Source organism: Neophocaena asiaeorientalis, unplaced genomic scaffold (assembly GCF_003031525.2).
Source record: "Neophocaena asiaeorientalis asiaeorientalis breed wild unplaced genomic scaffold, Neophocaena_asiaeorientalis_V1.1 scaffold249, whole genome shotgun sequence".
Lineage (NCBI taxonomy): Eukaryota > Metazoa > Chordata > Mammalia > Artiodactyla > Phocoenidae > Neophocaena > Neophocaena asiaeorientalis.
Window position 1 is genome coordinate 2,632,783 of NW_020172625.1, and position 72,089 is coordinate 2,704,871.

The 72,089-nt window shown below is 45.5% G+C and overlaps 1 protein-coding gene across 2 annotated transcripts; it reads right to left on the reverse strand.

Moving 5' to 3' along the window:
- Window positions 1-19,760: 19,760 nt before the first annotated feature.
- LOC112395668 (phosphoserine aminotransferase) lies at window positions 19,761-49,031 on the reverse strand. 2 transcript variants are annotated; one of them, XM_024738994.1, is made up of 9 exons: window positions 48,892-49,031; window positions 44,658-44,718; window positions 43,652-43,721; window positions 41,111-41,316; window positions 40,102-40,274; window positions 38,428-38,597; window positions 31,215-31,343; window positions 21,619-21,756; window positions 19,761-20,938 (listed from the first exon to the last, which is right to left on the reverse strand). In XM_024738994.1, the coding sequence occupies exons 1-9, from the start codon at window positions 48,949-48,951 to the stop codon at window positions 20,833-20,835; spliced, it is 1,113 nt and encodes a 370-aa protein (XP_024594762.1). In that variant the 5' UTR covers window positions 48,952-49,031; the 3' UTR covers window positions 19,761-20,832. The 2 variants fall into 2 exon arrangements, with proteins under 2 accessions (XP_024594762.1, XP_024594763.1); XM_024738995.1 differs by lacking the exon at window positions 44,658-44,718 and having other exon boundaries at window positions 48,892-48,988.
- Between the last annotated feature and the right edge of the window lie 23,058 nt (window positions 49,032-72,089).

Below are 72,089 nucleotides of genomic sequence, written 5' to 3' on the forward strand. Positions count from 1 at the left end.
GGAGATGTCTCCACAGTGGGGTCTTCTGGGTTTACACGGCACTGCTCTTCTTACGAGGGTGACCACTACCGAGCATTGTATTAGGCTCTCAGCGTATATACACACACTGCCAACCGGGCACCGTTACCCTCATTTCTCAGCGGAGGAAACAGAGTTAAAAGTCACTTACCTGAGGTGGCGAAGTTCAGGGAGAAGCGGAGCTGGGATGCAGTCCTAGCATTGAGATCTCGAGGCCTGGGCCCTCCAAGGCAAACTCCCCCCAACCCTACCCCCACTGCCTCTTTTAAAACCTCCTCCTTAACTGGTAGGCAGGCACACCTGAGACCAGTAGTTCCCTGACGATAAGAATCACCTGGGAAGCTTGTTTACTCTACCTTCCCAAAGCCCCTACCCTGGAGATTCTGACTCAGGGGTTCCAAACTGGACCCAGAAATTGTCTTTTTAACCAATGATCCAGGTGATTCTTATCATCAGAGGACTATGGGAACGGTCTTAGATCGGGGGTGGCCAGGGCCAGGGAGTTATTTTTGGCTTTGTGGGCCGCTAGGTCTCTGTCGCAACTACTGAAGGCAAAAGGAGCCAGAGAAAATTCATGAATGAACAGGCCTGGCTGTGGTCCAATAATTTATTTACAAAAACAGGCGGCTGGCTACAGTTTGCTGACCCTTCTCTTAGACCATTCATCATACCATTAAAAAAGAGACATTAATGCCTGCTATTTGTCACCTCACTAAGGCGATGTCTCAATCAGGCAATTGACCCAATGAAAATCTTCCCAACACCATGAAACATCACTCTCATCAAGGGATAAAGTCAAGGTTGTGTCTTCCCTCCCTCTTTAGGGAGCAGCCCTTTTAATGTCAGATGCAGGCTTGTGACATCCTCTGTCACATAGGGGAGGACGTAAGTCAGGCACCAGCAGATGAGCAAAGCTTTCACTTTGGCACTGGTGAGTGCAGTAGGTGGAATTCTAAGACGGCCTCTAGGATCGCCATCCCCTGATGAATACACACCTTCCTCCAATGATCCAATCACACTAATTTAAGTGCTACTTTGCAGGGATTTTGCAGATGAAATTAAGGTCCCAAATCAGTTAACCTTAAAATAGGGGAATCACCCTGATGGACCTGATCAAATCAAGGGAGCCCTTTAAACCTGAGTCTGGAATTCAGAGGTAGAGAAGTCAGAGAGAATTAAAGTGAGAGAAGGATTCAACATGGAGGAAGAGTCTCCATTCCTGGAGTTAGGGAGGGGCCATGTGGCAAGGACGGTGGGTGACCTCTAGGAGCTGAGAGCACCCCTGCTGACAGCCAGCAAGGAAAGTGGTGCTCAGTCCTACAACCATAAGGAACTAAGTTCTTCCAACCAGTGTGAGCTTGGAAGCAGACACTGAGCCCCAGATTAGCACTGGAGCCCTGGCCAAGGCCTTGACATCAGCCGGTGAGACTCCCAGCTCAGCAGAGAATTCGGCCATGCCATGCCTGGACTTCTGACCTATGGAGACTGTGAGATAATAAAGTTATATATGGCAAACTACTAAGCTTGTACTGATTTGTTACAAGGCAATAGAAAACTATTACAGAGATGCCCAGGACTTTGATGTCGGAATTAACGGCTGGGGACTTTTAAGTCCAATAACTTCTGGGTTTAAACATAGATGGACGTGTCCCTTTAAATCTATATTCATTCATTCTGTCTGAATTCCCATGTGGCTCAGGCCAGTGTGCACAGCCCACCTTTCAGGAATGCGATTATCAAGATACCAACTGCAATAACGTTTACCCAAAACCACCTTGCAGGCTTATTTCAACACGCCTGTCATATGCAAAGCATCAAACCGGATATTGGGGGTGGATGGGTGATAGGGGATGAAAAGATAAACACGTTTACACCTTGGAGGAGGGACAGACGTTTGGAAAATTAACTGCCAGGCAGGTATTATAATGGAAGTGTAAGAAAACCATATGGGAGCTCAGAAAGCAAGAATAGATGGAATTTACATGAGAGGACGCAGTCTAAGCCAGAGAGTAGAAGCACACTGTATTTTAAAGGACAGGAATGAGGTGGTAAGTATAAGATGTTGGTGGAGATTGTGGAGGGTTTTCTTTATGCAACGGATCTTCGAGGGCCCCCAAAACTCTTCCTGCATCCTGGCAATTAGTAGCTCGGACCACCATACCTATTGTTATATTCTTTTTTTTACTCCCTCATGAGGATGACTGATGCTCAGCTGTATTCAGAGGAGTGTTTGATTTGCCTGCCATCCTCTGGGAATACCCCTGCTAAATGCATAAAAAGTCGCTCAACATCAAAGATCATTCAGCCACGGATGTGAGAGCTACTGTCACCTTATAAATCTTACAATAGCCAGTGTCCTCTTAAAATTTTCCCCAGTGCAAGCTACAGAGGTAGGGAGGGCTGAAGGGAGCACGGGTTAATACAGTGGAATTTCCTTTGGCACCAGCTCCAAGCAGTCTTTTAACAGAGATGTTTAATTGATCTTTATTGAGCAGAACCTTCCCTTCTGCTTATAAAAGAAATGATTGCTTTTCCCTCTGGTTCTATCTGGAGAAGTTAATAGCCCCAGTTTTCTCTTACAGCAGAGATAGTTAATGACTGGGAGACTATCATTAATAGAGTTTATTGTCCAAAATACAAACCCGGTTCTAAACAACCTTCACACTGAGATTGCCTTGCTTGTATCTGTTGATACTTGGAGGAGCTTTTCCCAACTGACGAGCGCATTGTTCTTTCCACTCAGGGTCTGCTGTCCAATTAACAAATTGGACAGCCAAGTAATCTATAGGCCTTTGCCAAAGACTGCTGAGGATGCCCTAACGTGTATCAATTTGATCCTCACATGCAGTAGCTCCTAGATGAGGCCCGAGAGCGGAGCCATAATCATTTGTATACATGGTGCAGGAATATTTTGCAGGTGTGAAGACGATCTTTGCAATACTTCCAGGATACAGAGACACTTCTGGGATTCAGTACAAATAGAGCCGTTACTGCTTGGTAGCTATGAAGAGTGATGGGAAAACAAAAAAGAGTAATACTTACCGAGTTCCTTTAGCTCATTTATAAAGGGCTTTATTGATATTAGCATTACTTTTTGAAATAACTTCCAAACACAACAAGCAGGTATTAATATTTCCGTTTTACAGCTAGGGAACTTTGTATTAAATGTTCTGATGGCTGTGCTACTTGAGGACTAGATTTAGCAGTAAACTGGAGGCTAGGACCTGCTGCTACAGCAAACTATTATTATTTGGGAATTTATTCTAGAGTTACGAATTTCCTGGGTCTTTTTCTTTGTTCTCTCCTCCTTCTGGCTGCTGGCTTTCCCCATCTGCCTCTGGCCATGCCCTCCCCATCCCTCCAAGTTGCCATCCCGGCATGGCAGGCACCATGACCATGACTTCTGAACCACATTTTGGAACCTGTGGTATGAAAAATACCAGCGTTCTTAGGTGGAGAAGAGGACAGAATTTTTGAAACCACGATTGTTCAGAAAAATCTGAGATATGTGATCACTCTTACAGTGTAGCTCTAGCATATTCCCCAATGACGAGCAAAGGAAGGTGTGGAAGGGAAGCAGCTACCATTTACTGACACAGTTAATAGGAATATAATCAAGGCAGGTGTAAGGCCCGGGCCTGAGGTCTTCCCGGGAATGTGAAAGGGAAGGAGGAGGGAGGCTTTATACCTGAGGTATTGGATTCCTTTTTCCCCCCCGTTTTACTGAGATATAGTTGTCAGATAATATATTAATTTCAGGTGTACAACATAGTAATTTGATATGTGTATAAATTGCAAAATAATTACCACAATAAGTTTAGTTAACATTTATCGCCTCACATAGCTACAATTTTTTTCTTGTGATGAGAACTTTTAAGATCTACACTCTTAGCAACTTTCAAATTAAAAAACAGTATTGTTCGGTGCTTTGTGTCCACCTAGAGGGGTGGGATAGGGAGGGCGGGAGGGAGGGAGATGCAAGAGGGAGGAGATATGGGGATATACGTATATGTATAGCTGATTCACTTTGTTATAAAGCAGAAACTAACACACCATTGTAAAGCAATTATACTCCAATAAAGATGTTAAAAAAACAACAACAACAGTATTGTTAACTATAGTCATCACGCTGTACATTACATCCCCAGGAGTTGTTCCTCTTATAACTGCAAGTTTGTACCTTTTGACCATCTTTCTCATCACGCCCCACTCCCACCTCTGGCAACCACTAATCTGGTCTCTGTTTCTGTGAGCTCAGTTTTCTTCGATTCTTCATATATGTGAGATCATACAGTATTTGTCTCTCTCTAACTTCACTTAGAGTAATGGCCTCAAGGTCTGCCCTGGCTTTTTTTGCATCTGGTATTACAGTTAAACATTCAGGATCATGTTGGTGTTGTTACCAGGTCCTTGTCAGGTGTCATGGGCTGAGTTGTGTCCCCCGCAAAATTCACAGGATGAAGCCCTAACCCCCAGTACCTCAGCATGTGACTGTATTGGGAGATCGGGCCTTTAAAGAGGTAATTAAGTTAACATGAGGCCATTAGGGTGGATCGCAGTCCAATCTGCCTGGTGTCCTTATAAGGAATGGAGATTAGACATGCAGAGAGACACCAGACCTGCCCAGAGGGTAAAAACCACGTGAGGACACAGGAAGAAGGCAGCTCCTCTGCAAGCCAAGAAGAGAGGCCTGAAACAGGTCCTTCCCTCATGGGCCTCAGAGGAAACCAACCCTGCTGACACCTTGACCTTGGACTTCCAGCCTCCAGAACTGTGAGAAATAAATTTCTGTTGTTTAAGCTACCCACACTGTGGTGTTTTGTTATGACAGCCCTAGCAGACTAATACAGATACCAAAACATAACACAGAATGAGGCCTGGAACACCTACCACTTACATGTTGTTTGCTACATGCCAAATACATGCCAAATACTAACTCGATCCTCACCATAGCCCTATGAAGTGGGCACTATTATTCTCACCCCCATTTTACAGACAAGAAAACAGAGGCACAGAGAGGTTCAGTGAATTGCCTAAGGCCATACATCTGACATGTGGAAAAGCTGGACTTTGAACACAGTCACCAGTCTCAGAGTTCTCTGTCTTGTCTCAATTTTCTACCTGTTATCCCCCAATTGATCATCCACAAACCTTCCAAAATTGGTCCAGGAGGCAGCGTGGAAGGCAAACCTGAGGATACTGTGCCCCACTCTTGAGAGGCAAGGACTCACAACCTGGGAAGCTTAGGAGAGACAAGGAATGCTGGTTCATCTCAAAGGCCCATGGATGGAAGGAAGAGACACCTGGGTCTGGTGAACTGAAGGCCTGGAGGCAGGAAGGCTTTTCCCATGATGGCTGTCACCCTGATCCACAGCTCTGCAGGACACAGCTCTGCCATCAGGTAGCCTTGGGTTCCTCCAGGCACGTTGGCCCTATGTATACATGGTATACTACAGGCTGCTGGAGCATATTGGATGTAGAGTCAGAAATGGTTCACTCTCTCCAGCAGTCATTTCTCCAGAACAAGCAGGGAAAGGAGATACCAGAGACAGGGAGATTCACCTTCATCCTCTAGACCCGGGTTTCTCAGCCCCAGCTCTAGTGACATTTTGAGCTAGTTAATTCTTTTCTATGTGTGACTGCCATGTGTGCTGTAGGATGTTTAGCAGCATCCCTGTCCTTACCTACTAGATGCCAGTAACACATCAGCTACTTGTGAACACCAAAAATGTCTCCAGATATTGCCAAATATCCCTTAAGGGACAAAATCACCCCCACTGAGAAGCACTTCTCTAAGAGAAACAGAAAAAGGTATTTCCTCAAGACACTATTTCCATCTGTCGGAAAGTTGTCCTAATAATACATGCAAACGTTCTACATTTCTGGTGTTGTACAGTACACAACCTGCCCAACTGCCCATGGTCATCCACCTCCTTCCTCCCTCTCCTCAAGCTTCACAGGAAAATGGGGCTAATCTGCACTACACTTTATCATTCCTTTCTACTTTCCCATATTTCTGAGATAATATAAGGAACCCGAGGGCTTCCTGACCTAAACTTGGGGTTCAGTTCGGGATTGACCTTTCTCCACCCTGAGGTAAGGATGAAGAAAATAAAACCTGTGCTGACCCTTCTGATTTTCTCGTTCAGCCATTAATGTGACAGGCACGAGGTGCTGATAACATTTTTTTCTCCCTCATTGCTGAAGCAATATAGCTGTGTCCTCCTATCCCTAAAGCAGGCGGTATTAATTAGGAAATAAAGCAATGACAGGGTGTGCGTTAATGGGCTATTAATGCCTGCCGCGGGTGCCCGGCATGGTCTGAAGCCAAAGGCCAAGCGATTTCCACCACCTGGTAAGCACACTAATGGCCAATTAAAGTCAATCCTGAATCGGCTCTTTCCTCTTGGTCGGGAGTTTTTCCAATTTAAAAAGTACTGAAGTTTCCAAGTATGCATAGGTTTGTTTTAAGGCAAGAAGAGGTGAATCCGCCCACAGAGGATAAGGGGGAGAAATCAAAGAAAAGACTGGAGTGACAGGGACCGACACACTGGCCCTCAAGGCAGTCCCTTGACCCTGTTTGCTAGAGGCAAGAGGCGCCTAGTGTGGGCTTTTTTACTCCACCCATTTCCTTCCTGTGTGTTCAAGATGCAGGAGGGAAGGAGGCTGATCTTTCTGCAGGAGCTTTTGTTTTAGAGACTATTTAGTCTTGTTGGCACCGTATCTTCTAACAACACTGGTCTCCTAATAAAAATAAGCACGAAGGTAACACACACTGGGTGTCTCCCGTGTGCCTGTGCATGCATCTATATCTCATTGAACCCCCATAACAGCCCGCAAGAGAGGGACTTTGAGTGTCCCCGTGCTGCTGGTGGAGAAAGAGGCACAGGAAGGTTCAATAATCTACCTAAGATCACACAGAGGGTGGGAGAGTCCGTTTTTAAACCATCTGCCTCCGATTCCAGGTGCCAGGGGGCAGACTCTCTTCTGCTCGCCTGGAGGTGAAACCATGTGTAATGATTAGTCAAATCCTGTCTTCACTCATCAAGGTAGCTTGAAGACTTGCATGTCCTCCAAGTAGCATGTAGCATAAGCAATAAGATGTTTGCCCCGGGTATTGTCCAGGAGCTTGGAGTCAGCTGTGTCTAGTTAGGCTGAGCTGGTTAAGACTGGAGAGGACCACCGACCCTCCAACTGGGCAAGTGCCTTTTGACCTCCTGCCATCAGAGGGCCGAAAACTCCAGCCTGAGAATGTGCTGAGCCCCGGAGCCTCGTTACGCCAGCTCAGAACAATGATGAGCACAGCTTTTTCCAATCACCTTTCCTCATGCTCGCCACACCTCATGCTGCCCTGCTTCTTTATTCTTTACCCCATAGAAGCCCCAAGCCCCTTGCCTTCGGGGAGGCGGATTTGAGACCTCTTGTCCCGGCTCTTCCTCGCTTGGCTGCCTTGTGAATAAACCTCCTCTTTGCTGCAAACCTCAGCATGTCAGTGTTTTGGCTTGCTGCGCCTCAGACAAAATGGTAGGGAGCAGTGGTACAGGCCCCTTGCCTGTGAGGGAAGCTGGTTAACAGGAGTCAGGTTGCGGATGTTTTCTCCTCCCGGGGGGCAGACGTCCTGCTCTACTAGAAAGAAGGGAGAAAGGCAGGAGCTGGACCCTTGCTCTCAGGGTCACCATCACCTAGGGGCTTGTTAGAAGTACAGAATCCAGGCCCCACCCCAGAACTACTGAATAAGAACGTGCATTTAACAAGATCCACAAGAGAGGCATACCTATATTAACGTTGGAGAGGCACCAAGCTGGAGTCCTAGTAGCTCATCCCTAGGGTCATGTTCTTCTCCGCAGCTAATTAAAAGGAAGCAAAGATTCGTCCCGAGCCTACTCTGCCTCAGTCACTTGGGTATCCCATGAGCTCATTTAATCCTCCCCAGAACCTGCAAATGAGACTGAGGGTCAGAGCGGTCAAGCACCCAAGGTTCCATAAAAGAACGTGACCGGGGCTTCCCTGGTGGTGCAGTGGTTGAGAATCTGCCTGCCAATGCAGGGGACACGGGTTCGAGCCCTGGTCGGGGAAGATCCCACACGCCGCGGAGCAACTGGGCCCGTGAGCCACAACTACTGAGCCTGCGCGTCTGGAGCCTGTGCTCCGCAGCAAGAGAGGCCACGACAGTGAGAGGCCCGCGCACCGTGATGAAGAGTGGCCCCCGCTTGCTGCAACTAGAGAAAGCCCTTGCACAGAAATGAAGACCCAACACAGCCAAAGAATAAATAAATTAATTTAAAATAAAAAAAGAACATGACCAAGGCTCACTGGAGCCCAGACCGCCAAAGAAGAAGGCCCCTTAGCACAGCGTGGCACCACAGCAGCCCAAACCGTGGGCCTGGAGGGTAGGCCAGGGTCCCCACGCAGAGTTCACACCATTCAACAGATGCCCACAGCAGACCACAAGGAAATGTGAGAAGTAAGTTCTTATTGTGGAATCTCTGAATTTTGAGATTTAAAGAAAAAAATCTGGTTTTCTGGGCTGGTTAAATCAGTTCTACTAAGGAGTAAAGAGAAGGCATCTCAAGTTCCCTTCTGGACTTAGGATTTAATGCCTATTTATTGAGAACCTCTCTGTGCATTTGCTCAGTCCTACATCCAGATGAAGTTGTTCTCTGTGCCCCGAAAGCTTACATTCTATAAAGGCCACAGAAATGGGTGAGACGTAAAAAATGCCAGAACAATGCAACAGCCTTAATCAGACTGTCTTTGCTTTGCTTTGCTTAGAAGTCATTGACTTTAAATTTAATATAGTGTCATGTCTTTATTTTTCTTGAAGTCTTTTTTTTTAAAGATCATATAAAGATTTTCTTCCATGGTAAGACTTTTATATTGTATTTTTCTTAAAATGGAGTATGATACATTTACCCTTCATCAGATGATTACTTATAACTCACCTTGCTTTATTAAGAATACCGCTAGAGGCTTCTATGCCCCTAGTAATAAAAATGCATTTTCAGGCCCATTCAAACCAATGAAAATCCAAGTTTTCAGAGCACAAGATAATGAAAATTCTCTAGATCTGTGTCTTTTACTTCTTTTAATCTGTTAACAGACCCGAAGTGTCTCAGATGAAAGGTACTGTAGGGTGAACTGCCATCGTTAACAGCATTCCATATAGGGAACTCTTGATTATTCCAATTTCTCAAAACTTTGGGCACTTTTACTGCCTGTATAACATCTCTAGGGTGTGTGAAAGAAAAAAAGAGGCCTGTACAATTTAGTTCTCAAAATATACACAGAAATATTTTGCACATACAAAGGGAAACCTTATAAATAATGTATGAGGAGCAATGTAATGTCGGTAACGGAACTACGTATTTCGAAAGACAACACTGTCACCAAGTGTCCCTTCACCAAAACTGATTGGGAATTTTTAGGGGCCGCCAAACCAGAGGTGGAGATTTATAGGAACCTGGGATGTTTGAAAAATGGTTTTGGACGACCTCCTCGAGGAAGGCACCAAGCGCCATCCCAAATTGCAAAAAGGGCTCCAGGTTGACTCCTTGGGTCCTCGCTCTTTCAATGTGACATTCCAACTTCTCCCATCAAGAAGTCGAGTTGATTTCCCCACCCTTGAACTTAGGTGACTTGCCATGGCCAATAGAAGGCAGCAGAAACGACGGTGTGCCAGTTCAGAGCTAGGTCCCAAGATGCTTCTACTCTCCCTCTCGGAGCCCTGGTACCCCCATGAGCACAAGCCCCAGTTACTAGCTGGGGCATAAGAGGCATGTGGCCCAGTCAGGCCCCCAGCCTGGCTGACAGCCAGCCCCCCGCTGACCCCACAGGTGTAGGAGCAATTCCAGCCATGATAAGCAGGTTTGTGAGGAAGAATTAAGAGCATAAGCATATGCTATAATTTATAAACCACTCTGTCAAGCTACGACACTTTTTATCATTGGTATAATTATTGGTATACCCTCATTGGTATAATTAACTCAGGGTGGGCTCATTCAGGCTGCCAAGTCACTTCCACCTGTCCATGGAGTTGACAGTTACTTGCTCACAGTGAACCAACCTCTCTGGACCTAACAGCTACTGCAGGAGGCGTTAGTGGAGAACAAGGTGACGACAACGACCAGATGCAAAGGAGGAAGAGACGCTCAGCGGACCGACTGGGTGGATTGACGGTGTGGGGTTAAGTCTGCAGAGCTAAAGGGGCCAGATGTAGAAAAGGGAAGGGGAACCATGAGGCTATAGTCAAGCCATATCGTATGGATATTTCATCCATATGTTGTATACAAATTCCATTAAATTTGCTCTGAATGAAAAAGAGAGAACAAAATTATCATTTAAACCATGTCAGTGATTTTATTTACCATAGCCTTTAATGAGCTCATAGCCCAGGGTCAGAGGGAAATGGGAGCTGTGAGTCTGCCAACTCTCAGGAAGTCTCAGGCCTCAGACGCCCCTCATAGCCAAACTATCTCACCTTTTGCACTTTTCAAGCAACATTATTCCTAAGTGCGAGTCATCCTCTTCATCGGGTTCTCCAAGAAACAGCAATCTCTCCCAATGACAGAGGAAGAATGGGCTACTTTGGCTTTTTGAGAAACAATATGTAGTTCTCCAAAATGGTACCTGCCTGGGGGATTTTTCAAGAATATTAACCATCAGTAGTGATTTGTTTGTCTTCACAGAATGTATGACCCAGATGTGCTGAGAAATAAGAAAAGGACGAACGAATCAAGGGCAGCTGATCCAAGGAGGCAAGGGGCAACTTCCACAGCCTACGTGGAAAGCTAGAGGAAGGGAACCTCCAGCTGGTGGGAGCTGAAGACAGTGGCCAGTCCTCCTCGGGCTCGGGATGCCACCCCCTCTTCCTACATCGTCACGCTCTCCTTCTCTGTTGGCCCCTCCCAGCCATATTAAAGAGCCACAAGGAAATGCTCTCCTCCACTCCATTCTCCTGTCCTCCTATCCGTCCCTCCCTTCTTTCCCTTTGCCATCAATTTCTTGACTTGCCCCCCCCCCACTGCTCCCCTCCCATCTACACTGCGACCTGGTTTCTGCCCCACTACTCTCATGAAACTGATTTCCTTGAAGCCCCTGATGATTGATGATTTCTCCGTTGACAAGTCCAGGGGACTACTCAATCCTTATCTATGTGACCGCCAAGCCGAGTTATATCTTAAACTACGTCTCTGTCTTCAAAATCTCTTTCCTTGGCTTCTGCGCCACCCAACCCTCCTGACAGTTTTCTCTCTCTCGGCACCCTCCCAGTCTCTTTCTGAGCTGACCTTCCTAGGGGTATTTCTCGGGGCTCTGTATTAGGCTCTCTGCTCTTCATCTGCTATGCCACCTCCCTGCAGGACCTTATCCTCTCCCCTAGTTTCAATTACCAGCTAAGTCTGTCTCCATCTAAGACCACTCCCTGCACCTTTCAATCTATATATGACTTCCTACTAAACATCTCCATTTAAATCTCATAAGGCACCTCCAATCCATCACATCCGTATTACTGAATGTCCACTCAGAAAAACAGCCCGTGACAGTTCAATACGACAAATTTCATATTGTGATGAAAAAGCTAAAAGCCCAAATGGGATGGTGAGACATCCCAGAGAGTCACAGCAGAGGAAATCACACCCACCCCACTGCTGGGCGGGGGGCAAAGAAGGAAGTGGTATTGCCACAGCTGCCAGGCAGGAGCTGGAAGCACAGAGGGAGTGGCTTCGTGGTGGGGCTGCCACTCAGAGCAAAGCGGCCACCAGCCCCGCTGCAGCTGCCCGAACAGAGAGCGGAGGGCGACGGAAAAATACGTTGGCTTCCCCCAGCCCCCTGCCCTCCAAACTCCGGCCAATGCTTTCCATTGGCTGAACCTACCTGGAAAAGAGTTGGCGAGGAGATCTGGGCGATGGGGTTTGCAGGATCAGCCCTGTGACACGGAGCAGAGCAGTGGAGAGGCAGGGAGCCAGTCTGAGGCAAACAGGCAAATGGCACTGCAGTACCCACTTCTCCCTACCTCTCCTGTCCCACTGAGTGTACCATCTTCATGCGCGACCTTTCTCTTCCCTCATCTCCCACATCTACCCATCCATCCTCTAAGTAGCTCATCCATTCCTCTCTCTTCCTCACAGCCACTGCCATCACTGACTATCGTTACTGCAGCAAGTACCGCTCTGCCTCCTCGTGTCTCCAGACTCCCTCTTCTAATCAGTCACTACACTCCAGCCAGAAGGATTTTTCTCAAATGCGTATCTTACGTCACTCTGCCGCTTCAACTCCTACGATGGCTGGCCCGTTGTGCTTAGGATCCCGTCCACATTCCATGGCAGGACTTCATCGCGTCTCCAGTCTCCCCTCCCCTGACATACTCCTCCACCTTCCACATTCCCACATCCTGAACCTCAGGCCCCTGAATTTCCTGGGCCGGCTCTCAAGTCAGGGCCTTCACACGTGCTATTCTCTGTCTTCACAGAGCCCTCCCCTATCCTGCACCTCTGATGACTTAACCCCTCTCGTGTTGGCCTCAATGGCAGTGCTTCTAGGAAGACTTCCTTGGTCCTCCTCACCTGTGTTCCCTTGCACACAACACTTTCCCCGGTGGTAGGGTTATCAGATTTTTTTTTTTTTTTTTTCAGTAAAACCACCAGGGAAGCCCCGGGTTATCAGATTTAACAAATAAACCATGCAAGTTTAACCGGGTGTCCTGTATTTTATCTGCAACCCTACCTGATAGGCACTTGTCCCAGAGTATGACAATTGCATGTGGACATTTTAATCTCCCTTCTAGGCTCCGAATCGCGTAAGGATAATGATCTTGTCAATATGATTCCCCATTTTGCTAAACAAATAGGTAAAGTTGGATGAATGGATCAGTGACTTGTGGATGGGAGTTTTTACTTGAAATCGTATAGAACTAGACTTCAGTCCTAAACAGGAGATGCTTAAGAGACTAAAAGGAGGGTAATGACAATTACTCACCCAAGTGGAGTCTCCTAGGTTAGTTCTGGGCCAGCCTCTCAGGGTGTAAGAGAAGAACTTGGAGGTGGAAACTGTACACTAAAGGGAAATGACCAGAAGGTATGACTGGAAATGATTATTTAAAGCTTTCAGCCTGCACAAAGCTAACAGACTAACTTCAGCTGGTTTGGGCATTGCTCTGGCTCAGTTCTGAGTCCTTCACACAGCTGGAAAGTTTGTGCTGCTGGGGTTAAAACAGTGGAAAAGGCCAGAAGGGGGATGCCAAGGATCATCGTACTCTTTTTACCTTGCGATGGTTTCCTAATAGAAAGCTTAAATCTTGCTATTTTCAGACCCGGTACCCAAGGGCCAGTACATAACAAATATGAAAACAGTGAGAAAGGTGGAAGAAAGGCAAATTAGAGCACACCATCTAAAGAGGCAGCCTCTACTGGCTGCAGACAAACCTCCATGCTGAAATGCAGGCCCAAATCTGCTCCCCCTTCAAGAAAAGACAGGAATCAGGATGTTAATGCTTCATCTCCTGATTTTTTTTTAACGTGCCCATTAAGTTAATAAGTATTAAATGGTGCAAACAAAACACAACTATAAGTTTATTACTCCGTGCGGGCTTCCAACACTGTAGCGTGGAATCAACGTGTGTCTCCAGGCTGAGATTCCCCTCAACCTGCAAACCTCAGGCAGATGCTGATTCAAATCCCAGAAGCCTCTAGTTGAAAATCAACGTCTAAGATGCCCTGCGGAATCTAAGGAAGCATTTGCTAATTTGCTCTGGGGCGAAATCTTCTATCGATATCAATCAGGCATGAATGTAGATAATTTTCCCATGCTATCAATATAGTCATCTATATGTTTAGTCAACGTTTATTGAATATCGCATACCTTCCGCATACGGAAGGTTTGCTGGTCAGTAAATAGTGGAAAGAGGCCCAGAAGAACACGGTACAGTCAGGCTTGAAATCCAGCAGGGACACGTCCCTGCTGCCATACCAGTTATTTACATACTTATCTACTACTTCCATCCTAGTTGGTTAACAGTCTCTGCCCCATCCCTAGCCCTGTGGGCCTCAGACCCCAGCAGTGGGCCACTCATCTGTGGCCACCTACGGCGAGCTGGTGCTTTCCTGTAGTCATCCTCCTTTGGCCACTAGTAACTTTGGCCTCTCTAGGGTACCACACTAGTTGTTCAATATTTTGAGCAACACACACCAACTCTCTTAAGAGAAAGTAAAGTGATAAATGTCTCCCCAAATGCTCACGTGGCTTTTGTCTCTCCCTAACCTCTTTTCTTGATTGACTCCTGCTCGACCATTCAGATCTCAACTCAAATGTCACTTCCCACTTCTCCGTCTGGACTGTGTCCCCCTGACACTTAGTCTCACAGCTCTGTTCTTTTACTTCATATCTTGTATCCATTTGCTTATTTGTTTGCCTGCCTCCCTGACTAAGCTGTAAGCTCCATAAGGGCAACAAAAAGCAGAACTTATTTGGCAAACTGCACAGGCTTCTATATGGTTTAGGTGGGACTGGCCACCTACCCAGCTCCAAGGATGGGTCCTATTGTATTCCAGCCAGTTAACATGTCCCTTCTTCTGGGTCCTACTCATTGGCAAAGGAATGAGAAACTGACCTAAGGCAGCCCAAGCAGAGTGAGCCTGGACACTGGCGGGGAAAGCAGAGCTACGGACCTGTTCTGAAGAGGCAATGTCACCAATGTGGTTATCATGAAGCGTGACACGAAGGAGGACAAAGACGCAGAGTCCCAGAAAGGTGGTTCCAACGAATACGCACCACGGGACTCTGGAGTAAACTAGACCTGGGCTGTCCCTCGTCTTTGGACTTTTCAGTTACGTCAACCAATAATTCTTTTTTTTTTTTTTTTTGCTTTAGCCAGTTCGGACCAAGTTTTCTATGTACTGTGACTAACGAAATCCTAATTGATATATCTTGCCTCTGTATCCACAAGAACCTTGCTCATGGAGGACACCATATCTTGAACAATATGCCATTGGGAGAACTGGGGATGGCTTAATGGGGGAGGTGAATGGGTAACATCAGCTGGAGCCTCAATTTGAACATAGTTCTTCAGAAAATATGTTAGACTGCCCTCGATTTAAATGCATCAGAAATTCAGGAGTGTTTTCCCCGGTGTGTTTCACAGCAGAATAGTTGCTACCTGAGGTTATTAACCTGCTCACCTGTCATTTCCTAAGAACTCCTAAAGATTTCTGCTTCAATCTCTGGACTTTCAACCTAAAGAAACTATGGTTTTAAACTGGGGGAAGGGAACAGGAAAGAATGATTCAGCCTCTAGCCGCTTTTTACTCTGCTGGATAAGATCATTATTTTTTTCCCCCAGAATGACCTGTAACATTTCTTACGTTTCAACTTCATTTCTTACGTTTCAACTTCAAGTTTCATTTCTCGGGATGCCTACGGCTTTTCACCTGGCTAGATGGAAGGCAAGATTTTACATTTCTCTTGGGGGCTATTCTGCTAGGCTAGAGTCATTAGAAGCAACTTTAACTTTAGGTTGTTATATACAGCACATCTTTCAAAGCATAATCAGGCTCTGTGGTTCATGATCTGGTTATTAGATTAACGGTCTGTGTGGCCAAAGGGTTGTACTTCTAAAACTATTGAGAAATAAACAAACTAGGCTAGACAGGGAAGGAAAAGTCTACAAGTTGGTCCCTATATCCTGATCAGGGGATTCTTTTCCTCCTTCCCTGGTTCACCAAAAAGCACACTTGCCCATACTGTTCACATTCTCAAAATATGTTTGTTACTCTCAGGGCTCCTGGAATATATATCCTCCAACGGTTGCCTTTTGACTTCTCAATGACTGTTCTGCACATGCCTGCTTATATTTTAGGGTTCTTTTTCCTTTGGGAGAGAGAAGAGTGGCTTGTAAAAATACTAGTGGAAAATAAGCATTAAGAATCACTTCACCTTCTCCATCAAATAAATCCACCTGAATTACTGGTTCTATGAACCAGTATGTAATTCAAAAGTTTGATGAAGAACAGAATACTCCGAGTCTCAAAATATCTCTCCATAAATTACTTATTAACTACCAAGGGACAAATAAAAACTTGACAGTGGAGAAAGTTCGTGGGCACCACCTTAACCAAGATGCTAATGAGACAGATGACCATGACGGGGCTCCTGTAAGGATGCACAGAGAGACACACTGTCACCTCTGTGGAACCCCATCCAAAGCACAGAACATGAAAGAACCATGAGGAAACAGAGGACAAACCCAGACCGAGGATCATTCTACACAACAACCAGACTATACTCGTCACAAACTCTCAATAATATGAAGAACAAAGAGGCTGGAGAATTATTTCATATTTAGACCAAAGTGACATGAGAACTAAGTGCAATGCATGATTGTAGACTGGTTCCTGGGCTGAAAAAATTAGCCATTAAGGATGTTACTGGAATAAGTGGCAAAATTTGAATATGGATGGTAGATCAGTATCAATGTTAAATTTCTGACTTAGACCACTGTGCTGTGGTTTGGTAAGAAAATGTTATTTCACTTAGGAAGCAATCACTATTTCTAGGGAAAAGGGCACAATGTCTCCTTACCCTTAAAGGGTTCAGGAGAAAAAAACATGTATATATGGAGAGACAGTGAATGCCAAAGCAAATAAAGCTAAATATTAATAATTGGTGAATCTAGGTAAAGCATATACAAGAGTTCTTTGTACTAATCTTGCAACTTTTCTTTAAGTTTGAAATTATATCTATAACTATATATCTACCTCTATATAGATATGTAAAATAAACACACACAATTTAAAATAAATACATCAACCTAAAATCCGCCTTATTCTTCAGGTATTGTTAGGCAAGCTGAAGAGAGACAAAGGCTAGGATACCAGCAGGGATTGGGTCAGTAGATTCATTCATTAGGACCCTGAGTACATGTCTACTAACTTAAATTACGCTTTCATTTGAATAAAACATTTTGGACTTCCTTAAACTCAGTGCCAATTACTTATACATTTAAACACTCAAAGTATGAATTCCATACTTTTCCCCAAGTGAGGCGCAAGGCTGTCAATTTTCTCGTGTGCTAACAAGGAAGCAAGGCCAATTTCTATAACCTAACTATAGAACCTCTGTGTAAGTAAACTTTTTCTAATATGCCCAGTTCCCTATTTTCTTAGAAAATCCAATTTGCTCTGGGATTTCAAATACCAGAGGCTCTTGTTTTTGTCACAACAAATGAACTGTTTTATTCTTTAGCTTCTTAGAAAGAAATTCAATAAATCTTTGCTCACCGCTAGCTTTTCTAGCTCTCTCCCAGTATCTCTTTGATCAAGCTTTTCCACCCACTCTGGAATAATCCAGGGGTAATTAGAACCTCTTACCTTCTTTAGCCCAAAAGGAGACCATTTATCACAAACTGTCATGGATTCCGATTCTAACTTACCAAGAGCCCAATTACTAACAGAGGCAAGGAATCTTCTTTCCAATTAAAGTGATTGATTTCTTTGCAGACGCGGTAGCATTTTGCTTTTTAATTATGTTCATTCTGGTCAAGTGTGAGAAAATTCTTCTTCATTTTATTTTCCTTCCAAAGAACACGATACAACAAACATTAATCACACAGTGATACAAGGCCAGACCTGCAAGTGCCTTTGGCAGAGCTGGGCATCTATCAACGGGTCTTGTCCATTTTACGGGGTCTTAGTGGCTCCTTAAGCTCTAAAGGGGAAAAAAGGGAATATTTGTTACATCACATAGTTCACCTGAGGGCTTGCCAAAACTTCCAGCATCTGCTAAGTTGTGACGAGACAGCATTAGATATTTAGATAAACACCGACTAGCACGGAACAGAACAATTCCAATTTTGTTTCTTGTGCAGGCAAAGAACAGAGCCGCAGTGCTGGGGATGAAGCAGTGTGTGCAGGTAAACATAAGCAACGTGGGAACAAATCTGTTTTTTCTCACTTGGGTGGTATTAACATGATTATGTGTTGTCAAATCTTGAAAGAGAAAAATAGTCAAAATCAGTTTGGGAGAAGGACACTTTGGAAGACCTAAAGGAAGATGAGGCCACGAAGCCTTACACAGATTTCCCAAGGCCTGAAAGACACCTGTCCGTCCACTTTGCTTTTAATCTTAAAGACTGGCCAGTTGTGGCTCCCGCAGCCTGTTGACCTGGGGCCTGCATCCTTATCTCCCCTTCCACCTCTCTCCACGTGGTCAGCAGACTGGCGTCCGTTCACTCACTTGAGACATTCAAAGGTCAAGGTTTTCGCTCAGTGAGTATCTTCCAGCGATCTGAGCTCCAGACAACAGCGACCACCCTTTTTCCTGGTATGAACGCAGTTGCTCACTGTTTTCCAAGCACTTTCACACAAATATAAAGAAGAGTCTGGGAGCCCTCCAATATTCTAAATTTTAGTAAAAAATGAAATTACATAGTAAGCTTTTGAAAAATTAAAACATCTACGTATGTGAGATTGTACCTCTACCTTTACTACAGGCTGTTTGCGAAATTCAGGAAGCCCTGCCTTTCCATTCATTAAACGGACAGTCGTTGAGCTCCTCCTAAGGGCAAGGCAGGATGCCAGGTGATGGAGGTGGAGAAACAGCGCTTGTTCCTTGCTCTGACAGGGAAGGCACATAAGCAGACACCCTTGGCACAGGAAAACGCAGAATGGAGGTGCTGTGACGGGATAAAAGGGTCACGCTTATAAGAACAAAGGAAAAGCGCATCCTTCCAATGCAGGAGACACAAACAAGGTCAGGAGGTTGGCAGGTGTCTTGAAGGAACGTCAGTCTTGCTGAGCGGGGGCAGGAACTCCAGGCTTACCCGACGTAGCATGGGCATATATGCACGCCACATTCCAAGAGCCAGAAACACAAGAAAGAAGAAGCCAGACCAGACACCACAAAGCTGTGACCGCTGGGCTCAGAAGCCTGGGCTTTTTTATGAACCAAGGAGGAGCATGAAGGGGAAGTGATGGTCCAACGGGCTGTGCTGGTAGGGGCAGGTGGGGGCAGATGAGGCTGCTGAAGTGATCCGCTGAGGGCTGACAGAGCTGGCTGTGGCAATGGGAATGGAAATAAGTGGAGATTCAAGAGATCTGGGGCCGGTACAAACCACAGGGACTTGTCACCATCACATGAATGGATGAGGAAGGAGGGAAAATAGACTCTGAGAACTATTATATGTGAACACTTGGATGGCGTCCAAGCACTGGCTGGCTTTTGCCATTTAAAAATTTACTGTGGTTTTCAGTCACATCCTGCATTGAGCCCTCGTTTTAAGCTCTTCAAACATCCCTGAGATAAGTGGGGGAGTTATTTCAATCCTCCTTTTCACAGATGAGAGAACCGAGATTGGTAAGGCTTAGCCCTAAGCAGGAAACCCAACTAACCCAACTAATCGGTGCAGAGCTGGGACGAAAGACCAGGATAGTCCTCATTACACATCCAACGAAACACGAAGATAGCTCAGAACTGTCCTAGTGGCATGTTTCCAGCCTAAGGGGGACAAAGTTCATAGAACTTTATACCGTGCGCTGTGTTGTAAGGTGGTTTGTTGATACTGTCCATTCCAAAAGCCAACGGAAAGCTACCAGTATGCTGAATCATTAAAAACATGGATGTACAGGACTCGAGTCTTACCTTTTTGAAGAAAATACCCTTCACAGATGCTATTTTTAGACTCAAGTTTTCCCAACATAAAGTTTTTAAAAGAACAATCTGTCTAAAAAGCATGTAAAGAAACTCATTGACAAAGGTTTAGATGTTTCAGGACTTTAATGTCCTTCGCACGGTCAACATAAAACACTGACAATGGATAAACAAGAGGGGAAAAGACTCTTCAGCAAAGATCTTCCCGAACTCATGGCATCACTGGTCAAACACCAGAAAGAGAACAGTCACGTGAAAAACAGTAAGGGAGTTTAACAGAGATTTTTAGTTTAACAGCATAACTGAAAAATAAAGAACCAACCAACCAACCAACCAACCAACCAACCGTTCTTCTACCCACTGAAAGGAAAGTAAAAGTGAATCAGGGAGCTTCCAAATCTTGTGAAGCAGCTTAAAAAGGGAGAGGGGAGGAGGAAGGGGAGGCACACAGCTGTTGAGAACGTAACACTCTAACGCACAAGGTCAAGGATCCCAACAATTTCTCAAAGTCTCAACATATATCAACAAGAAACGTATTATTAGAAATATAAATGCACAGAGATATAAATGCATAGAGATATAAACTATTTGGTATTAAAAACAAACCTTGCTATATAAACATATAGTATGCCACTTTTATCTCTTTATGAGAATAACGGTATAAAGAACGATCTCCAGTTTGCCTCTTAGTCTGGAACATCACAACACGGTCGGTGGTGACCTGAATTAATAGCTGCAGAATCCGGAAGACCCCACTGCTGTCATCTTGCAAAGGATCAAAATTCAGCACCTAGAGGGCTCCACCCACCCTCCATGCTGTGTGTTTGTGTGTCTCTAAAAATAATAACCTGCAGTTTGCATATAATTAAACTCATAGGCAGCTTTGAATATGAGATCTAGGCAGAAAAAGTAGCAGCAAAGACAACAGTAGTTAGAATTTGGTAGAAAAGCAAGAGAAGACTTTTTAAAAGCTTCCAGTTCAAGTCAGAATTAAGGTTAAGTTTCAACAGCTTGGGATAGCTGTGGATGTTTGCTGTTCTCTGGAAAAAGAAGAAAATCTATCAGAAGCATGTTCATTCGAGAAAAATACTGTGTTTGTTTAGTTTTTTTAGCCATGCCCAAGTGACTTTCAATTTTGTACATTGTTCAAGGGCAGAGTGTATATTGGTTAGGATGTGCTCATAGCTGGTGCATCTCCAAAAAATTCTTCATGAAGGCTGCCAGCTTCTGGACATCTTCGATGGTGACAGCATTATACAGAGAGGCTCGAATGCCTCCCACGGACCTAGAAGAACCACAGATGCAGCCGTTAAGAACAGGAGCATCTGGTTGAGCATGAAGACGACCCTCCTCCCCGTCACCAGCACCTGCGAGAGTCATGGCACCTGAGACCGTTGTGTCCAACCTCCCACCTGAAAGCCCCCGCGGGTGGCCAGGAGCTTCACACATCTCAGTCATTAAAAAATTCCTTTCCAATGCACTGGAGGACCGTCACGCTCACATGGAACCTAGGTTAGCTCAACTCTTTGATGAGCTTGCCATGCAGGGGGCAGGGAGCGGGCAGCTATTCTCATGCGTGAGAACATACATCTTCCGTGGAGCTCACAGAATTAACTACTCTCTCTGACGTTCGGGGGAGCAGCAGTGTCTGTTCTTACACTGAACAGGCTGTGCCAGCTGCACCAGAGCTGGGATGGCACCCTTTGTGCTGTCAGAGCAGAGATTTTCAAAGGTAATTTTGACCAAAGCTCCTAGAAGATGTGCCACCCCCCCCTTCCTCTCGGTCGTGGAATCATGCTAAGGGGTCCGTAAACAGCAGCAGGAGAACCCCCGTAACAAATGGTCTTTCCCAACTAGTTACAATAACTGCTACTCCAGGATGGGCAGGCTCCTAGATGTGTCTCCTTCAGCGTCTGAAAACTAAATCAATTCTCTGACAAGCTTCTGGATGGGACAAGTACCCACCTATGCCCTTTCAGGGAGATCATATTGAGTTCAAGAGCTTTGTCGAGAAATCTTTTTTCTAAAGCCTCATCTCCTTTGGTGTTGCCAATGCGGAATGGAATATTCATCCTGCTTCTATTCTGGGGCTCCACTGGACATCTGAAAAACATGTTTTTTGTTCCAGCTATTTTTCTGCAACGTGCAACTGCCATTAACAAGGCAACAGAAGAAAAAAATATTTTTTAATCCAAATAAACCCATTTATATATTATATTTAAGCATTCAGTAAAATAAGAATCACATAATTCCAGGGAAGTGAATATTATTTAATAAACAGAGAGGGATAATTGTAGTGCTGTATAGGGAAAATTGATTTAGATCTAAAACTTATACCCCACATGAACTCTATGTCAGTTATTTGGTTATAGAAATGCAAAAAGAAAAAAAAAGTAAAGCATTAGTTACAAAAAATTAAGTTATGCTAACACATGAAGAAACATCATAACATTGGATTACTTGGACATTTTTTGTATGTTTGAACTATTTCCTTAAATCAACTTCCCAGAGTAAAACTGTTGGCGTGCGCGCACACACACACACACAGACACACAGACACACACAAACACCACATACACACACACACACAAAACACACAACACACATCTACATGGTTCTTTTTTTTTTTTTTTTTTTTATTTAAATGGTTCTTGAAAGGCTATTTTTTTTTCATTTACATGGTTCTTGACAGGAGTTGGGAATCAAATTCAGAACATATGTTTTCAAAAAATATGAGAGTACATATTTAGAGATAGAATTAAACAAAATACCTGAACTAAAGCCCATCCAGAACATCATATATTCTGTAATTAATTACAACAGGTAAAGTTAGAAACGACCTACGTCCACCATAGAAATAAAATAAACTATAACATTTCTTTATAACTAAATATTAAGATGCCACATAAAAAGATAAAGAAAGATTAGGCTGGGCTTCCCTGGTGGCGCAGTGGTTGAGAGTCTGCCTGCCGATGCAGGGGACACGGGTTCGTGTCCCGGTCTGGGAAGATCCCACATGCCGCGGAGCAGCTAGGCCCGTGAGCCATGGCTGCTGAGCCTGCGCGTCCGGAGCCTGTGCTCCGCAACGGGAGAGGCCACAACAGTGAGAGGCCCGTGTACCACAAAAAAAAAAAAAAAAAAAAAAAAAAGAAAGATTAGGCTGCAAAATGGAAGTGGTTTATGATCTAATAAGTGAACAGTTTTAGATGTTATGGGTACTCTAGTTAGAGTATAAATGTGGATATAAAGGTTCTAAGGAAGCGTAGAGAATAGAAAATATTTGTGTTCAGGATGTGAGAATATGGGATGATTCTATGTTCCCTTTACTGTTCTTTCAATAGTGCGGTATGTACTTAAACATCATAATGGAGTATACTGAAACGTACAGGTGATTAGAGCACAATTGTTCCCGTCAACTTGCAACTCTACTGCCACTAGTTAGGGCGAGAGTAGACTATGAAGTAAATGTAATACATGTGAACTGGATGCCCTAAAGCGCAGCTGCTATCTAATCCAGTTTTAATTGTCAGCAACAGAAAACTTTTTAAAACCATTTTCCACATGCAAACAAGAGATTAAAAAAAGATCTGCGCCAGGACGTTTATAATTTACTTAGGGACATCACTCTTGCATATGGAACAGTGAGTTAACATTCTCTTATACGACTCATACTTAATTTCCAAGAGCCTCAGTTTCCTTATCTGAATATTGGGAATGATAATAATATCTCCATTTCATACTAGTTATGACAGTTCAGTGGTACAACATATATGAAGCTTCCAACCCATGGCAGCCACACAGCAATGTGAATGACCCTTTCTCTACAAGGCTGCAGAGAAAAAAACTTAAGTTGGTCCGAATAGTGGCTGTAAGATTTAAAAATAATGAGTAGCAGCTTTCAAAGCACTTTAAACACTGTACTGTCCCAAGCTGTGTGACCTTGAACAAGTTACTAAATCTCTCTGTTGTGCCTCTCTGATGTGAGGACTAAATGGCCACAAATTCTCTGCAGCCCTCCCAGCAAGAGGTGGGGTCTTGTGCTCCTCGCCTTTTGAATCTGGGCTGGCCTTGTGGCCTTGCTTTGACCAAGAGACTGCAACAGGAGTGACGCTGTGCAACTTTCAAGCTGAGGCCTCACGGGGTATGCGGCTTCTATACCTGCCCTCTTAAAACATCACTGCCATGTAAGCAAGCCCGAGCTAGCCTGCTGGAAATAACAGGCCCAGCCAACAGCCAGCCAGCACCAGCTGCCAGACAGACGAGGGGGGCCATTTACACTCTAGGTGGATCACCAGATGACTTTGGTTGAATAAGTGATCTCAGATGAGACCAGCAGAAGAAACCACCCCACTGAGCCCCGCCCCACCTGCTGACTGAAAAGAATCCTGAGCCAAAGAAATGGCTGTGGTTTTCAGTCACTGTCTCGAAGTGTTCTATGATGCAGAAGTAGATAACTGATGGAATTCAGAACAGCGTCTGGAACACATTCAATGCTATGGAAATAACTATTGAAGTCAATACATTTGTCTTTTTATTCTCAGCACCTTACACAGGGCTCACAGACTCTCAAAAATGAATGAGTCAAATTTCATCTAGGACACGTTAGTATTTGACTTCAGTTTCTGATTTGGAAAGTAAGCAAGCCAAAGTTATCTTCCATTGACAACCAAAGGAGACAAACAGAAGAAGAGATGACATACTACTCTGGATTACAAGGAAGGTATGTAATAACTCTCTCCATTTTCTCAAGCACATCCTATTTCATTCTTCCCCTTCTACAGGGTGGGATTCATTAAAATTAAACAGCAAATAAAAGCAGTGTGAGGACGCCCCCATTAAAAGCTATGCTCGCCCCTCAGGGCACACACGTAATTCCTGTTAGAGTTGATAGCAGTCAAGTGCACGTCGACAGACAGAAGAGACACAAGAAGGGAAACCAAGTATCTGGTAACAGGCTTTGAGCCTGAATTCTGGGCCCCCCTTTGCACAGGTAGTAGTTATCCTGGTTGACGTTTAAATTAAAAATTTAGTGTCTACCCTCTTTGATATCCTGCTGCCTCAGGCTCCCCAGGCGAGAGTCCAATTATAGAGCTGGAGCAGCAAAAAGGACACGTGATTTAAGGGGAAAAAATATTAAACAGGGGGAAGAATTAAGAACCTGGATTTACAAAGAATCTGTATTTACAGTCGTCCCCCACACATTTACTCATCCTATTGTGAACGTAGATGGTATCGTGACAGCAACTATGTCATAACAACTAGAAATTGAACATTAAATTTGCACGGTGCCCGAGAGTGTCCCTGCTGTGGGGCTGAGGGAAGGAAGAAAAAGATGAAGGGGAATCAGCTGCTCCCAACCTAGCAAGATGGCTGTGGAGGGAATTCAAATTCCACAGGACAAGCGCTGTGGAAGCACAGAGCTGAGCAAGTAACTCTGCCCGAGGGAAGGTTGAAGGTTTCCGATGAAGGGAGGTGGGAGGGGTTCAGGACAGGGGGAGACGGAGGAAGGGCATCTGGCAGAGAGCTGTGTCTGCCAAGGCACAGGGGACCCCAGCAAGTTCTCTGCAGCACCTGGGGTGCTGGGTACCTGGCTGGGGGCAGGACTGCAGACCGCGGAGGGCCCTGCAGACACGCTTTCCTGGGAACTGGATCAATTGGATCCTGGAGCAAAGAGGAGTAATCAGGTCTGCGCAACGAGTTCCGTGTTTTAGAAAAAGCACTACGACATAGGGGCTGGAGGGTGGGGACACTGCGGGAGAGCCCTGCTAGAAAGCTCCCACAAAAACTTTCTAGGTCAACAGAATTAGGCCTGATGACCAAGACAGGGACACTGGGGAGTTTCAAGCATGGGCAGCAAATTCAAATGCCAATAGGGACCCAACGGTCATATAAATGAGTATAACAGGCCCAACATGACAGACTCAGCACAAACTCCCTACGTTACCTGTTAACTGTGAGGGCCTGTTCTTCCACAGAGAAACAGTCTCCCTTTTGCTTGAAACATACGGCCCCCCCAGTCTGTTTCTCCCACTTTCAGAGACACGGGGATTATGAAATAAGACATCTGGATTTAAATAATCTTCACATGTTCCAGTAAGGGCTCAAATTGTGTGTTTAAAACCCTGTGAGCCACACCGAGCACTGCCGTGAGCTGTGCTGTGCTGGGCCACCGCTCCCAGGCGTTATCACTAAATCCCACAGCGGGGGCAGGGCCTGTGGCCTGAATAAGCTTTCCCCAAATGCGCGTGGCTGAAAAACCCACTGCATCTCTTGGTTGAGTATTCTAGAATACCCACTGAGAAATCCCGGGACTTCCCAAGGTACCAGAGGGGCATGTGTGAGGGGAAAGGCACCACCTCAGCGTGAAACAGCGTCTCACAAAGGTGGCGAGGGTTAGGAGGGCGCAAGAAAACCGCAGGCAGTTGGCAAGTGAAGACAAGACGCTCATTTCAGCGGTGTCTGCTCCAAAAGACAAACCAGAAACAAGAAGGGCGAGAAGAGTGCATCCTGAGGTGAGACAAGCCCACAAGAGTCACCAGGCCTCTCCTGACTGCCTAACTTTTAAATAAAAAATTAACTCTAAATTTGCACATGATTAGGAAAACTAGAGTAAAAATATGAAGATCTATTCCCTTCCACAGAGGTGGCTGCCATTAACAGTCTTCGGCGCATTTTCAGGATCGGATACACAAATGTGTATACGTGTATATATGCGTGTTTCCATATGTACATATATACACATATCGTATTTACAAATACAAACACTGTGGGTTTCTAAGTGGAATAACAGACATGTCCTTTTCTACACCTGCTCTTTTTCCTTTTGACCTGATATCAGGTCATCTTCCCAGTTTGCTCACAGACCTTCCCCGCTCTCCACGTACACGTTACTCCATACTACGGGTGGATCTTAATTTCCTTCACCAGACCCCTCCTGAAGGACATCCGGGTTGTCTCTAGATTTTCTCCATTACGTAAGGATCCCTCATTGGACTTGCGGGTGCCTGATTTTATGCACACTTTTGTGCAAGGCAGAGTACCGGCAGAGGGCAGGTGCCTAGAAGTAAAAGGCTTTGGTCAAAGAGCAGCAGAGTTTTGAACTTTGATGGACGCTGCAAACCTCGCTCCAAAATTGAACACATTTTTTTACTTAACATACCCAAAGTGTGTTTGTTCCCCTGCCTACACCAGATGTTATCAGTCTTTAGAATTTCTGCTGATCAGAGGGGAAGAAAATCCCATGGTTTTAATCTGCATTTCCTAAAGAAGTTGGCCCCTCTTCATTGGTCTAGTAGCCAGCTGTGTTTCTTCTGAGTTGTTTGCTCATACAGGTAGAAACCACTCCCTGCCTTTTTAAAATTTGGTTATCCTTTTTCATTTATTTGTGGGTTCTTCTCTATATCAACAGTAACCTTTATATGTTAATACGCTACCAAACTTTTGTGTCTGTCATTTTGTTTTGTTTATGTCTTGAACTGTAGAAAAGTTTTAAATTTTCATGTAATTAAATATCTTTTACTTTATGGCTTCTGAGTTTTATTGCTTATTTAAGAAGGCTTCTGTACTCCCTGTACAGAAAGTCTCTCCTGTATTTTATATCTGCTTCTTGCATTTAGTTGCATTTGCATCTTTTCGATGGACTAGAATTTGTGTATGCTGTGATGCAAATATCTAATTTCTGTTTCAATGAATTATCAATGCTTCAATCAGTCAATTAGACAAAAAGTCACGTTAGACTTTAAAACTGTCTAAGTTAAAATACAATTCTCAAGTAAACAGGGACCAGTTTCTGGACTTTTCCACCGATCTGTCTTTCCCTCTGCCAGTGGCTTTATATGTTAATAGATCATATGTTAGCATTTACATTTTATTAATGTTAACATGTATGTTTAAAATGTTTCATCTATCCTTTTGTACTAACTTTTTCAGGTGAACACTGAACTGACTTCTAGATATTTACTAATTTCTGTGACTATTGCGAATGGGATCTTTCCTTGTTTTTTATTGTTATTTCTGAAGTGTGGGAAAGTAACTGACTTTTACATATTTAGACAGAACTGATCACAATTCTGAGCATGATCATTTCTAGTTTTTCCACTGATTCCTGCATTTTGAAATAAAAAGTCATTATCATTTGTGATTTTTGTTGTTTCCTTAGTAAAGGCTCTGGAACCAGCACCCCTGACTCTCCCCATGTTCCTATCCTGCCTGATCCCACTTCCCCGCTGCACCTGACCCTAACCTATCTGTGCTGCTGTAAAACACTGTCTGTTCACAGGGTTGTGATGACAATAAAATGTATTCATAGCTGTAAAGTGCCAAGGGCTCTGCCTGCTTTATTTTATCTTGGGGTTGTCACTAGACACATCACATGCTTCCCTCTCTTTCCTAAGGTCTGGACCCCACATGAAAGTGAGAAAAGGTGACCTCAGATGTAGATATGGATTTGATCACTTCAACAGCTTTATCATATTAAAATTAATATCTAATACACATTAAACACTATGTGTCAGGAACATCCTAGGTGCTTTCAAGAATAACCACAAATACTATTAAGAGCTAACCCTTAAGGAATGCTCCCTATGTGCCAAATACGGTTTCTGGTGCTTTACACAAATTACCCAGTGCAAGAGCCCATGTTCTTAACGTCTACATTACATACTCTTTCTTCACATGCATTCTCATTTAACTGCTCACCTCCTCTTCGGGGCCATATTTCCATAGCAAAGAACTTCCTGAAAACCCAAGTGCACACAGAGACAACTAGTGAGCGTCCAACTGCTAACATAGAGGAGAGAGGGAGCAAAGCCTGCTACTGACCCTGGTAACAAGGTCCCAGAGGTACGCCATGAGCCGGATGACCTTTTCTGGGCAGGCGGACCGGGGGGGTGAATGGAAGTTCCCAGAAAGAGGTTTATTCGGAAGAGGATGCAAGTTCGGGGTCAAGGCTGTTCATAAGTGAATGAGGAGTTTTGCGTGGGAAGGTGATGAGATTCCTCAGGAGATGACCTGCCTGCCACATTGGCTTCAACAGGCTGCCTTCTGGGAAATGCCAGGTTGGGTGCTTGCAGTTAAAGGATCTCAAGTGCGGGGAGAGAATTCAGGGGACTCTTGGTGTTCCTTCTATGCTTTATTTTGTTTTTAATTTCCTGGATTTCTTCTGGAGGCATCACCATGCTTCCTGCCCTCCCATTTTGTGCCTTCACATCTCCCGAGAAATATACGGAGCCAAAAGCTCATAGACAATTGGTCTCCCCTCCACAATAGCTGCCGTGTGCTCTTACTCACGCCCAGATCCTGATCACTCTTATGGAGCCAGGAAAGGTGACTTATTCTTCTGGGTATCCCCAGAGCCTGGAATAAGGCTAGCACAGAGGAGCGTTCAGGCGCCATTGGATGGATGGATGGACGGACGGACGGATGGACGGATGGACGGATGGATGGATGGATGGATGGGTGGGTGGATGGATGGGTAGATGGATGGGTGGGTGGATGGGTAGATAGACTAATGGATAAATGAGCTAGTGAATTAAACATGTCTTCAGACCTTTCCAGACTTTCTTTTCAATCCCAGCACGAGCCGTGCCCTTCAGGTAGCCCACTCTCTGCTCTCCAAACACACTACTTTCTTCCCTCAGTGCTTTGCAGAGGCCATTCCCTGCCTTCCTAAAAATTCCTAAAAGTACTTCCGCCTTCTTCTCTGCCTAATTCTTACTCCTGTCCAAGGCTCAAGTTCATGTAAAAGCCCTCCCTTCGCCTCCAGCCAAAGCAGTATCTCCCTGCCCCCAGCTCATGGCTCATTATTTAGCCCTTGGCCATGAACTCCTTGGACCATCTCCTGCTGATCATGCATGTTACAACGGCTCCAGTAAGTGCTAGGGGAGTACCCTGGTCTCCTCTCTCACACGTCAGGCTCTAAAGTGGAAGATTCCCCAGGGCCAAGCCACAGAACCACAGAGCAGGCAGAAATGCACAGTGTGTACCCCTTCCCCCAGATGGCACGTGGAAGAGGACCCCAAAGGTCAAGTCGTTCAGCCAAGCCAGACTCCCTGAGGGCTTGTGGCTGGGGTGTCATCACAAGCCAAGAACTCATAGGAGCAGGCAGGCATTTAAGGGCAGAGGGGACAGCAGCAGTTAGGCTTGTCCCAAAAGTACAACCCCACCCACGGATGGTTATGGAGATGTGTTAGCAAATCTTGGGTAAAATATACAATTCTAAGGCAGGATTGAGGCACCATTTTTTTGTCCTACAAGGCCCACTAAATTCTTAAAAGAGTGAAAATTCCCTTGTTATTGTCAGCCAGATATTTTTTCTCACAACACACTGAACTCCAAAGAGTAAAGGCCGCTAAGAAGGGGGTCCTGGCGCGGCAAATGAGTGTAAGTGTTTACGCATGTAAGTGTATAAACACACGTGCATACAGAGCATAAAGTCTGGTCCTCCCACAGCTGTCCCCACCTTGAAGGAGGGGAAAAGCAAATGAAAACATCATCTGTCAAGCTCCTTGTGTGCCAGGCACCGTACTAGGTACTTTATATCTGGCATTTTGGTGACAGGCCTGTTGTAGGGGGTTGAACGGTGGCTTCTGCAAAGGTTTACCCACGTGTTCACCTCCAGAACCTGCGAATGTGACCTAGAAAAAGGGTCTCTGCTGATGCAATTAAGCTAAGATCTCTAGATGAGCCCAATCATCCTGGATTATCTGGGTGGGCCCTAAATCCAATGTAAGAGACAGAAGACAAGACACACAAGAAAGGAGGAGGCCATGTGAAGGCCTCTCAGAGGCAGAGACTGGGGTGAGGCAGCCACAAGCCAAGGAATGCCTGAAGCCCCTGGAAGCTGGAAGAGGCAAGGAATGGATTCTTCCCTGAGTCTCTGAAGGGAGCAAAGCCTTGCTGACAGCTTGCCTTTGAACTCCTGGACTCCAGAACACTGAAAATAAATTTCTCTTGTTTTAAGCCACCAAGCTAGTGGTACTTTGCTCTGGCAGCCCTAGGAGATCAATACAAGGCCCATACGCTCTCTGGTGTTGGTCCAGCGGTCAACACATGTTCATGAATCAATTAGTCACAAAAACATTTAACTAGGAGTCAACTCATACCAGAGCCAATTCCATTCACCAACTGCAGGCCTGGGATGGGAATGTTTGTCCTGTAATAAGTGAAAGAGTATACTTTCCTAAAAGGGTAAATAACCCAGAGGAGGGGCCAGGAGTGGGTGTTTATACCAAGGGTCTCCAGTGAGTCCTGAGGTAAAGCTGAGAGCTTCCAGCAAGTACGTGTTTTGTCCCCAGGGGACATACAGAGGAGGTGAGGTTGGGGAGAGGGGTCTGCCCTGGGGTCTGTGGTGTGAGAAACGTTACCACCCATTGGGAGACAGGTCCCAAAGCCCGGGATTCCTGGGAATGGGAGGCAGGAGGGAAGACTTACCTAACTCATGCTCCTGAGGAGTTCAGTGTCTCAGCGAAAGGTGGCTGCATCCATGTTCCAAAAGGACATGGCATATACACATTCTTAAATTCACAAGAGGCAAAATGTGAGATAAAACCCCAGCAACTTACACATAGAATCCTTGAGAATTATCAACAATATCATAAATCATTTGCGATTTGATGGAGCTAAGCTTCTCCATGGCTGCTGCACCGCCGTTGTTCTTAATCCACTCCAGGACCAAGCCCATGACATAGATGCTGAAATAAAGAGTAAAAAATACATATATCCACGTAGAGAATGGACTTGAGGATACGGGGAGGGGGAAGGGTAAGCTGGGACAAAGTGAGAGAGTGGCATGGACATATATACACTACCAAATGTAAAATAGATAGCTAGTGGGAAGCAGCCACATAGCACAGGGAGATCAGCTTGGTGCTTTGTGACCACCTAGAGGGGTGGGATACGGAGGGTGGGAGGGAGATGCAAGACTGAGGGGATATGGGGATATATGTATACACATAGCTGATTCACTTTGTTATACAGCAGAAACTAACACACCATTGTAAAGCAATTATACTCCAATAAAGATCTTAAAATATAAATAAATAATTTTTTAAAAAATACATATATCCATTGAGTTCAGCTTTGCACAAGTGGAAAGACACCCAAGCAAACAGTCTGAAGTCGTACTAAAACAGACTTAAAGACACCATTAGACATAGACAAGATGAAAGTGGGCCATGTGTACACCAAGGACAGGAGCGTCACGGAGCAAAAATGAAGATCAACCCAAGTCTAGGCCCCTGGGGGCCATTCAGAAAAGAGGGTTAATTAGACTCTTCATTAGAGGTCACATCGGTGCCTCCAGTCCAGCCCAAGCCGAACGCAAACTCTTCATGACACCTGGAACACAGCTCCCTGTCTCCACCCCTGCTGACATTTTATCCCTGCCACAAGCATCCTCAGACACCTAGCTCCCCACCCCCACCAGTTAACTCTTCGCTTTCTGAACGCCCAGAGCCCGCTGCCCACACTTCCCCTAGTTTTTACCACTGGCTCTTTATTCTCTATTCCTGGGCGCCCGTGTCTTGGACGCTGCAGTCCTGGAAGGCTGGAAGCACAGTGTTCACCTTTCCTCCTGCAAAGCACCGGCGCACAGCCCACCACCGGGTGGAGGCAGGGTGGCAGAGTGCCCAAAAGCCTGGGCTCCAAGTCCTAGTCCTGACTCTAGAACCAGTGCTGCCCCAACAGATTACCCAGGATTAGTCACCCCAGGGATCCAAACCTCGACTTTCCCACCTGGAAACAGGGAGGCCTACCAACCGACGGTGAACACCCAGCATTTCAGCTGCCCTGCCCTTCCTAACTCCACCCAGCAGGAGGACCCAGCGGGGTCCCTTGCTTCCCTGGTTTCAGAGTTGAGCAGGGGACTTAACTGGACCAATCAGAGCCCTCCACAGGCTTTTCTGAATTGGGAATGAGAAGAGGCAGAATTGTCTGTTGGTGAAACGGTGAGTTATGAGGTAAGGGCGACAAGGAACATTTGAAGGAGGCTCATCTGAGACACAGGAGTGCAGACGGGGTGGGATGCGCTTCCAGGAGGACCCGCTGCACCTCGGTCCTTCATAGAGCTTGGATGCATCGTTTACCGAGCCAGAATATCAACTCTGTCACTTAGAGACCTCAGTGCTCTTGGGGGGACTGCAGGAAATGGGTTGGGTGAAGGGCTTAGTGCAGGGCTGGCGCGTGGCAGGTGTACTATGTAGTATCTTTACTAGTTAAGTGCTCTAAACTAAGTCCAAAACACAAGACGTTGAAGAGCAGCGGATGGTTTTCCCAGTGATCTTCTGAAAGCCCCTCTGCTTAAAAAGGTGCTGAGGAGACTTCCCTGGTGGTGCAATGGTTAAGACTCCTCATTTCCACTGCAAGGGGCACAGGTTCGATCCCTGGTCAGTGAACGATGATCCCACATGCCACGCGGAACAGCCAAAAAAATAATAAAAAATAAAAAGGTGCTGAGAGCTCTCTGTGCACCTTACTGAAAGCCCACGGGACAGGAGCCGAGGTCTCCCGGGGAAAAGAGACCATCCTCCTCGAACTGGGAGCGTGGAAAACGTCTGTGCTCAGCTACGGCCTCTGTATGAGTGGGACAAAGGTCCCCCATAATAATCTGTGCAAACTTAGTTGCTGAGCATCAATGTCCCGCAAAGATCTGGGGTGGGGACCCCCAGACACAGCTGCCTCCTCGTTTACTTACTAACATGACAGGGTGGGGAGGGGGAAACGCTCGAACACCAGAAGCTTGTCCCAGAGAAGCCCAAGATACCTGACTGGCTCGTTCACTGCCTCCAGGTGTGTGGAGAATCCCGGTGTTTCTACCCCAGAAGGTAGCAGAGCCCACACTGGGCTGCCCAGCGGGCACTGGGCAGGGAACAGCCAGCACCCAGAACCACGCAGTAGCCCTGGTGGAAGATTCCCCAGCCTGGCTCCCCAGACAGCCCTGGGAGCAATGAGAAATGGCAGCTAGGGGCAGCGGTGAGGGAGCTCAAAGCAGAAAATCGCCTCTGAATAATTTACAGCCTCGGCTGGAGCTCTCTGTATAAGGATTGAGAAATCAGAGGAGCAAAGGAGAGAGAAGAAAGTAAGAGAGGGGAAGGACTGTTCAGCAGTCCAGGACTCTCCCTTATATTGATCAAAAAAATCCGAGGCCAGAGCTGCCATTATCCCACTTTACAGATGAGGAAACAGGCTCAGACAGCGTAACTTGGCTAAAGTCATCCAATAAGTGGCTGAGAAAGCCAGGATTCCAACCCCAGATGGTCTGACTCCAAAGCCCCAGCTCTTTCCACAGTAACAAAGGCCTCTGGTTTACTAGGGGCTCCAGGACCCTCACCCACTCTCTCACCTGCCAGCGGGGCAGCCAGGCTGGCACCAAGCCACAGACACAGCTGCCGAGAGCAGCCGCTACAGGGGCATCACAGCACACGTGCGCGTGTGTGGACGTGTAGGCATGTGTTCCAGATACGGTGCTGCCCTCCCACTTCTCTGTTCCGTAAGGTGCGCTCGAATTTCCATCTAACCCCAAACTGCTCACTCCCCCACAAACCACAGCAACACACCCTGCCACATGATCCGATCACAGCGAGCCACCTGCGGGTGGCTGCCGGTTCAACAGCACTTTCTGGAAGCCGAGCTTCACTTCTGCCTACAGCTCTGTTACCCCAGGGTTCCCAAGCTGCTGCTATTTGATTCATCAAATCAAGGCTGCAGCAAAGGCTCAGGCCAGGTCCACAGTCCCAGCCAGACCTCAGCACCAACACACTTCCCTCTTGCTGTGTGACTCACCCCTATGCCCAGACTCACTGCCCACACTCTCTGGCTAATCTCTTGTGTGTGTGTGTGCGGTACGCGGGCCTCTCACTGTTGTGGCCTCTCCCGTTGCGGAGCACAGGCTCCGGACGCGCAGGCTCAGTGGCCATGGCTCACGGGCCTAGCCGCTCCGTGGCACGTGGGATCCTCCAGGACCGGGGCACGAACCCATGTCCCCTGCATCGGCAGGCGGACTCTCAACCACTGTGCCACCAGGGAAGCCCAGGGTTAACTTTTAACTGAGTACGGCTTCACTTCTAAAATGTCCCCTGCCCCACACAGCGCAGGTACACTGTCTCAGCCTGCGCATTAAATGACTACATGAATCACAGCAGATCCATTCTCTGGAATATCACTCAGCAATTCAAAGGGGGAAAAAAGGCAGGCGTCTGAGCTGACAAGGCAGTGTTCACAGTACATTGCTGGATAGAAAAAAAGAATTCACAGAACAGCCTATATGGTAAAGTTCCATCTGCATAATTAAACATACGGCTCTGTTTGCATATGCCCTACACAGCAAGCAGTTAACAATGGTTACCCCGCAGGCTCTGCTCGCCTCAGGAATCTTTGCCAAGACCATGTGTTAATTTTTTAAGGCAACAAGAAATACTCTGTGGGCACTAGGGATTAGAAAAGCACACCAGAAAGTTCCCCGGGAAACTCTCCCTGGCTGCTCTGAAGTACTAGGCCCCCTTGGCAGCCCACACTCCTATGCTGATAAGTAAGGCGGCCTGGGTCAGTAGGGTCATTTTGTTTCTTATTAGTTACTTTACCTCACACTACAGCTAGTTAGTCGTAGTAAGTAAAACTGTCTTGTGGGCTTAGAAGGGAAGTTTAGGCATTCGTTTGCTTGTCCATGAACTGGGCTTAGTGCCCAGGACGCCCACGCCATCCTTTATTCCACCCCAATTCACTGCTCAGGGCTACAGGCAACTACAGGAAGGCTCAGTTCAAACCGCCCAGGGCCTGTGGTCACTTGGCTCCAAGTTTAAAAGAAAAAAAAGAGCTTCTTTTCAAACTTGGGACATTTTCAAGGGCTTCCATGTAATACAAAGTTGCAGTGTTCTGGGTGCCTTATCCCCTTACATCCAGGGCCGGGGGAGGGTGCTCTGCACAAAGCTTCCTCTCTCCATTCACTGCTTGTTCTCACTGCATGAACTACAATTTTCTAATCTTGAAAGCTGAAGTACCCCAAATGAAATCTAAGTTTTTCAAGTCATAGATTTAGGGTAACTACTCAATTATACAGACTTACTTTTTTCCTTTTCTCTTCTTTCGGGGTAAAAGAAAGCAAGACACCAAGGGGTGTCTTGGGTCAGAATACCTTTAACCCAATCTCTTTGGTCCTCCACGTTTATATGATTCTGATCAAATACTATTAGCGATCCTGCCCCGAGATGGTCTCAGTGTTCACTCTTCTGATCTGTCTGGAGAGGAAACTTCGCCCCTTTTCCACCCTTGTTTCTGGGTGTCTGGCTGAGCCCACTCTCCGGGCAGGAAGGCTCTGGGCGGGGAGTATCTGCCCTCCCCCAGCCTGTGCCCCAACCCCAGGTGCCCAGGTTGGCCAGCTGAGCCGACCGGTCAGGGCCTGGGGTGGAGGGCTGCACAGGGGCTGGTAGGGGAGTGACTCTCTTTGAGTCACTCACAGGAGGACTTTCTCTCAGCGCCCACCAGGTCTGACTCCAGACCTTTTTATCTCCCACTAGACAGACTGATCTGCTTTCTCACTGTTTCTGCTGATTTTTCACTCTAATATTACCCGACTGCATCTTAACACATATCCATTGGAGTTTCTAAAAATGTGCTTCCCGGTCACTCATGGAGAAGGTGCCAGAGGGCGTGACAGCTCCCCCTGCTCTGATCAGAACTGCCAGCCCCATTTCAGGCCCCATTTCAGGGCCAGGGCTCTCCCTGCCTTCTCCCACCGTCGCACTCGCAGAGCTGCGGTGGCCTCTGCCCCCCCCCGCCGCCCCCGGGAAAGACTCACCTGCTTGCAAGCCAGGCCCTGGCTGCACGTTCTAACAGGTAAGGACAGACACCTCCCGCCACCTCCTGCCACCTCACAGCCTGGAGCCGAAGCTCCTTCTCCAGGGCCCCTGCACTCAAGCTCCCCAACTGTCCTGCACCGCTCAGCACGGCACTGCTCCTTTCCCAGTTGGCTGGTGGTCACCGGTTTTTCCACTGCCAGAAACCCCAGAGATAAGACAGGCAGGTGAGAGAGGTTCACCCTTGCCCCCCAATCCCTACCAGGCACTTCAGAAGCACTTTCAACCGGGGTGAAACAGAGTGGGATTGACAGGTGACCAGGAAAGTAAGCACTGAAGCCCTCCATGCCCCGAGGAGAGCAGGGGACACAAAGTGAGAAGCTGCTCCGGCCCATGCGAGCCGCACAGAAAACCAGCAAAAATTTCCATCAGAATTCTAACTTTGGAAAAAGCTCCTTTCCTCCCCTGGTAAATTATGTGGAAGAAATTTCCTGCAGGCAGCGCCTCAAAGGGAGACCTCTCACAAAGCCCCAACCCCACGGAGCCGCAGCCTGTACCAGCCCGAGCCCCTCTTCGTACGCTCTTTTAAGAGAACTTCTACCATCCCTGGAAAACCCGGGACACTCAGGGAGCTGGACTCCCAGGAGCCAACTGTTCTCCAGAGATGGGATCTTTCCAACACAAACCCACACTGAGAGTTTTGCTTGAGAAGAGCACAAAGATACAGGGTGTGCATACCTGGGCTCTCAAGCCAGACCGCCTGGGTTTAAACCCCGGCTATGCCACTTCTTGAAGTATGGCTTTGGCTTCTTCACTTGCAGAATGGGAATAATAATAAGAGTACCCACCTCCTAGGGTGCTTGGGAGATAAAGAGGGTCATACACATCACTATTTTACATCATAGCTGCCCTGGAAAGATAAGATAATCTATAGACTCTGGCTCTTTTATCCCCGCTGCTAAGGCTGGAGATAAAACAGAAACCACAATAATAATACAGCAGCTAACATTTATAAGTCACTGAGAGCCAGGCACTCACCAAGCACATTTTATACATATGTATTAATCATTCAATCCTCACAGCAACCAATTACTGCTGGAGACACCTGCTGCACAGATAGGTTAAGCAACTTGCCCAAGGTCACACAGCTTGTTAGTAGTAAAATCTCACAGGCAATTGTTAAATCCTAGGTGTCACAAAGATTTTCACAAACTACCTGAGTCTGGGAGTTAAAAGACTGTACGGTGGGGTAGCCTTACTCTCCCCAAAAGTGCTGTAATGCAGCCTCTCACTCGGATAAGGGGAAGCCAGGCTAACAGGACCCCTGCAGACTGGGTGAGAAACCAGAGAGGCGTTTGTTCCAGCCAGTGTGTTAGATGCCAGGCAGCCAGCTTCAAGCAGACCCAGTAAGGAAAGAAAAAGACCAGTAGCCCGGCCTCTGAAAGTCCTTCTCCAAAGCCGCACTGGTTGTTTGAGATGCAAGCATGACACTCCATGTGCAGAAAGCTTTCGGGTTAATGGTGAACCACCAAGGCTACCAAGATCAAACAAAAACACCCCAAAAGAAAGGCAAGGAAAGCTGATCAAACAGTGCACAGAGAGGGGACAAGGGAGAGGTGAACTGGGCAGAGAATCTTCTTTTGTTTGTTTTTTTTTTGCGGTACGCAGGCCTCTCACCGTTGTGGCCTCTCCCGTTGCGGAGCACAGGCTGGATGCGCAGGCTCAACGGCCATGGCTCGCGGGCCCAGCCCCTCCACGGCATGTGGGATCTTCCTGGACCGGGGCACGAACCCGTGTCCCCTGCATCGGCAGGCGGACTCTCAACTGCTGTGCCACCAGGGAAGCCCTGGGCAGAGAATCTTAATAGGATATCTGGGCTATTAGATCACTGATTCGTGGCATTATGCCCTACTTTCAAAAGTCAACTAGTATTGATGGGAAATACTGAGACCTCCTCACTGGTCCCCAAGCCATACCCCGGAGTTACCTGAAGCAGGGAGGTGTGTTATACAGGGAGTTATTTCCGGCCTGCACTTTGTAATCCAGGACCGAGGGGCACTCTCTGAGGGCGAACCCCAGCAGGTCATCTCGGACGATCACCACCGTGACCCCTGCAGAGCCAACGTTCTTCTGGGCACCAGCAAAAATTGCACCAAACTGCAAAAGAGAAAGCTTGCTGTTCTAGATGCACTGGGTCATTTTTCATAAATGTAGTCAAACTTCCCAATCTCCTTCCAAAGCACAATTTTTATGAGGAAGTGACTCTATTTTAATCCCGTTCGGAGTGCATTCCCTTCTCTAAAGGAATCTCTATCCGGGACAGCAAATCGATACTCAAGAGTTCAGAGCCCGCAGATTACAAATCTGTCTGATCCTTCTCTCCAGGGAGGGGCCAGCCCAAACCCATCACTGTGGAGGTCTCATATCTATTCGTATTCACTCTAGTATACCTCTTTTCTACGTCCAAGCCCATATTTAAAATAAGGCTGCTGTCCTTGGTAACCTAAAGAAATCAATTTTTTTATCCATTTATATTTGTATAAAGGGATAATCAGAAGACACTGAGAAATAATGGGACAAGCTGCATGAGAGAGAAGAAATTTTAGAAAAAAAGAGATGTTTAAAGATACTTTGGGAAATTTTTTCGTGTAAGATGTAGAGCCCTCTTCCATGTCTCCCCATGAAACCTGTAGGAAAATTCAGTGGCATCCCAAGTGGGAGGACGGGAGACAGTGTGGCTCAACAGGGAGTATTTTATAGCTGACATGGTTTAGAAATGCCAGTGCATGGTGAGTGAAAATAAAAAGCAGGCTATAAACAAAATGTGTACATCCATACAACAGAATATTACTCAGCCTTAAAAAGAAACGAAGTTCTGACATGCTACCACATGGGCGAACCCTGAGGACATTATGCTAAGTGAAATAAGCCAGACAGAAAAGGACAAATATTGCATGATTCCACTTATGTGAGGCTATCTAGAACAGTTGAATTCACAGAGACCAATAAAAAAAGTAGGATGGTGGTTGCCAGGGGCTGGGGGGAGGGAGGACCGCGGTTATTGTTTAATGGGGACAGAGTTTCAGTTTGGGAAGAAGAAGTTCTGCAGATGGATGGCGCTGACGGCTGCACGACAGCGTGTGTGTACTTAATGCCACTGAGCTGTACGCTTAAAACTGGTTAAAATGGTAAAGTTATGGTAAGTATATTTTACCACAACTTTTCAAAAGGCAGGCTACTTCTTAGTTTGTTTTAAATTCCTTACAGCTATCATACCCCCAATGGCATGCACCTGGGGAGCTGCTCAGAAATCTACACGTCACGTCCATGCTCTAGGAGCTGAGCTGGGTACAAAGCAAGGTGGGGCTCCTTCAAAGCCCCCCAAGCTTTCCTTGATGACAGCAAGTAACTCCCAAGATGCTGACAAAAGGATTTTCTAAGCGCCACTCTCAGAGGCAGACGAATTCCCCAAGGACTCAAGTGTGACCCCTGGGAGACAACGATTAACACAGGGCTGGGTGTGTCAGGACGTAAACATTCTGACAACCCACGCTGTCAGCCTTTCCCCATTCTGGTATATATGAAAATGTCCTCAGAGAAACCGAGAGGCTGGTTCCCCCTGACCCGCCCCCCGCTGGCACAGGCCTCTTTTACACTCTACCTTGGAAACATCCACTGGCTTCGACAGGAAGTTTGAGGACATGTCGCAGACCAACACTGCTCCCTTCACATCAGGGATAAAGTCAAACTCCACTCCATGCACGGTCTCATTGGCGCAGTAATACACATAGGAGGCGTCCGGGCTGAGGTTCCAGGTGCTCGGATCTGGAATTTCTATCACAAGAGACAAGTTGGGGACTCCACACGTTTCCTCCCCTTTTTCTTTAGGGAGATAGGAGGCAACCAGGAATGACACCCCTCCCCTAGCAGGGGAAGACAGATCCCAGAGCATTCACAAGTGAAAGCACCCTATCCATCTTACATTACAATCACCACCAACATCCTAAAGGAATGACCCATCCCACCCCTTTGACTGTTACTGGGGGCAAATAATCTTCAAGAATGGCGTGGGAGTATTTGGGTTTTTTCCTTGTTGCCCAGTATCCATCCATCCTATGTCCACTGACAGTTTCCTGTGTGTGTCAGCCTCCGCGACTCCCAGCCCATGCAGTTCCAGTAGAACCGGTTCCACCCACAGCCCTGAAGGTACAATGCAACTCAGGCAAGGCCGCTTGACTGATACAGAATGGGACACAGGAGACATGAGACTGTTACTGGGAATGCATGAGCGAAGGCATTGAAACGTGAGACAATATAAGGTCAGGAGCAGCTGCAGCCATCTTCTAAAAAGGAGGGGGCAGCTTTCCTGACTGTGGAGGAGACACGGAAAGACACCAGAACCGGGAGACACTGTAGGCGGCCCTTGATCAAGCCATACCTAAAGCCAAACCAGCCCCAGGGCTTTGCAGCTAAGTCAGCAGCCTAGGCATACTCTTTCTGCAGCAGCCCGTTAGTAATCTTAACAGGAACAGACAGCCAATCTAAATGGTATCAGACTAACTACTGACAAGGGGATGAAAGAATGGCCCGGGGCAAGGGTGACCTGCTAGCTGAGGAGGGACCACCTGCCAGCCAGCATTTCACTGTCCAGCTCAGCTCCCAGCACTTACTTGTGTAACTCCCAAGTTTGGGGTGGACAATATTCACAGTCCCGAACTTCTTGGCTTCTTCCGCAGCCTTAGCTGACCAGGATCCCGTCACCACATAGTCGGCACACCTTCCTGCTTTCAGGCCAATCAGGTTTAAGGGGACAGCACTGAACTGGCCACACCCACCTCCTTGTACAAAAATCACCTTGTAGTTGTCTGGAATGGCTCTGGGTAGAAGCAGAGGTGACAGTAAACAGGGTCAAAAATTGAGAATGAGTGATGCCCTTCCAGCACTTTACCCTGGGGTGGGTACACTACAAGAACGATGGTCAAGCCCCATCTCTGCCTTCCCCAACCCAGTCATTTATCTACTCAATTCCTTGCACAGATATTTACTGGGCCCTGTGGTGGAAGCCTATGGTTACTTTTTGGACAGAGCTAGTAACACCCTGCTTGTTCCTTTAGGGAAGCATCGGCTGCCACTCTCAGTCCACCTGGTTCAAGGGTGGCCAATCCCAGCTCCAGGGGATGAGCACGTGACCCAAGCTGGCCAGTGTGGTTTGGTTCTGAGACCTGGATCCAAACTTCTAGAAAAGAGGAGCTGTTTCTATTGAGGGAAATAAAGAACTTGTAGGAGCTAAACCTGCAACCACTGGTGGCCATCTGGTGAAGCCAACATATAAAAAAGCAGAGCCAGGAGATGGAGAAAAAGACCTTCCTGACATCATGTGAGCTCCTAAATCACTCCTGCACTTTTCTGTTATATGAGATAATACATTCCTTTCTTTTTTTTTTTTTTTTTGCGTAAGCCAAGAGCCGGGCTTCTGTCACTTGCAACCAAAAGTCCTAAAAGTATATACGTGCTGGTCCATGCTATGAACCAGGTGGACACTGGAGAAGGATCTTTGATAATGCTTTAGACCTAAGCATGTATCACCTACCCAATATTTATCAAGATTAACAGCAAAAATATTTGATTGCAACATGGAAAATTAAAATGGTGATTGGCATGGTTACAGGCAGTAGGGTAAGGCCAGGGAAACTGGACCCAAGCCTTTGAGCAATGTCAGAGCTTGGGAACAGCTTACACAGAAGGCAGACGGCCAAGGGACAGAGCTCCAGCACAGAGGTGTAAGGAAAGCACCAAAGGGCAGGGCTATGTGAGAGGGTCTTGGTCTCGCCAACATGAGGGATGGCGTGCATATATCTGGTTTTGAACCGTGCCTGCCTATATCCAGGGCTCAGGAGGCTAGCAAAGCACGCAGACAGGTCTTAGGAGACTCTAACCATGTCAGCAGCTGGGAGGAGGGCAGCCCAAGGCAGCATTCCTGGTTTATGTTATTCAGATGCAGGGCAGTGAACAAGGCCAAGAACTGGATGGAAAGACACCAGACAGAGGTCTAGGTACAGGGGTACAAAGAAATTGGCCCATAAATCGAACCGGAAGTTCAAGCTGGAAAGGCTCACAAGCGTGTGGGTCAAATGCCATATCTCTTGGGCCAACATTCCAAGTACCCACCCCATGAAGGATGAGATTGTTCTGTGAACATGACAGGGACCCAGCAGGCATCCCTGGCATGCTAAGCCAAGCAGATGATTACTGGCTCCAAACACGGACATTAGCACGGGTTTCGAGGGCTCCTCACAAAAATGTCACCAAGCCCGCCCCATCTGAAGCATTTTATCAATGCAATTTAAAGGGAAAGTTATTAAATAATTAGTATAATTCCAATTTTGTTAATGAAATAATGCAAGGATGGACCCTAAAACGTTAACAGTGATTACCCCTGACTGGTGGGGTTATGGATAATTATGGTTGATTTTGTGAGTTTGCTTTTTCCCTAAACTTTCCACCATGAACATGCACTAGTTTTGTGAGCAGAAAAAAAAAAACAGAATGTTTTGTTTTCAAGATGACCGTATTCATATTTCTATGTGAATATATTTATATAATATATAAAACCTCTCCTTTAAGCAGCAATCTGTTTAAGAACACAGTTTCCTCTGGGTAAGAAGAGCAGTGCAGATAACTAGGAAAGTTCATTTGAGAAGCAGTTCCCAGAGTTCAGAACCCTTAAAGTTGCCCAAAGAGCCTGTTAGAAATGAAGTTTGTAGAAAGGCTCTGATTCAACAGGTCTGGATGGGGCCCAGCACTTGAATTTTTTAATACTTCCCCCACGAGTTGATTCTGACAGGTTGTATGAGGCAATACTTTAAGAGCCAGTGAACTAAGTTATAGTTAATTATGCTGACAAAGATGACCACTTCTTGGGCTTCCCTGGTGGTGCAGTGGTTGAGAGTCCGCCTGCATCTTTCCCAGATAAAATGATTTCAAATCTTTGGAAAAACCACATAAAATAAAAATACAAACGCAGGATGAGGAACAAATAAAAAGCATTATATACTGATCTAGTGAATTTGGAAGAATCTTAACAAGATTATTTGTAAGAATGGAATATTCTGAACACATAGCAGAGTCTAGAAAATAATGCAACAGACACCCACGTATATGGATTACCAAACAAGAGTAACACAATTTTGTCTTTAAAATTTTAAACTTACAATAATTCCCGCATAAGGTTCTCTGTGTTGTTAATAATCTTAGAGAAATCTGATGACCTGTGGCTCATTTCTGTGGAAAGAAAAACAAGAAAAAAAATTCCAGTTCAAAACCAAAGCAACAAAAGTTAACTGTAGCTGTAACTACAAAATTTGCAAATCAAATAACAAAGGGAAGTGTCAGTTATTTTCCATTCAAATTGTGGGCCACACTTACTTTAAGGGAAAATCCAAATTGATTTTCAAACTGCAAACATTTTAACCTTATTGTCACAGCACAATGATTTTTCAAAAGCGGCAATATTCACTGAGCGAGCCATGTACTAATTTATCCTTTGGTCTCTGATCACTCACATCTTTCTCACAAACAGGAATTGTATGCAAATAAATGCTGCCCTTAGGACATCAGCACAAAATTCCACACTGTGCTCTCACTTCACAGAAATCTAGGTGCATGTGCCAGACCCACAGGAACAAAATTTAACAGCAATGAGCACACAGTTAAACCTACAGTCTCTTAATAGTCTGTAGCCTTTGGAAATATCAAAAAAGAAAAAGAAAATTAAATTTTAAAAAAAGTAAATTTTAGAACTCAAAGAAACTTCATGAAATTATTAACAGGCAAGATCTTCAAAAAAAGGCTTGTGTACTTTTCAACATTAATGAGTTCATGTTTAAGAACAGCAAAAACTGTAAAATGAATGTGAAGCAATTTTACAAATGTTTGGGCACTGTTAATGGATCACTGTTAAAGGATTTTTTGATCTCAGATCCTATGCATAGCAAAAACCAATGATGCGACAGTAACTGAGACATATAAACCCCTCACCAGCATTTATGTTGCTTTCAAAATTGCTTTGATCAAACATGCTATGGAAGTTATTAAAATTTAAAAATATATCTACAAAGGCCTACAGGAAGACCCAGTAGAAATTCTAGGCTTGATGATGCATTTTAATTGGTTCCCTTTGAATCCTGGACATTCACAGAATCCAAAAGTAAATCTTACCAAGAACACTAATCCCAACTCCTTTGTAATCTAATAATTCTTTTTGTATCTCTGACAATACCTAGGAAAAAAATAAAAGAAAATTTAAGATGATTTCAATATGCTGTGCACAACTCTGGACATACAAACTGCAGTGGGGGAGGGACAGGGGAGAGGATCCACCCACCAGGCCTGTGAAGAAGCTTATGTCCCTGCCCACAGCCAATCCACTTCCTCCCCCTATCCCCACAGAGCCCCGATGATGCAACTTACACTCAAGTTGAGAGTGAAATTATGCAACGTGACTGATGCTAAGACAGTTTTTCCAAAGGTATGAATTTATTTAGAGATAAAAACTCACTTGGACTTAAAAAAAGATCAAGTATAGAAGTTTTCTGATAACAATCCTTTACCTGTCAACTTCAGACCTTTGGGAAAAGTCTAATTCCCTAGAAAAATGTCCCTTCCACAATTGCATTTGCACTCTGACAGCAAAGGCACAAAAAGCATAAAGTTCTGGGGGACAACAAAAAAATCAATTAGGCCCAAGTTAAACTGATAACTCAATTTTCCATCTTTTTGGTCTGCTGGGATGGGTGGGATGGGCAGGAATTAGGAAGCACCTGCTGTGAATTAAGGTTCGTCAGGGGTACTGATGTACTGCACTCTCCCCTCAACAACAGCCCTGAAGGTGATATTCTCATCCCCAATTTGCAGGTGAAGAATCTCAGCTGTGGCTCCAGAGGTGCTTAGCTGTATGCCCTAATCCAGCCCCTTGACCCATCTTGTAAGATCACTGCAATCCCATAACCACAGTCTGCCTTACAAGGACAACTGGACAGGTGGGACCCATCTTACGGCCAATCTTCCCGTGCCAGGAAACGGGTGGGGGGCAAGGCTCATTCCCTACCCCCACCCCCAAACACATAGCTCACTTTCTAGGGAGGTGCCTCATTGTTTTTTTCCCAAAGGCAATTAAATGTAAATTACTACACACTGAAAGAAAAACACCTATTTCATATATGTATCTACATAGATTTATGTGTATATATACATATATGTATATATATATACATATATATGTATATATATATACACACACACACTTCAGTAAGAAGAATAGAAAGCCCTTATCAGAGATGCATGCTGCATTGTTTACAAGTGAAATGACACGATATCTGTGATCAGCTTTAAAATTATCCAGGGGCAGGAGGGGAGAAAGAGGGTATGGGGCAGGGAGCGCTGAAACAAGATTGGCAAAATGTCCTTAGTTGTTAAATTTTGGATGGGTGCATGAATTTAGTTATATTATTCCCTCTCTACCTTTGTGTATGACCAATCTGCCATAAAGTAAAAAGAGAGAAAGAAATGCTCTAAAAATGTACACAAAATAGGTGAGATAAACCCTCTGTAGAAGCATCCTGCCATCAAAGGAGGTTCCCTTAAAAGATACAGGCTAAAGACCTCATAAAACATAATCCAGGGCTTCCCTGGTGGCGCAGTGGTTAAGAATCCGCCTGTCAATGCAGGGGACACGGGTTCGAGCCCTGGTCTGGGAAGATTCCCACATGCCGCGGAGCAACTAAGCCCGTGCGCCACAACTACTGAGCCTGCGCTCTTAGAGCCTGCGAGCCACACGTACAGAGCCTGCATGCCACAACTACTGAAGACCGCGCACCTGGAGCCTGTGCTCCGCAACAAGAGAAGCCACTGCAATGAGAAGTCCACACACCACAACGAAGAGCAGCCCCTGCTCACTGAAACTAGAGAAAAGCCTGCATGCAGAAACGAAGACCCAATGCAGTGAAAAATTAAAATTAAAAAAAAAAACCCATAATCTAAACTGGATTGCAACTTGTCTGAAAAAACACCATTTTAAAAATAAAGAATGAGACAAAAAAAAGAGGTTCAAGAATTTGTCATCGGGGCTTCCCTGGTGGCACAGTGGTTAAGAATCTGCCTGCCAATGCAGGGTACACGGGTTTGAGCCCTGGTCCGGGAAGATCCCACATGCCGCGGAGCAACTAAGCCCGTGTGCCACAACTACTGAGCCTGCGCTCTAGAGCCCGTGAGCCACAACTACTGAAGCCCACGTGCCACAACTACTGAAGCCCACGTGCCTAGATCCCATGCTCCGCAACAAGAGAAGCCACCGCAATGAGAAGCCCGCACACCACAAGGAAGAGTAGCCCCCGCTCGCAGCAACTAGAGAATGCCCGCGTGCAGCAATGAAGATGCAACGCAGCCAAAAATAAATAAATAAAATTAAAAAAAAAAAAAGATTTTGTCATCGTTTTTGTTGGACACATTAGCAATGGCTGATCAAACAAACTTTTAGCAAATCCTTGTCTTTAGTAAATACAAACTTCTGTCTCTGATAGAATCATCCTTGAACTTCTGTTCAGACTGTATTTCTCTCATAGATAGTATTCCTTGAAAAGACATCTATAAAAGTTTATAACCAAAATCATTATAAAAAGTTTTAAAATCTTCTACCCAAAAAGCATACCCCTCTAATCCAGTGGAGTTTATTTTTTTCAAGCTGCAGAATGCAACCACTTTTGTGGATCATAACTAATTTTTTAATGAACTATAATAGACCAGAGCAGAATAGAATACAAAATTGTGCATGTTGTAGTCATTAGGCTAAATATTTCATAAGCCTTTTGTTTTAATTATGTGCAGGTATTTGGTCATTTTGTGAAATATATTTTTCATTGTGGTTACAGTCAAAAAAAGTTTGCAAATCTTCTCTAATCCTTATACTTCAATTAAATCGAGAAGACACATAAATAGCAACATCTGCCCCCTCCCCCCAGCTTGGAGAGCACCCAGGAGGGCATAAATCCTCCCAGGAAAATAAATAATTGTACTACTGATAACAACTGCCTTTATAATAAATGCAGAACAAATTACACAGGAAACAAATGCGCAGAAGACTCCAAAACACAGAGAGGGAAAAAACGGTGAGGGTAGAGGAAACAAACGTTTGCACGGCTCTGGCAGGGAATCTCACCTAAAACAGACCGCAATAACTAAGAAAAAACGAAGCCCTGTACTCTCAGCTCCTACTAGCGCTGCCCCCAGAAAAGCAAAATGTCCTTTCCCTTATACAATTGTAAGATTCTCTGCTCTTATCACAACACAGAGAAGTCTCTGTCCCAAGGAGATTCTACTCAGTTCAACAGCAGATAATTGTAAAACACTTGGCTATGCACCATGTTGCTACAACATATCATCAGTCATCCTGGTTAGAAACATAAAAATACAACAGCAGCGGCAGGGGTCAGTGCGTCCAAGGCGTAGTAGAGACTTGGCCCCCTTCACAGCTTGGGCGGTGGGAGGGGAGAATGGATGTGGAGGGAGTGGGTTTTGGAGGTTAGGGGAGGAGCCGGAACCCGGCGGGGGGCTGGGAAGGCAGGGATTAAGTTCCACTTGCACTTGAAAGGTCTGGTAATGGCCCAGGGGAGAATTTAGTCATTCATTTGCTCCAGAACAAAGTGAACCGAACTGGGCTAGCAGCCCAAGGCCTACCAGAATTTGAATATTAGAATGCCTTTAGGGGACACGCCAGTTGGGGGAAAAAAAAAAAAATCTACGCGTGAAACAGAGGAGAGAAAAAAGGCTTTGGGGACGGGTGGGGTATCTGAGAGATAAAGAGGGAAAGCCTGGGCTGGACTGAAGGCTTTTAAATTTACATTTCTGAAAAGCAATGTTTCCAAGTGCTGGCTAAAGGCAACACTGCTTCCGAGGGGGTCGTGCGCGGGCCTCCAGTTTGCAGTTCCCTCCAGTTAACGCAATCCTCATTCACCATTCATTCACAGTGTCCATTCACGCATCCACTCAACACTGCCTGGTTCGCAGCACTGCGGGGCGAGGCGAACGCAGAGTTGGGAGCTTTTTCTTTTCCGTCGCGCCCCCGGCCCGGCCGGATTGAAGGCACAGCGCCGGAGTTTGCAGGTGCGCAGCGCAGCGAGCCAGCACTCCCGGGCGGGCAGGGTTCTGCATGCGGCGCACCCGTAGCCGGCGCCAGCGACAGCTGCACAAGCAAGCCTCGCCGAGTTCCTCCCCCAATGTATTCTTCTAGAGGCCCACCCACGATAGATCCTACACTGGGCGTGCACGCCAGTGCAGAGCGTTCGGGGAACTCCGGGCAGGAAGTGGGGATCCGGGAGCCCCGTGCAGGGATGCACAGCCACCCACGCGCCTGCTCCCGCCCGGACCGCACTGCCGGCGCGCGCTAGAGGGGACTTACCGAGCGCGGCAGTTTGGCGGGCCCGGGCCCGAAGTTGACCACCTGCATCAGGGAGTCCATGGTGCAGAAGCGGGAACTGGGAGTCGACTGGAAAGGACCGATCGCGTGGGCAGCGCAAGCCTGCAGCCGGCGCCGACTCTGTGCTCTCTTCCAGCGCCGAGCCGGCGCCCCCATTGGCCCGCGCTGTCGCTGGCCCTGCGCTGATTGGTTCGTGCAACGGGGCTCGCATCCCCATTGGTCGTGCTCCCCCGTCGAGATCGAGAGCAGTTGCTCCTCCTCGCGTTTACTGTTTCAACCCCTTTTTTGATCAATGCAAGGCGCGCGGGAGATTGCACCATCCAGGCGGCTCGGCTGCGCGCCCGCCGGAGAACCTTGGGCGGCGAGAGGAGCCTACCCCTGCCAACTTGCGTTGGTACTTCTGCACGCTTGATGAGGCGCTTTCCAGTCCTCCAACGCGGACCCTAGCCCCTCTCTCTGGGCTGCACTGGGAGATGGCGGAGTAAATCACCCCCTCACCCCCATCCAACCACATCTTCACCAGACCCTAGACTGGGCTCTGCTGCATTTGTTTGAAGCAGCGGTCATTAATTCACTAAACTTTCCTAAGCACCCCCATGGGCGCCAGATACTCCAGGGGGGAGGAAGGGCCGCCAAGGATGGAATTGCAGGGTGAACTATGGGAGTTCTCTGCAAAACACCAAGGGGCCAAGGGTTAAAGCAGGATTAAAGGATGGAGGTGGCCAAGGACACTGAGAGAAGCCTTGGCCTGGGAAGCCTGGATGCTTCCCAGGCAAGTCCTTTTAAGCTGCTGATTCTCCATTTCCCCTCGGGAAAAGAGCGAGCTGGAAACTGGCAATACCTCTCAGGTTGTGTAGGCGCTGACAAGCTGTGAGTTTAGAAACGTGAGCAGATATTAACAAGAACGCGATATCCCTGAGGAGCCTCAGCCCAAGCCAGGGCAGAGGCCCAGAGCCAGGCCGGGCGCGGAGCCAGCGCGGCTCAAAGTCTTCCACAGAAGTGTTCTTCTCAGAAGAACTCCAGTGGAGATCCACATGGGGTTCTGAAACAGGGAGGTCCCCTTCCTGCAAGAAAAAAGTTCCTTTGAAGTCTGGAATTTCATCTTTTTTTTGAAATGTGAATTTTGCCTTTTACTCCTTAATTTAACCCAGTTTCTTATAAAAATATTTTCCCAAATCTTTGAGCAAAAGTGATGCGCCAGGAATACACACAGTGCCTGCCCTGGGGCTTTCCATCACACCAGCCAGCGTCAACCACCTCAGTGAAAAGATCTGTAAACTGACAGGGCTAGGACTTTTGTTTGCTTTTTTGTGGTATGTGGGAGGGATGGGGCTGGGATAGGAGGTACTGCTTTAGGTTTGGGAGGTGGAGGGCAAAGTTTCTAGAAAAAGCTGAAATGAACAAGGTAACCGCCTTCCTCAGCACCTTCATTTAGAAAATTGCAAAACTGAGTAGAGGGTATGAATGTCAGTCCATAAACTCAGGTGTGCAAGAATTGTCGCATATCCATTATTGTATATGACTTAGCAGCTAATCTACCAGGGGAGTGGGGGAGTTAGCCTTCCTCCTTCCTGGAGTCCTTAATCCCAGGGATTTACACAGTCCTGTGGTATGGAATAGGGAGGGAAGCACTCATCCATTTGGTCCTCCTTCCCCAGAAAATGTAGCTGAGTTTTCTCCACTATTGAAGTCTATATGCTGCTTCAGTAAATTAGCTCTCTACCACTTTTATGACCCACTGAGGAACACAGGAAATTTGGGTGGGGTCAGGGTGGCTATCATCCCATCTGCCAAGACATGCCATGCAGTCATTCCTCTGAGGGCCTTGCAGTTTCCTAGATGATATTACAGGGAAGTAAGGCACACAGACCCTCTGCCCAGGGACATGCTGACCTCTGTCTCTCTCTCTCTTCCAACTGAAGGAAATCTCTTTTGCATTCTAAGAAGAATCCATCTCTTTGTATGTTTCTTCCTCACATTATGTCCACAGACACCTTAAGCCGGGGACTCAGGGATAGAAAGACGGTGGTTAAGATTGTGGTGAACTGAAACGCACATGCCCATTTGTGGCAGAGCTGCACCAGCCCACCATACATTTATGCCTCCCCTTCCATGGAATAGACTCTCTGTCAGGCTCCACATTTCACAGCTCCCCTTGCATCAAGGCAGGTCATGTGACTGGAACCCACCAATGGAATGAAACAGAGGATGTCACTTTCAGACCAAGGTGGCTGAGAATAGTGCGCTTCTCCACTGCCTTTTTCCCATTCCACAGGCTGAAATCAAAGAATCCAAGGCCCTTGGGGACGGTGGAGACACAGAAAGGAAGGAGCCCCAGTCTCTGAGTTACCTGCTCCGGGCTCGTTGTACCTGAGTGAGAAATCAACTTCTCCTGGGTTATGCCACTGAAATCTGAAGGGCTATGTTATCCTAACTAATACGCCATTCTAAATGCAACAGGTGCAGCTCAGATCCAGCTGGTTGTTGCCAGGTGAAGCAACCAAGGTTGCTCAAGCTATCTTCCCATATTTAAAGAGAAACCAGAAACCCAGATTTTTATGTGAAATTTCACAACTTTTAAATATCTACAGATTTCAGACAACACTGTACAGATCAATATTGTGAGAGGTCAGACCTAGCTTCCCTGCAGGCCTGATTCAGCCTGCTGACCACCAGCTCTCCTTCTAAGGACTGCTTTATAGTATTCTGCCATGTATTTCCCCTTATTCAACACGGAACACCCTCCTCGCCCTGCCTGAATAAGGGAACAGGAAAAGGGAAGACACTGTGGAAAATATAATCTTAAAATATTATCCTGTCACCCTTGCCTATTTTGCAGTGCAGGTGTATAAAGATAACTCAGGGAACCCCTGCATTTCACATGGGCCCCTCCTCTCCTAGTAGATTCTCCTGAAATGCAATATTTTGTAAATATCAGTCTTCACAGGGATTATTTATTGAGCCCTTACTATGTGTGAAAGGTGGACTTCGCTGCCATTTCCAGTCAGATTGGTGTCCTGTTTAGAGGGGAGTAGGAAGAGAAGAGAAGGCAACTCTGAGGAAGGAAGAAACCTATTTGAAATGAGGTGAGGTTATTTCTGCTGCCCTTTTGGTAGCTGGAAATGAAGATCCTTTTTCCTTATCATTATTTCCAGAGAAAATGGGGAATGGGGCGAGGGAGTCATCACAGTTTATGTAGCAAAAGAAATTAAAAGTCACAATCCTATTACACTCTTCATTCTGACCCCAACTGATAGGAAAATATATCTATCCTACTCACTGTATTACCTCAGTTTATTTCCTCACCCTACTTTCTTATTGTGATAAAATATACATAACGTAATATATACCATTTAAACCATTTTTAAATGTACAGCTCAGTGGCATTCGTACATTCACAGGGTTGTACAACCATCATCACCATCCATCTCCAGAACTTTTTCACCTTCCCAAACTGAAACTCTGTCTGTACCCATTAAACAATGTCCCCATTCCCCCTCTCCCAGCCCCTGCAAACCACCATTCAACTTTCTGTCTCTGAATTTGACTGCTCTAAGTGAAATGGAACAGGACCCTATGGGGCCTTCCTGGGGACAGACCCCTGTGTCCCCTGCCTCTTGTTTGTAGAAAAGCTTTAGGCACCTAGGCCTTCCCCGAGTTCCAAAGGGCAATTTTAATATCAGAGAAGTGAGAAAATGCAGAAACAAAAGAAAGCAGTCAAGCAAGACAAAATAGTTTATCCATAAAACAAAGTCAAGGACCTTTAGCCCCTCCTCAAGGGCTGTAGATAATATCCTGTCATATCCTTGAATTGTTTTGCAGGTGCTAAAGCCCCCACCAGGTGGGAGAAGTTAACTGCACGCTGCCCACCAGCACATAGAGCCCAGACTGGTTGGAACCACAAGGTTGATGATTGACATTCCCGAAACATCACCCTGTTACCCCCCACCGCCCCATCAGTCAAGCAAGCTGATCGCCTATAACCCTCAGCCCTGATGTTGCCTTTAAAAACCCTTCCCTGAAAGCCATCTGGGAGTTCAGGTCTTTTGAACATTAGCTGCCTATTCTCCTTGCTTGACACTTTGCAATTAATGCTATACTTTCCTTCACCACAGATGGGTGTCAGTAAACTAGCTTTGCTGAGTGTCAGGCGATTGAACCCAAATTTGGTTTGGTGATAAAAGTATCTCCTATAAGTGGAACATACAGAATTTGTCTTTTGTGACCAGCTTATATCACTTAGCACAATGCCTTCAAGACTCACACATTTTGCTTTTTTTTTTTTTTTGCGATACGCAGGCCTCTCACTGTTGTGGCCTCTCCTGTTGCGGAGCACAGGCTCCAGACACGCAGGCTCAGCGGCCATGGCTCACGGGCCTAGCCGCTCCGCGGCACGTGGGATCTTCCCGGACCGTGGCACAAACCCATGTCCCCTGCATCGGCAGGCGGACTCTCAACCACTGCGCCACCAGGGAAGCCCACACCTTTTGCTTTTTTTAAAAAAATTTATTTAATAGACTATTTTTTAGAGCAGTTTTAGGTTTGCAGCAAAATTGAGAGGAAGGTACAGAGATTTCCCTCTACCTCCCACCTCTCCCTACACACACACAACCTCCCCCATAATCAATATCCCCTACTGGAGTGGTACATTTGTTACAACCGATGAACCTACATTGACACATCACTATCACCCGAAGTCCACAGCTTGCATTAGGGCTCACTCTTGGTGTTGCACATTCTGTAGGTTTGGACAAGTGTATAATGTATCCCTCATTATAGTATCATACAGAGTAGTTTCACTGCCTAAAAATCCTCTGTGCTCTGCCTTTTCATCCCTCAATTTCCCCTTTTTGCTTCATTTCTAAATAATCAGTATAGAGAGCATTCCGCCACAAGATTCACACAAGTAAAATCTCTAAGGGGATCTTTTTAAGAGAAGTGATGTCTATGGACCAGTGGGCAACATTAAACAGGGAGCTGAATACTGCTTATATCTCCTGACATCCTAAAAAGATTCTGATATAGAAAAAGCATCAAGATTTTTTTAACCTGAAAATGTATTTATTTCACTACTTTTTTTTTTTTTTAAAGGAAGGAACAAAACTCCTGGCACCATCTCTCTAGCTGTAGACACACTATTCATCACCCAGCATGCTGGCCCTGGTCATGTACATATGCATTTTTTCGATCAGCATTACTCACCTGGGCTATCTCATTCATTCCAGGGTCCCACGTGGATGCATGAAAATGGACCACAGAACACTTGTTTAATCACCTGTCCAAAGTCTATGTGTGCCTACAATAGAAACCATCATCTCAGGGTTTTGTTTTTTTTTTTTAATAAATTTATCTATCTATGTATCTATCTATGTATCTATCTACCTATCTTTGGCTGCATTGGGTCTTCCTTGCTGTGCGTGTGCTTTCTCTAGTTGTGGCGAGCTGGGGCTACTCTTCGTTGTGGTGCACGGGCTTCTCGTTGCGGTGGCTTCTTTTGTTGTGGAGCACAGTCTCTAGGTGTGTGGGCTTCAGTAGTTGTGGCACACAGGCTCAGTAGTTGTGGCGCACGGGTTTAGTTGCTCCGCAGCATGTGGGGTCTTCCCAGCCCAGGGATCGAACCCGTGTCCCCTGCATTGGCAGGAGGATTCTTAACCACTGCGTCACCAGGGAAGCCCCATCATCTCAGTTTTAAAATGACTTTTGTAGTGTTAATAATCTGGTGGTAGTTTTGTTCTTTCCTTTTCTTTCTGGGGGCTGATCAAATACTAAGACAAAGGAAGGAGACAGAGCAAAGCCAGGGATATTGGGGGGGGGTGGAGCCAGTGCAGGACTTGGGTCTTCCTGCTTCTCCCCTTTTTCTCATACTCCAAACTCCGAAGGACCACACACACTGCCTCAGAAATAAACAGTGATTGTGATTTAATTTATTTTTTGGCTTGTGTTTGGTACAGGAAGGCAGCAAAGATTAATACAAAAATAACAAGAATTCAAATTCAAAGCTGCCATGGGTGAGAGCCATTTCTGTAATCACAGAAATGAAATGGAAGGAGAGCAAGGCAGGCACTGTGGCCGGAGGGGAGTGAATGGGAACAAGGGGAAGACTGGTTCAATGTTTCATGGTTTATGTATATGGCGAACAGACTTTTTAATGACATAGAAATATTCCAGTATGAAAAATTAAAATAAAAACAAAGCTGTTCCCCACCACTGGAACAATTAACCATCTCTATTCACACACAGCCAAACATAACAATGATTCCCATACTAAAAAACAAAAAAAAAGCTCACCTCTTTGGAGTCACAATACTCAAATGTAGACAAATTTATAGCTCCTAACAAAACATTAACAAATGCATTCAGACTCATTCATTCATTCAACAAATACTGCATTCTTACCATGTATTACATATAATGCAGGCACAGTCCCTGCCCTCCTGGGAGCCTCTGGTGTTTGATATGTTTATATAGAATTCTTCTATATTTCATCAGGGCCATCTGCCCAAAGAGGCCTGCCCTAGACACCCTAATGCGAAAGCCTTCCCCTCCATGCCTGGTACTCCTGAGATCTCTTACCCTGCTAACATCTCTCTTCTTTCCATAGCACAAATCACCTCTAACATGCTACATAATTGGTTCATTTATTATGTGTATTGTCTGTGTGGTAGCACGTAAGCTCTGTGAGGGTACAGCTTTTTTCTGGTTGGTTTACTAATACACCTAGAACAGTGCCTAGCCCAGGTAAACTCACAATAAAGATTTGTTGAGTGAAAGACTGAATTTATAAATACTGGATCTACTGTGATACATTTCCTAAAGCAAAGAAAGGTGTGTCCCAAAGTTGAAGTCTTCACCTCTAGAGACAGAAAACCGCTTGCCATAATTAATGAACTACCCCCACCCCATTCTGCAAGGGTTCAGAGGAGGTTTTATCTTTTCTCATTGTCTTATTCAGTCTCTTAGCAAGTCTATTCTACCTCCAAACTTTTCTCCAGTCCATCTACTTCTCTCTAACACCTGCCTAGTCCAGGCTCCCATGGGCTCTTCTAGATTCCTAGACCTGGTTTCCTTGCATTACTTTGCCCCCCTTAGAATCCATTCTCCAAACAGCAGCAAGTCACCTTTTAAAAACATGCATGGGGCTTCCCTGGTGGTGCAGTGGTTGAGAGTCCACCTGCCAATGCAGGGGACACGGGTTCGTGCCCCGGTCCGGGAAGATCCCACATGACGCGGAGCGGCTGGGCCCGTGAGCCATGGCCGCTGAGCCTGCGCGTCTGGAGCCCGTTGCTCCGCAACGGGAGAGGCCACAACAGTGAGAGGCCCGTGTAACGCAAAAAAAAAAAAAAATTAAAAATAAATAAAAACATTCATGGAGTATGTCATGTAACTGCCCTGCTAAAGTCCTGTAACAGCTTGCCATTACATTTAGAACCGCACTCCTAATGGGCCCACAAAACCCCCCTGACCTGGTCCTTGGTCACCTCTCGGCTCAGCCCTTGACTTGCTCAATCTCCCAACTGCTCCTTCAGTCCCAGGACCCTCTCAGCCTCCTTCCCTCCCCAGCATTCTCTCCCTCTAACCTCCCCAAGGCTGGCTCTGCCCATCTCTGTCCATTTTAGGCTCCATCTTGGCAAGTCTTGCCTGACCTCCTTATCGAAAGTACCCCCAGCCCCACCTCCAGTCCCTCATCATTTTATTTCCTGGGCCATTTCTCTCATAACTTGCCAGTCTCTGAAATACTCATGTACTTATTCACTGTCTACCCTAGAATGTACTTACTTCCTCTGAGAGCTGAGACTTTGCCTGCCTTATGTACGGCTATACCCCAGCATGAGGTATGGTACTTCTAGAATGACTATAAAGGGCAGGAAGAAAGAAGAAATGACATTGCTGACAGTCTTTGTTGCTGGGAGAAAGAGATTATATTTATTATTTTTCTAGAACTTTCCATAGTGAATATTCAAAACTTAATCAACTTTTAAAAAGTTGGTAATTTTTAAATAGTGGGGTGAGGAGAGGCATAAGACCACCAAGAAGCCCTGGCGATTCTGGGATGCCACTTTGCAGCTTTTGAGAGCCTATGACTGCTCAGGCCCATCCTCCCACCAGGTGTTTCTGCTGAGGCTGAAAGGCTGGTCGCTGCATCAAGTACTAACACGTCGTCCTGCAGTTAGAATTCTAGGTCAGTGTTTTCACTGACGATGGAATCCCTTCTATCCAACTGACACTGGATCCAATCCCAATTCTCTGACTTTGCACAACTACCTAAAGTTTACGACAGGTCTTGGCGAGTTGCAGGCTGTTGAAGGGATGTGTTTTATGGGGGAAGAAGAGGTAGTTAGAGGAGCAGGGCTGGGGGGGTGGGGGTGGGTAGTGTACAACTGTTTCTCAAACTCACAGAGCTGGAAGGAATCTTGGAATGTGATCTAGAATCATCTATTCACATATTCTGAGAACCAGTCTCTCCCAGCGTTGTCCTGGAGTGGTGGGCAGGAAAATTACATTCCCCTATAAGTCAGCACAAAGCTATTCCCAGAGGATTGCCCAGAGATTGGGGTGGAGGCTTGCATAACTGGGGAATGGGATGAAATTATCACCATCTTTATATTAAGGTTGTCTACCTATATCAAAATATGAAGCATTTTCAGTGTGTCACACACGTTTTTGGGTATCTGTTATCAAATTCAAATTGTAGAGTTCAGGAAATTAGTGCAACTTCTTCACTTTCTGATGAGGAAAATGGTCCAAGGGGTGAAGTGATGCTGTTGGGGTGGAAATGATGCTGTCTTTGTGACCTGCTTGTAATCTCTTCTCCTATTTCACAGAAGGAAAGGCTGAAACCCAGCTCACAGACCTGTCTAGGGTCACCAAGAATCTGGTGAATCAGACCAAGGAGAGGACACCAAACCATCGCCCTTCTATTCCAGAGAGTATGACCCTTCTACTTCCCCGCTTATTAAAATGATTTAAAGCTGTCAGGAAAGTCATTTAAATGCTCCCAGGAGAGAGCAAACTCAGAGAACTAGAACTGAACCTGAGCAACAGACAAGACCTAAAAAGTGAAGTGTGTGGGCAGAGGAAGCCGCCACACGGGCGCCCTGGAATGCGGCCACTCCCTCAGTAACAGGCTGCATCCTCTCAGGACAGCAGGCAAGGCTGCAGACAGCATTCCTGTGACTTTTAACCAGTGCTGCTTCCTAGTCTGCCAGCCCCAGAGTTGATCCATGATATCTCAAGCAGCCTTGGTTAAGCTTTTCCATTTTTCTCTGTAGATCTCTGGTCCCTTGTCACCCTAAGCTACTTCTCACCTCTTTTCATTCGTTTTTCTCCAAGTTAGCTGTTGCCATCTTGCTAGTCCTCAATCTTTCTGCAACCGCTCAGTGCCATGGGGACATTTTAAATCATCCTTAAGGGGATGGCTCGGAGGAGAAGTTTTCTGACCGGTTTGCAATATAATTTCTTTTGCAATATAAATTTTGAGACGCGTTTATATAGAAGGCCCAGCATTTGAGAGATTCTCTCTTCTTCCCTATTTTTTAAAAAAGTTTTTATTTATTTATCTATTGGCTGCTGTGTTGGGTCTTAGCTGCCCCACAGCATGTGGGATCTTAGTTCCCCAACCAGGGATTAAAGCCGCATCCCCTGCACTGGAAGGCAGATTCTTTACCACTGGACCACCAGGGAAGTTCCTTCCCTATTTTTTGAACTTCACTTGTTTACACACTGTTTTGCTCCCTGGAGACACATGTGGTACTTTGCCTTTGTTTTCCTAGATCTCCTTACATATGAAAAATGTGAATAGCATTTGTTGTTCTAAGGTTTTCTCCTTATTTTCAGTTTTCCCCTTATTTTCAGTTTTCCTGAGACAAATGTAACATACGAGCGCTTTAAAATACTCAAGCATTCTAGAAATTCAGAGTGTAGACAGACAATGTCCAAACTTCAAGACAGTTTTAGTTTAGGTATATATTTTGAATTGATAATATATTCATATGATTCAAAAGTTGAACATACAGGGGCTTCCCTGGTGGCGCAGTGGTTGAGTCCGCCTGCCGATGCAGGGGACATGGGTTCGTGGCCCGGTCCGGGAGGATCCCACATGCTGCGGAGCGGCTAGGCCCGTGAGCCATGGCCGCTGAGCCTGCGCGTCCGGAGCCTGTGCTCCGCAACGGGAGAGGCCGACTGTGTTGGGTCTTAGCTGCCCCACAGCATGTGGGATCTTAGTTCCCCAACCAGGGATTGAAGTCGCATCCCCTGCACTGGAAGGCAGATTCTTTACCACTGGACCACCAGGGAAGTTCCTTCCCTATTTTTTGAACTTCACTTGTTTACACACTGTTTTGCTCCCTGGAGACACATGTGGTACTTTGCCTTTGTTTTCCTAGATCTCCTTACATATGAAAAATGTGAATAGCATTTGTTGTTCTAAGGTTTTCTCCTTATTTTCAGTTTTCCCCTTATTTTCAGTTTTCCTGAGACAAATGTAACATACGAGCGCTTTAAAATACTCAAGCATTCTAGAAATTCAGAGTGTAGACAGACAATGTCCAAACTTCAAGACAGTTTTAGTTTAGGTATATATTTTGAATTGATAATATATTCATATGATTCAAAAGTTGAACATACAGGGGCTTCCCTGGTGGCGCAGTGGTTGAGTCCGCCTGCCGATGCAGGGGACATGGGTTCGTGGCCCGGTCCGGGAGGATCCCACATGCCGCGGAGCGGCTAGGCCCGTGAGCCATGGCCGCTGAGCCTGCGCGTCCGGAGCCTGTGCTCCGCAACGGGAGAGGCCGCAACAGTGAGAGGCCCACGTACCAAAAAAAAAAAAAAAAAAAAAGTTGAACATATAAAAGGTGTACAGGGAAAATGTCCTAGTCTAACCCTCCAGGTCCCACCCCGTCTCCACTCGTAGCCACTTTTATAAGTTGCTTTAGTATCTTTCCAGAGTTTCTTTAGCAAATATAAACAAATACAAATATATACTTACTCCCTCCCTCTCTTTTACACAAAAGGTAGCACACTACACGCACTTCTTTGCATCTTGCTTTTTAAATTTTACAGCAGAGCAAAATTTGGTATAGAATGTAAAGTAACCAGAAATAAGCAGGCTTCCCTGATAGCGTAGTGGTTAAGAATCTGCCTGCCGATGCAGGGGACACGGGTTTGAGCCCTGGTCCGGGAAGATCCCACATGCCGCGGAGCAACTAAGCCCATGCACCACAACTAGTGAGTCTGCACTCTAGAGCCCACGAGCCACAACTACTGAGGCCACGTGCCACAACTACTGAAGTCTGCATGCCTAGAGCCCGTGCTCCACAACAAGAGAAGCCACCGCAATGAGAAGCCCGTGCACCACAACGAAGAGTAGCCCCCACTCGCCGCAACCAGAGAAAGCTTGCACACAGCAACGAAGACCCAACACAGCCAATAAATAAATAAATAAATTTATTTTAAAAAAAAAGAAACCAGTAATAAAAGGCCATATACACATGTGTGCATACACACACGGACACACACACTTCTTTTTTGGTATAACTAAGCAGGACAAATTAATTGAGCCAGTAATTGTTCAGCCTGCTCCTCCTTATGGGCCTTAGGAGAAGGTCTGATGTTCCATTTCTGATGCAACACTTTTGGATGAGAAGATCCTGTTCGACAGATAACAGCAGAAGATGGGGGCAGGTGAGCCCATCTACGAGCCAGAACTGCTCAGGTTCATGTTTTGCTTATTCAGAGACACTGAGACTCAACTCTTTTCGGGCCAACCAAAACTGGGGATGCCTCTCTGAGCAGCTCTACCCTTTGATTCTTTTTATCACCAGGAAAGAGAAATCACAGCACACGGAGAGACAGAAATTGGGAAATGGGCTGCTTCTTTATTCCCTGTAAATACAATGTCAGTACAATTACAGAACTCACCATCTGTCTGAGAGTGAAACTTTTCAACAGTCCAAACCATCCCAGGGTCCAGAGCTGGTGAAGTTCACTCCTTAGCATGTGGCCAACCAGGGATTATGCTGAGAAGTTCAGTCACGCCTCTGAAAACATAATTGTTCTGAGAAATCCTCCCATTTTGTTATTTCTCCCAACACAATAACTAAAATTTCATGGTGTCAGCCAATCACAATCTTCCTTAACTTCTTTTGGATGTGTGCGCGCACACACACACACACACACACATATTTCAAAGGAACAACCAAGCCTATTTTTCCAGAGGGACTTAGCCCTTTCAAGAAACACTACATTATTCTCCTTCCTCACAACACAGACAAGCTATTTCCTGAAAGGAACACAAAAACTCTAGTGCATTTTGCTTAAGAACAATAGTCCCAGTTCTGTTAAAAACATCTTATATGTTTACGTTCAGACCTACACAGGGAATTTCCCCAAGAGTCTTCCATAATAGCAACTCAAACCACTCTTCAATCAGCAGAACTCAGCTTCTGGCTTCATATCTTTTCCATCTTTGGCCATTTCTACCCTGCAGCAAAACATCAGCCAGGGACAGCATCCGACCTTGGGACCAGAATATGTGGAGGACAGTTTGATATTTTTCTTTCTTTTGCATTCGTTATGCCCTACACTGTCAATGAATAGCTGGCTTTTCTTTACTAAGTCAATTTAACAGGGGAGATAGAGGGTATGCTATTTTTCTCTGTTTTACTTTCTCTAGCCAACTCAGGAAGAACAAAAGTTAAACCCTGTTAAAGAAGTGAGCAAGGGACTTCCCTGGTGGTCCAGTGGTAAAGAATTTGCCTTACCATGCAGGGGACCCAGGTTCGATCCCTGGTCAGGGAACTAAGAGCCCGCATGCCACGGGGCAACTAAGCCCACGTGCCTCAACTAGAGCCTGCACACCCTGGAGGCTGCATGCCACAACTAGGGAAGAGAAAAAACCCATACACCACAACTAGAGAAAAGCCCGCCCACCACAACAAAGAGCACGTGCACTGCAACAAAAGACCCCGCATGCCTCAACAAGGATCCTGCGGGCGGCAACTAAGACCCAACACAGCCAAAAATAAATGAAATAAATAAATAAAGGGAGGCTGGTTCAAGATGGCGGAGTAGAAGGACATGCTCTCCCTCCCTCTTGCGAGAACACCGGAATTACAACTAACTGCTGAACAATCACCGAGAGGAAGACACTGGAACTCACCAAAAAAGATACCCCACATCCAAAGACAATGGAGAAACCACAGTAAGACGGTAGGAGGGGCTTAATCACAATAATATCAAATCCCAAAGCTGCTGGGTGGGTGACTCACAAACTGGAGAACACTTAAACCACAGAAGTCCACCCACTGAAGTGAAGGTTCTGAGCCCCACGTCAGGCTTCTGAACCTGGGGGTCTGGCAACGGGAGGAGGAATTCCTAGAGAATCAGACTTTGAAGGTTAGCAGGATTTGATTGCAGGACTTTGACTGGGGGAAACAGAGACTCTACTCTTGGAGGGCACATACAAATTAGTGTGTGCATCGGGACCCAGGGGAAGGAGCAGTGACCCCATAGAGACTGAACCAGACCTACCTGCTAGTGTTGGGGGGTCTCCTGCAGAGGCAGGAGGTGGTTCTGTCTCACCCTGAGGACAAGGACACTGGCAGCAGAAGTTCTGGGAAATACTCCTTAGCGTGAGCTCTCCCAGAGTCCACCATTAGCCCCACCAAAGAGCCCTGGTAGGCTCCAGTGTTGGGGCGCCTCAGGCCAAACAACCAACAGAGAGGGAACCCAGCCCCACGCATCAGCGAACAAGTGGATTACAGTTTTACTGAGCTCTGCCCAACACAGCAACACCCAGCTCTACCCACCACCAGTCCCTCCCATCAGGAAACTTGCACAAGACTCTTAGATAGCCTCATCCACCAGAGGGCAGACAGCAGAAGCAACAAAAACAACAATCCTGCAGCCTGTGGAACAAAAACCACATTCACAGAAAGATAGAAAAGATGAAAAGGCAGAAGGCTATGTACCAGATGAAAGAAAATTATAAAACCCCAGAAAAACAACTAAATGAAGTGGAGATAGACAACTTTCCAGAAAAAGAATTCAGAATAATGATAGTGAAGGTGATCCAGGACCTCGGAAAAAGATTGGAGGCAGAGATTGAGAAGATGCCAGAAAAGTTTAACAAAGCTCTAGAAGAATTAAGGAACAAACAAACAGAGATGAACAATACAATAAGGAAACACAAATTTAAATGACACAATAGATCAGATACATTTAATTGATATTTACAGGACATTCTATCCAAAAACAGCAGATTACACTTCCTTCTCAAGTGTGCACGGAACATTCTCAAGGATAGATCACATCTTGGGTCACAAATCAAGCCTCAGCAAATTTAAGAAAATTGAAATCATATCAAGCATCTTTTCTGACCACAATGCTATGAGATTAGAAATCAATTACAGGGAAAAAAACCTAAAAAATACAAACACATGGAGGCTAAACAATACATTACTAAATAACGACGATCCAAAACCTATGAGATGTGGCAAAAGCAGTTCTAAGAGGGAAGTTTATAGAATTCAAAAAGACACATGCACCCCAATGTTCATTGCAGCACTATTTACAATAGACAGGTCATGGAAGCAACCTAAATTCCCATCAACAGACGAATGGGTTAAGATAATGTGGTACATATATACAGTGGAATATTACTCAGCCATAAAAAGGAACGAAATTGGGTCATTTGTAGAGATGTGGATGGATCTAGAGACTGTCATACAGAGTGAAGTAAGTCAGCAAGGGAAAAACAAATATCGTATATTAACGCATATATGTGGAACCTAGAAAAATGGTACAGATGAACTGGTTTTCAGGGCAGAAATTGAGACAGATGTAGAGAACAAACGTATGGACACCAAGGGGGGAAAGCGGTGGGGGGTGGGGTGGGATGAATTGGGAGATTGGAACTGACATGTATACACTGATGTGTATAAAACTGATGAGTAATAAGAACCTGCTGTATAAAAAAATAAATAAAATAAAATTCAAAAAAATAAATAATAAATCTAAAAAAAAATAAGTGAGCAAAACTTGAGCAAAGAACTGAAAGGGGGTCAAAATCAAGAGAAGACTCAATAGTGATCCAAACACTGAAAAGCTGGAAGAAGGACCTCAGTTCTTGTCTTCTTTGAACAAAGAATTCAGCAAAGAGACCAAGATTGTGAAGAAAATACAAGTGTTTATTAGAAACAGAATGAGTGTGAAAGGGCACACGGGTGGACTCGGAGTGAGTTATGCACCATAGGGGCAGCTTAGGTTGCTTATATAGGGGCAGTTTTCCAGGTTGTCTCTGGCCAATCATCTCCATATTTGGTACTGGTGTGCACGCACATCTCTCAGCCAAGGTGGATTCCAGCTGGCGTCTTCTTCCTCCTTTTTGTCCTTCCTGTAGACTGAGGGCCTTCTCTTCACACGTGTCAGGCCGGGAAATCCACAGGAATGCACCCCATCGGGGCCCAGTGCTCCCACTGGTATCCTATCTCAAAGCGTTAGCAGGAGACCAGCTGCAGTTGCTCAGCCTGGTGCGTATCCCTCTCCTACCTATCTCCTACCTCTATAGCATGGATCAAATTGAGGGTTAGGTATTTGAAAGACTATAAGGGCTGAAAGTGCCCTTCAGATGGTGGTGTCTAGCCCCCCATCTTATAGCAGACTAGAAAGTAACTCATCCCAGATCACACAGCACATTAATGGCAGAGGCAGAAACCAGAATGCTCTCCTTTGCTCTTAGACCACTGTTCAAGGGACCATTTCCTGCTACTCCTCATTTCCTTATGGAGGGAAGGCAGTAGCCTAATCCTTTCGCTAGTCCATATTCAGAGGAACACTGGGTGGCCTGTGCTTAATTCACTTAACTACATCCCTGGACGCTACTAACTGCAATCGACACAAGTCCCACTCCAACCATCAGAAGGGAAATGAATCCATTTGTTGAACCTGGAACCTCAGGGCAGGTGGGAGGGTAAGGCTTTGCTTCAGGGACAACCTAGACAAGAAACCCACGTGCTGGGACTCTCTTCCTTTGCTTCTGCTGTGAAAATCATGGTGGAAGGGCTACAGGGCCCTTGGATCTCACGCCCACTCCTGCACTCAGGGGTGCAGAGCAACAGGATTGGCAGCATCCACTGAATCACAATACTGAAGTGAGAGGGGCCTAGTTCAACCCCAAAAGGGGATGCTCTTGGTAGAAAAAAGGCTGAGGGCTGGGAAGGCAAACATGACATTTCCTCCTCAGCTTCCCCTCCTTTGCACAGCTGGGCCTGGTGACCTCACCCCAACTCGTGTCAGTGACCAGAATCCTGACATGTTCTGCTGATGTGCCCGGTCCTCCAGACATTCCGGTTCATCACCATGCAGGCAGACTCCTTAGAGTGAGATACTAGCCCAGCAGAAATCCAAGTTTCAACAGAAAATCAATAAATAACATTATATTCTGAACCAACGTTCTAAGTCATATTCCTAAAGAAAGACGTTTTTATTTTTAAATCACTAAGTCCTTATTGCGGCAAATTGCACATAAACTTAAATGGCTAAACTCAGAAGACCATACATCATTAGAAAATATTTATCACAGGCAAGGACACTTTATTTAACCCAAAGCTTCGGCAAAAAAAATCTGTCTTTCCTGCACTCCCTGTCCTGTCATTTCAGATTGAACTTCTGAGATTTATTAGTTTTATTCTTCTCCATTCTTCTCAAAAAGAAGAGAAATTTCACCCTTTCCTTTTGACTGGTTTAAAAAACTACAGAATTGTTTGTTCTGCCAAAATCTCGAAGACTCTTCAGTTCCACGTATGAACTTCTGTGCCACAGGTATTTGTCAGTCACAGGATTCCAGAGCTTTCCAACGGCTCACTAGTTTAAAATGATAAGAAGGCCAAGAGTAGCAGACTCTTCCCTCCATGTGAGCGGAGGCTCAGATGTTCTGAGCTGACTCTGCCGTTGGCCACAATTGATTGCTGTACGAGTTATCCCCAGATCCAAGGGGCGTTCATCAGAAATCTCTTCCAGGGTTTTAAGGTGAGATACATATAACAAAAACTTTACCATCTTAACCATTTTTAAATGTACAGATCAACAATGTTAAGTACATGCACGTTGTTGTTGCATCTCCAGAACTCTCTTCAGCCCACAGAGCTGAAATTCCACACCCACTAAACAACACCCCCGTCCTCCCTTCCTCCAGCCCCTGGCAGCCACCTTTCTGCTTTCTGTTTCTGACTATGACTACTCCAGGTGCTTCATATAAGCACAATAATACAGTATTTGTCTTTTTGTGGCTATTTCACTTAGCATAGTGTCCTCAAGGTTCCTTTTCAGACTCCCTTCTTTAGCATATGTTGTAGCTTATGTCAGAACTTCCTTTCTCTTGAAGGCTGAAGGATATTCCATCGTATGTACATACCACATTTTGTCTACACATTCATCAGTCAAGGGACACTTGGGTTGCTTCCACCTTTTGGCCATTGTGAATAATGCTGCTATGAATATGGGTGTACAGATACCTCCTTGAGACCCTGCTTTCAATTCTTTTGGGTACGTACCCAGAAGTGGAATTGCTGGATCACGTGGTAATTCTATTTTTAAGTTTTTTGAGGAACCGTCATCCTATTTTCCATAGCACCTACCACATTTTACATTCCCACCAATAGTGCACAAGGATTCTAATTTCTCCACATCCTTGCCAATGACTGTTACTTTCATTTTTTGTTCTTTGTTTTATAGTAGCCATCCTAATGGGTGTGATTTGGTTTCCCCAGGATTTTTAACTGGAACTAAGGCAGTCTCTTCCCACGACAGAAGCTATGGAGGTGAGACTCTTAATTGTCATGTTTCTTGACATGTGAAGGAAGACAGCCTGTATTGAGTCTTTAGGGCACTAATTAATCCTACCTCTTTCCCCTCCAAAGTTTGGAACCCAACTGAAATCTATTCAGAGAAGCCAAATAGACTCCAATAAGGATCAAAATAGCAGTGCCAGTACTTTTCAAGGAGGACTGGAGACGAGGACTGAAAGCCAAGTCCAGGCCAGTCTTCCCGTTCCTCTTCCCCGACCAAGTGGAATTGACTTACCGGCAATGGCAGGCCTGCTCTGTCCACCTTGCGACAGAGACAGAGAAGGCCTGGTGGGTTTACTGCACAGAAATGCTGCATGCTGCCTGGGGACAGGCAGGGTCCGCAAGAGAGCCAGAGGGAGGGGCCATGCTTGTGTAACCACCCCTTTGCCGATCTCACCAGCCAGAATAAGCCACTCCTTCATCCTGGAAGCAAAAAGGGAGTTTGAAAAGAAGAATGGAAGCGTAGCCCCCAGAAGCTCTGAGAAGATGTACGCTCATCTCTGTGGGCTTCGGCAGACGCATGAAGGGAGGAGGAAATGTCCCCCCCTACAGCCTCCCTAGCAGTTCTAACATTGGGGTGTGCTTGTCTTTAACATCTTTATGGGAGCATAATTGCTTTACAATGTTGTTAGTTTCTGCTGTATAACAAAGTGAATCAGCTATACATATACATACATCCCCGTATCTCCTCCCTCTATTTTAACATCTTTATGGGAGCATAATTGCTTTATAATGTTGTTAGTTTCTGCTGTATAACAAAGTGAATCAGCTATACATATACATACATCCCCGTATCTCCTCCCTCTTGCGTCTCCCTCCCTATCCCACCCCTCTAGGTGGTCACAAAGCACTGAGCAGATCTCCTTGTGCTACGCGCCGCTGCTTCCCACTAGCTATCTATTTTACATTTGGTAGTGTGTATATGTCCATGCCACTCCCTCACTTCGTCCCAGCTTCCCCTTCCCCCTCCCCATGTCTTCAAGTCCATTCTCTACATCTGTGTCTTTATTCCTGTCCTGCCCCTAGGTTCTTCGGAACCTTTATTTTTTTAGATTCCATATATATGTGTTAGCATACGGTATTTAACATTTGGATTTCTTAACAAGTAGGACTCAGCACTGCATAAATGCAGCTGTTCTTCCTGAGAAAGAATGCTGAGTGCATGGGAGCAGGGCTGCTCACCCCTTGTGAGGCTGCTCTCTGACATCATCATGACTTCTTTGTGAATCCCTCGAGGTCAGCTATGGGACCTGAAGGCTCTGAAGTGGGTCTGCACAAAACACCAATTAAATTTACTCGAGGCTATCCATGGCCTAGCCTGAAAATTCACTCCCCAGTCTGTCTTCCATTTCACATTCTCCCAGGGAGGACATTCAATAGAGCTCACTGGAGATTATGCAAGGAACTCAGATGAAGTCATGAAAACAACCCCAAATAATAAATGCCAGCAATATTAAAATGCCCTGATTTGAACTATATGAAATGCCTCACATTATTAAATTCTCAGGAAGGAATTAAAGTCCCCCCAAAATAAATATCCTTTCTCTTGAAGGTTGAGCTCTAGAGAAATTAAAAGTCCACAATTATTTCCTGCCCAATTCCTTTCTGGTTCAGGGTCAGTCAGAGGGTCTCATTCAGCGATGGCGGTAGAGTCTGGCTCCTTCCACAGCTGCTTGCACTGCAGAACAATCTTGGTTTCAGGCTCTCCAGCTGTCACTCCCTTGGCCAGTTTGTCTGGAGTCCGTAACTTATACTCAACTGGGAGAAACCCACTCTCACGGGGTTAGTCCTGCTGCCATGGGGCCCTCTCCTTGTCTGGCGGAAGTCCAAGGCAGGCTGAGGCCTGTGTGCCATGGTGGCAGCTCTCCTGAGAAGCCGCTTCTCCTGAAAACCATCAAGAGGAGACCCACTGCAAACAGGCGTCTCTGCCTGCTTGGAGGTAAGACTTGCCCAGCTCCAGCAAGCACCTTGCCTCTTCCACATGGGACTCTGCAGTCCCTGAAGAAATGAAGCTGTTTCTCATTTCTCCAAGAAGGGAGGCCTGTGGTGCTAACATCACTGGCAAGGCCTGTGACATGAAGAGCAGCCTGCAGGACAGGAGCAGCAATGAAAGCTGTCACAGACTTAGAAGGCAAACGACCTGCAAGACCAAGGCTCTGTAACCCAAGGCCAAAGGCATTCAACTCTCCTTCAAGGGAGAATGGGAGAGATGGAGAAATAGGTAAGAGGCATCTTTTCATTGTAGATAAGAATTATGGGTTTCAATAAATGCTGGAGAGGGTGTGAAGGGAACCCTCTTGCACTGTTGGTGGGAATGTAAATTGATACAGCCACTATGGAGAACAGTATGGAGGTTCCTTAAAAAACTACAAATAGAACTACCATATGACCCAGCAATCCCACAGGGTTTCAAGTAGAGAAGAAACCCTAAATGATTATAATGTCTCTGTAAGCTGTGGAGATTTACCTCAGGTTAGTGGAAAGTTCAATCCTTGTCCTGTTTGAAAGGAAATACTCAAAAGGCACAGACAACTGAGTCTTAGGCCTGACGCTTTAACCTAAAGTTAAAGGTTAACCTCCAGAGGATAAACAACAAGGTCCTACTGTATAGCACAGGGAACTATATTCAATATCCTGTGATAAACCATAATGGAAAAGAATATGAAAATGAATATATACATGTATAACTGAATCACTTTGCTGTACAGCAGAAATTAATGCAATGTACATCAACTATACATCAATAAAATTTTTTTAAAGAGATTTTGTGAAGGTTTGCTTTTTGTTTTCCATTTTTTTTTTTTTAAGAGAGAAAAACTTCCTCTACATTTCAAGGACTTTGAGGACTATCTTTCTACGACATTAAATAACCCAACTAATCCTCACTGATCTCTCAGGAACAAAGTTAATAATTATTTGGTCTATAGGTATCCTTACCTATGTCTAAACTGCTTGGTTTTTTGTTGTTGTTTTTTGAATTCACACCGGTTTAAAACTTACAGACTGTACGAAGACAGCATGGGCCTTAGGTCAAGCCCTTTCAACCCTGTAGTACATGATGCACAGGTGAGCAGCCAGCCACCCAAACCAAGTGGTGGCCTGAAGTCACCGGGCACTTGTCCTCTTGTTTTTTTTTTTTTTTTTAATTTATTTATTCATTTATTTATTTTTGGCTGTGTTGGGTCTTCGTTTCTGTGCGAGGGCTTTCTCTAGTTGTGGCAAGCGGGGGCCACTCTTCATTGCGGTGCGCGGGCCTCTCACTGTCGCGGCCTCTCTTGCTGCGGAGCACAGGCTCCAGACGCGCAGAGCTCAGTATTTGTAGCTCACAGGCCCAGCTGCTCCGTGGCACGTGGGATCTTCCCAGACCAGGGCTTGAACCCGTGTCCCCTGCATTGGCAGGCAGACTCTCAACCACTGCGCCACCAGGGAAGCCCATGTCCTCTTGTTTTTTAAAAGTCTTTGACCAAATTATATTTTAGACTTCTCCTGTAGATGTGTCAATTTGAAAACTCAAGCTTTCAGTATAACAAAAGGGCTTTTAAAAGGGGAATCTAATGTAAATTACCTTAAGACTACTGGGAGTTAAAGAGCTCAAAAAAGCTGGGCTTTGGAAGTAATAATGCACAAACGGAGGACTTTCAGCCATAAAATAACAAAGCAAATGGGGGAAAGACTTGGGTTCTCCGTGCAGCAGTTTTGTCAGCAACAGACACAGCAAATGTTTGAAGCACTCTAGCCAGTGTTTTCAAACTTGTAGGACATGATCCATTAGTGAGTGGATTGTGAAACCCACTTAGCAGTTTGCAAACACAACTCTCTTTAAAGGAATGCAATAGAAAAGAACACAGAGTGAGTCACTAGAAGTACAGTAAGAACTGTCTGGTGAAATGTTCCATTCATTATGTGTGCTCACAGGTAGGTTTGGGCTAGGACAATTACCCTTCCTTTTGCATGAAATACAATTTTTACTCTGGGTTGTGGCTTTAAAAAAAAAGTTCGAATGCACTATTACGTAGGAACACCTCAGGGGTCCAAAGCTCTGAGAGGAGGTTACATAGTGAAGCTCATTTTCTACAGAGATATTAGGAAAGACACATTTTGAAAAATAAGTGGACATAGGACATAGGTTATCAGAGATTATATATTTGCATTTTCCAAGTTTTCTGTGATAATGAAAATTACTTGTCATCCATAAAAATATACTTATTAAAAAAAACCAAATAACCTAGAAGTAAATGAAGTAAATTACGTAAAGGCCCCTTTCATTCCTTCTCTCCCAATCCTAGTGCCTTGGGCAGAGGAAACCGTCAACATCTTGATATGCATTACTACAGGTGTTTTTCTAGGCACGCACAGACACACACATGCCATATATATGTAAACGGGTTCGTAACCATATAAACGTAAACAGGAGTGTGTGATTCAGTATTATTGTGCAACTTGTTTTTCATATCACCATCTTACGAATTTTTTTTTAGGAATATTTTTATGTCCACACCATAGAGCTGTTTTTATCTGCTGCAGAGTATTGCACGGCAGAAGTTGGTATGTATTATTTCAACAATTTCTTCATTTATGTACAATCATGTTGTTTCAAATTTTTTATTATTTCAAAAAATGTTTCAATACACATGCTTATACCTGACTCCTAGGACTTGCGTGAAGATTTCTTCAGGTTGGATGCCTACAGTCAGAGCTGTTAAATCAGAGGCTAGACCCCTTTCAAGTATTGATATACACTGACAAATTGTCCACCTGAAAAGCTACATGGATTTATACCTTCTCCAACAATGACAGAGTGTTCATTATGTCCAGCACTAGTTATTACCAATCCTTTCATATCTGCCTTTTCAAGGGATGGGAAAATGGTATTCATTTTAATTTTTGACTGCTTATGAAGTTGAAAGTTTATACATGTTTGTTTATATTTCTTCTTTATAAAAATATTTTTATATCTTTTGTTCATCTTTTGTTTGGTTTCTAGGTGCTTTTATATTAAGGATCTTTAACTTCGTTATATTTCACATAATCCCCCAATCTTTTGTCTCCTATTTATAGTTGTGTACAGAAGGTTTTTTTTAAGGTAATCAAATCTATCAGTTTTTTTTTTTCTTTCATGGATATTGGGCTTTGTGTCTTGATTAGGAAGGCCTTCCTCACCCATTTATTAGAGATTTTTTCCAGTATTTCCTTCTTTTTTTTATGTTTCCATGTTTAATTCATCTGGATTTCATTTCTGGTTCATGGTATGAAAGAAGAAATTGTTTTCCAAGTAGTAAATAATCTCAACATCATTTACTGAATAGTTCAACTCTTCCCTACTTATTTATAATGCCA

Bases quoted from the DNA above. Each gene is read 5' to 3' on its own strand.
- LOC112395668 (XM_024738994.1), bottom strand. From the start codon at position 48,951: ATGGACTCCCTGATGCAGGTGGTCAACTTCGGGCCCGGGCCCGCCAAA. The intron at 40,275-41,110 runs GTAAGTGCTGGG...CTCTTGTGATAG, and splicing joins CAAACTTGGGAGTTACACAA to AAATTCCAGATCCGAGCACC. The intron at 21,757-31,214 runs GTAAGTTGCTGG...CATGTTTTTCAG, and splicing joins AATTCTCAAGGATTCTATGT to ATGTCCAGTGGAGCCCCAGA.